This window comes from Pelecanus crispus, chromosome 20 (assembly GCF_030463565.1).
Source record: "Pelecanus crispus isolate bPelCri1 chromosome 20, bPelCri1.pri, whole genome shotgun sequence".
Taxonomy (NCBI): Eukaryota; Metazoa; Chordata; class Aves; order Pelecaniformes; family Pelecanidae; genus Pelecanus; species Pelecanus crispus.
In genome coordinates, this window is record NC_134662.1 from 1641136 (window position 1) to 1711020 (window position 69885).

At 56.6% G+C, this 69885-nt stretch overlaps 1 protein-coding gene across 1 annotated transcript; it reads left to right on the forward strand.

Moving 5' to 3' along the window:
- Positions 1–227: 227 nt before the first annotated feature.
- UNC13A (unc-13 homolog A) lies at positions 228–36367 on the forward strand. Its single transcript, XM_075723838.1, has 46 exons — positions 228–249; positions 5650–5679; positions 6034–6133; positions 6309–6426; positions 6630–6753; positions 6932–7005; positions 7099–7153; positions 8082–8117; positions 8694–8904; positions 9445–9570; positions 11069–11650; positions 13263–13356; positions 14447–14496; positions 15590–15677; positions 16729–16734; positions 17032–17103; positions 17422–17641; positions 17889–18116; positions 18383–18524; positions 18915–19084; positions 19543–19658; positions 19761–19924; positions 20179–20341; positions 22386–22454; positions 22590–22679; positions 22840–22974; positions 23326–23459; positions 23664–23749; positions 24002–24128; positions 24215–24311; positions 24443–24577; positions 25143–25260; positions 25499–25588; positions 25866–25941; positions 26097–26249; positions 26402–26525; positions 28086–28091; positions 29829–29867; positions 30932–30961; positions 32194–32250; positions 32443–32523; positions 32649–32796; positions 33909–33965; positions 35483–35575; positions 35643–35802; positions 36079–36367. Exons 1-46 carry the CDS (start codon positions 228–230, stop codon positions 36365–36367), a joined length of 5385 nt encoding a protein of 1794 aa, XP_075579953.1.
- The last annotated feature ends 33518 nt before the right edge of the window (positions 36368–69885 follow it).

Genomic DNA, 69885 nt, shown 5'->3' on the forward strand with positions numbered 1-69885 from the left:
CCCCCCCTAAAACCATCTCGCCCCCACCCTCCACCCCTGGGTGCGGGGGGGGGGGGGGGGGGGGCGGCGCCCGGCGGCCCCTTTAAGGCGGGGGCGGCGGGGCTGACGTCAGGAGCTGTCCCCGGTGCTGAAGCAAGATGGCCGCTCGCTAGCCAACCGGGGAGGCGGTGGCGAGCGGACCCCGCGCCCCCGGGACCGGCACCGGCACCGGGACCGCGACCGGGACGATGTCGCTGCTCTGCGTCGGAGGTACCGGGGGACAAGGGGACACGACGCGGGGGGGGGGGGCGGTGGGCTAGCCCCGGGATACCCGCTGCCAGGAGGGGCGGGGGGGCTCGCTGCCCCGGTACCGGGGCAGCGAGCCCCCCCGCCCCTCCTGGCAGCGGGTATCCCGGCGATGGCGGGGTCGTGGGAACGGTTTCATTCACAAAAAAAACCCCGGCGCGTGGATTTATGAATGAACCGGCGGGGGCGCGCGCGCGGCGCCGGACCCTGGAGTGGGGGGTGGGGAAGCGGGGAGGGGGGGGGGGTGTGTGGGGTGTGGGCGCACCCCGCGCCCGCCCAGGGTTCCCCCCCCCCGCCGTGGGGAGGGGGCTCCCCCCCCCGCACCTCCGGACCCCCCCCCACCCCATTTTTTCCCCCTCCCCCCCCCCCGCATTTCTCCCCACCCCCCCTCAAACGCAGACCCCCGCATACCCACCCCCCCAACGCCCCCACCCGTCCGCCCCCCCTTCTCTCCCCAAATCCCCCCACCCCAAGCGCCGCCCCCACACGCCCACCCCTCACGCCTACCCCCGAGCACCCCCCCCGCGCACCCAGCCCCCCGCATTCCGAAGCAGCCCCGCCCGCAGCGCGTCCCCCCCGCGCCCCGCAGCTGTCCCCAAGCCCCTGATCCCCACCCCCAGCCCCCCCAAACCCCCACTCCCAAGCATCGCCTATCCCCCAGCACCTCCACCCCCCCCAAACCCTGTACGCCCCCAAATCCCCCTGCCTCTCCCCCCCAAACCCCTGAACACCCGATCCCCACCCCCAGCCCCCCCCAACACCCCCCCACTCCCAAGCGTCGCCTATCCCCGAGCACCTCCACCCCCCCCAAACCCTGTACGCCCCCAAATCCCCCTGCCTCTCCCCCCCCAAACCCCTGAACACCCGATCCCCACCCCCAGCCCCCCCAAACCCCCACTCCCAAGCGTCGCCTATCCCCGAGCACCTCCACCCCCCCAAACCCCGTACACCCCCAAATCCCCCTGCCTCTCCCCCCCAAACCCCTGAACACCCGATCCCCACCCCCAGCCCCCCCCAACACCCCCCCACTCCCAAGCGTCGCCTATCCCCGAGCACCTCCACCCCCCCCAAACCCTGTACGCCCCCAAATCCCCCTGCCTCTCCCCCCCCAAACCCCTGAACACCCGATCCCCACCCCCAGCCCCCCCAAACCCCCACTCCCAAGCGTCGCCTATCCCCGAGCACCTCCACCCCCCCAAACCCCGTACACCCCCAAATCCCCCTGCCTCTCCCCCCCAAACCCCTGAACACCCGATCCCCACCCCCAGCCCCCCCCAACACCCCCCCACTCCCAAGCGTCGCCTATCCCCGAGCACCTCCACCCCCCAAACCCCGTACACCCCCAAATCCCCCTGCCTCTCCCCCCCCAAACCCCTGAACACCCGATCCCCACCCCCAGCCCCCCCCAAACCCCCACTCCCAAGCGTCGCCTATCCCCGAGCACCTCCACCCCCCCCAAACCCTGTACGCCCCCAAATCCCCCTGCCTCTCCCCCCCAAACCCCTGAACACCCGATCCCCACCCCCAGCCCCCCCAAACACCCCCCCACTCCCAAGCATCGCCTATCCCCCAGCACCTCCACCCCCCAAACCCCGTACACCCCCAAATCCCCCTGCCTCTCCCCCCCAAACCCCTGAACACCCGATCCCCACCCCCAGCCCCCCCCAACACCCCCCCACTCCCAAGCGTCGCCTATCCCCGAGCACCTCCACCCCCCAAACCCCGTACACCCCCAAATCCCCCTGCCTCTCCCCCCCAAACCCCTGAACACCCGATCCCCACCCCCAGCCCCCCCCAACACCCCCCCACTCCCAAGCGTCGCCTATCCCCGAGCACCTCCACCCCCCAAACCCCGTACACCCCCAAATCCCCCTGCCTCTCCCCCCCAAAGCCCTGAACACCCGATCCCCACCCCCAGCCCCCCCAAACCCCCACTCCCAAGCGTCGCCTATCCCCGAGCACCTCCACCCCCCCCAAACCCTGTACGCCCCCAAATCCCCCTGCCTCTCCCCCCCCCAACACCTGAACACCCCTCCTGCCCCTCCGGTCAGTCTGGGGGGGGGGGAAGTCTGGGGGGGTCCCTTCCCCCCTCCCCAGGCCCTGCGGCACCGCGATGGGGAGCGGGTGGCACCGGGGGTCCCGGGGGTGGCGGGGAGGAGGTGGCAGGGGGGCAACTGGGGACAAGGTGGGGCGCGGGGTGCCTGGGCTTCCCCCACCGGTGTCCCCTCCCGGGGGAAACGGGGAGGAAAATGGGGGCTCCCCCACAGCCTGAGCTCAGCGGGACGGGGGGGCTGTGCCCCCTCCCACCCCCCGCCCTGCCCTGGTCCCTCCGGTGCTGCCAGAGCCCCCTCTCCCGGGGGGCTGCTCCCCGGGGGGCCGGCAGCCGTGCCCCCCGCTGGCCACCGGCCAGCCCCAGATTTGGGGCCCCCGCCCGGGGGGGCAGGGCTGCCTGGATGCTCCCGTTTAAGGGGCTGTCACACGCGGTGACACCCTCGGTGAAGCCGGGGGCGGGTGGTGAGAAACAGCTCCCGGCGGGTTGGGGCTTCCCCCGCCGCCCCGTCACCGCTCGCTGGGGGCAGCTATTTTTGTCGCCCTATTTTTGGGGTCCCAGGGGCGGAGGTGCCACCCCGGAGCCTCCCCCAGCCTTCCCCTGCCCCTCCCGGGCGCCGGGGCCGCCGCAGCCCCCGAGGGCTTCGTGCCGCAGGGATGCGCCCGGCGACAGGCGCTGAAGCGGCCCTGGGAGGTGTGGGGTGAGTGGGGACGGGTGCGTGGCCGGGAGGGCGGTGTCTGAAGTGGCGCGAGGCAGACAGACAGATGGACGGGCGGGTGGACGGGCATCCGGAGAGACAGATGGAGAGACGGAGGGACAGATGGATGGAGGGGTGGGGAGACGTGAGCAGGTAGACAGAGGGGTGGGTGGATGGACGGAGGGGTGGATGGACGGAGGGAGGGGATGGATGGACGGATGGACGGATGGATGGATGGATGGACGGATGGATGGATGGATGGACGGAAGGAGGGAGGGAGGGAGCGGATGGATGGTCAAAGGATGGCTGGACAGAGACATGGGTGGATGGACAGACAGGTGAATGGATGGACAGAGGGATGGGTGGACAGACAGACAGGCCTGTTGCAAGACGCCTACAGCCCAGCCTAGTTTTTACGCCGTTGCCCATCCAATCCCTGCCAGCTGCCTCCTGCCTCAGTTTCCCCAACTGGCCAGCACCCCCCGGGAGGAGGCCGGTTCTGCCAGCCTGGGAAGCACCTCGGCTCTTCCGCCTGTCCTGGGGGTCCCCAGCGCCCACGGGGGTCCCGCTGTGCCCAGCTCCTTGCCTGGGGCCTCAGCTTGAATTCAGCCCAAGGGTGGCACCCTGGGACCCCCCACCCCTGCGCCGGCTCTGGGGAGCCGTGGGCGGGCGGGAGGGCAGCGCGGCCCGCTCGGGGCCGGCAGCCGCAGATGGTGGCAGCAGGACTTCTCCCCAGCAGTAGATGACAGCCAGGAGAGCCACGTGTTCCCCGGATAATTGTTTGTTCCTGTCAGCTCGGGTATTTTTGGAGCTTTTCCTTCCTCTGCTCTCCCGTTTCGGAGGCAGCGGCTGGTGGAGAGCGGTTGGCCCCGGCGGGTGCGGCTGGGGCCGGGGCGAGCTCCGATGCCGGGGGTCCCTGTGCAGCTCCAGCACGCACCAGGGGCAGGTCCTGGTACCAAATACTGTATGGTAATATAATAATAGCAGCAACAACAAGGAATTATATATAATATATAAAATAATGCATTATCTATAATATATATGTGAGATATATATAATATTATAATACACGGTCCCCACGCGGTGCCCCGGGCTCCTGACCCGGTGACGCTAGGGGATCTTTGGGATCCCAGAGCCTCGTGCCTGGCCTCGAACCAACCCCCCACGCATGAACCCCGCCATCCCTGAGCAAAGCTGCGGCTCCCGGGGTCCTGTGATTCCCTGGGAACACGGCTGCCAGTGACGTGGCTGGCGACCTTCCTTCGGGCAAAGTCGCCGCAAAGAGCCGCCTGACGCTCTCGGCGGGACAGGGCAGGCGGCCAAGCCGAAGGATCCCCGGTTATTTTCTGAGCGGCGTGCCGAGGCTGAGCCAACAATTCCCCCCTGCCTCAGTTTCCCCAGTGGTACCCCGGGGCCAGGTGGGGGCTGCTCGTGCCATGTCGCCTCCTCCGATCCGCGCTGGGCACGTGGAGCTGGCGGCAGCCCCCGCGGCCCCTCCGGCGCTGGCGGCGGGTGATAAGCGGCTGGCGAGTGGCACGTCTCTGAAATCAAATTACCTTTGATATCGCCAGGGCTATTTTCATCCCTCCTCGGTCACGTTGGTCCTCCACCCGCTGGCACCCGCGTCATTTAACCATTCTCTGGGTGCTGTGTCATTCCCTCCCCACCCGCTCCCCTCCCGCGAGCGCCGAGGACGCCCCTCAGCCCCACCACCCCCTGGCATCGGCAGTGTTGGTACCTGGCTCTGCCCAGCTGCCCGTTTGCCTCCCCACTGCGGGCAAAACCCGGGTACCACCCCCCCGCGCCTCCCGCTCACAGCACTGGTGTAAAGCTGGGGGGGATGAGCCAGGATCAGGGGTGTTTGTTCTCATGGTGCTGAGCAGGATCCAGCCCCATGCCACCCCCCCCACCCCCGCATACTGGGAGAGGTCCCCGATGGGCAGGATGGGAACCAGTGCCTTGATGCCCCCGGGAGGGGACAGGGCTGGGGTTTTGGGGCTCCCCACCACAGTGGAGCGGGGGGTGACGTGGGGCACGGGAGGGTTACAGGTTCTCCCTCCCTTCCCCCCCGCCCCCCATTTTCCTGTATGAAATCTGGGTCAGCAGTTTGGGAGATGCTGAGAGCCTGGCGCTGCTGGGCCTGTGCCCCACGGCAGGGACTGGAGGTGGGGGAAGGTTCCCCCGAACCCCCCTTTCCCTCCGGGATGTGTATGGTAACATCGTCCCTTTCCCCAAATGGTCCAAATGAAGAAGCAGGGGGGGCGAGGGGGGTTAAATGCCCCCTCAGCAGATGAAGCTGGTCCTTTGGGGTTGCAAGGAGATGTTTCATTGTCCCAAAGTGGCAGGGTTTTTTTTCTGGGGGGGGGGGCAGCTTTGCTCCCCTCTGGTGCCCATCTCCAGCTCATGCCTGATCCCCCTCCCTCATAGCTGGTGTTGGGGACTCCTGATTTACACCAGCAGGAGGGACCCCGCAGCCTTCCCCCACCTTGCAGCCGGGGATGGGGTGGGGGGCAGGCCTGGGGTCCTCCCACCAGGGTGCCGAGGGGGTGGGGGTCTCCCCAGCCCCCTGCACGGGGCTCTCGGGCTGAATCTCTTCCCTCCCTCTCTGTCCCCGCAGTTAAAAAGGCCAAGTTCGACGGGCCTCAAGGTAAGCAGCCCCCCGCCTGCCTGCCCACCTGGGGGGGCTCGGCTCTCGGGCTGGTTGGATGTGGCAGGATCAGAGGAAGGGCTGGGGGGTGGCGAGGGGGCTCCAGGCGCACCCTCAGCTCTGGAGGCATCGTTTGGCAAGGGGAGGGAGCACACACAGAGATGGGGGTGCCTGGGCAGGACGGAGGGGCTGGCAGCCAAGGGTCCATCCTGCCTGGCCGACGGGGGCTGGGGTGCTGAGGGCAGTGTGGGAGGACCCCACGGGAGGGTGGCAGTGAGGGGTGTGCAGGGGGTGGGGTCGTGGCTGGGGTGGGGGGGCACCGGGGGCCGCTTCACCCTCTGCTTGCTCCCACAGAGAAGTTTAACACCTACGTGACGCTGAAGGTGCAAAATGTCAAGAGCACGACCATCGCGGTGCGGGGCAACCTGCCTTCCTGGGAGCAGGACTTCATGTTGTGAGTGTCCAGGGGCCACCCCGCGGTCCCCCACCCCTGCTGCTCCCCCCGACCCTCACCGCTGCCGGTGCTGCCCCTGACCCCAGCCCTGGGGGGCTCACCTGAGTCCTGGGGCCGAGGGGGCTGGGGGGGCCCCGGGGGGGCTGCTGAGCTGCCGCCTCTCCCCGCTCCCCAGCGAGATCAGCCGGCTGGACCTGGGCCTGACGGTGGAGGTGTGGAACAAGGGGCTCATCTGGGACACCATGGTGGGGACGGTGTGGATCCCGCTCCGGACCATCCGGCAGTCCAATGAGGTAGGGAGCCAGGCACGTCCATCCCCCCGCCGGACCCTAAGGGACGGGTAGTCACCCCCCCTGGCTGTCCTGCGGGGGGGGCAGAGCTTTCCCCACCCCTGCTTGGGGCTGGACCCTGCTTGGGGCCAGACCCTGCATGCATGGGGTTGTCTGGGGAGAGGGGGTCCCTGGCAGCTCTCCTCACCCCCATTTCTGCCCCGCAGGAGGGCCCTGGGGAATGGCTCACGCTCGACTCCCAGGTCATCATGACCGACAACGAGATTTCGGGCACCAAGGACCCCACGTTCCACCGTATCCTCCTTGACACCCGCTTCGAGCTGCCACTGGGTGGGTACCATCCCTGGGCACCCCAGGACCGGGGTGCATCCTTCCTTCTTTGCCCCCAGCCCCAGGGATGCTCATGGGGCTCGGCGTTGGGGCTGGCCATCTGATCCTGTAGCCCCAAAAGCTGGGGGGCTGTTTTGGTGGGGGGTCTGCGCACCGATCGCGGTCTTTGCCCTTGCAGATATCCCCGAGGAGGAGGCCAGGTATTGGGCCAAGAAGCTGGAGCAGCTCAATGCCATGCGGGACCAGGACGATGTAAGTTGGTGCAGAGTCAGGCGCGGGGCGAGGGCTGGGCAGGCAGCAGCGGTGCTGCGAGCAGGCAGCCCTCACTGGCCTGTCTCTCCCCAGTATGCCTTCCCGGAGGAGCAGGAAAAGCCTCTGCCCGTTCACAGCTCCCAGTGCTGTAAGTGCTGCCCTGTCCCTGCCCCGCTGCGGGACCCCACCACTGCTGCGTCCCCCCGGGTCCCTGCACCCCAGGGAGCGGGGTGCGTGCCTGCCTTGGGGTGCTGGACCCCAACCCAAGTGGGGCTCAACGTCACCCCACACCCTGTCCCCGTCCCCGTTCCCATCCTCCCTCCCGTGTCTGCTGTTTTTTCTTTGCTGTCTCCCTGCCCCACAGTGTGTGAGCCCTCCCGTGGGGCTGAGCCGTGGGGGAGAGGGGCGTGGGGTGGCATGGCAATGGGGCTGGTAAGGACGGTCCCCCGAAGAGCCTGGGTGAGGGGCAGCGAGGCTGGCGAGGGGGCTGCTCGGTGGGGGCACTGGCGGAGGGGGCTGGGGATTTGGGGTGGCAGCTTGGTTTGTCCCAACCCGTGCCTCAGTTTCCCCTTCTGTAATGATGCCAGGGCCACGCACAGCTCAGTGCCTCTGCGCAGCCCCAGGCCCTGTCCCCTGTGCGGTTCAGTGCCACCGTGCCCAGCCATAGCACTGTCCCCAGCCTGGGTCGGTGTCACCGTGCCCAGCCCCAGGCACTGTCCCCAGCCTTGGTCGGTGTCACCGTGCCCAGCCCCAGGCACTGTCCCCAGCTCGGCTCAGTGTCACCATGCCCAGGCCCGGGCACTGTCCCCAGCGCACTTCAGTGCCACCGTGCCCATCCCTAGGCCCCATCCCCATCCCATCTCGATACTGCATTGCCCAGCCCCAGTGCCGGTCCCCAGCCCGGCTCAGTGCCAATGTGCCCCATCCTGGGCACTGTCCCCAACCTGTCTTGGGGCACTGTCCCCACCCCAGCTCAGTGCCATTGTGCCTGGGAGATGCTGGTTCCTCCCAGCCAGCTCCTGCTGCCTCCCTGGAGCTGCCTCCATTCTTATTGTCTCTGCCCCTTTTTTTTGTAGGCAACTGGAATTATTTTGGCTGGGGAGAACAGCAGAGTAAGTATCCTGTCCCCTCCTCTCCTCCCAGCCTGGCAGTCCCCAGCGCATCCCCTTTGGCGTGCCGCAGCCTGGCCCAGGGCTCAGGGGACCTGGAGCTTGGGTCCAGCCTGCGGCCTTGCGCTGTGGCTCTGTGCTGGGTGAGGACGGAGGCACCGAGCACCCTGTCCTGGGCAGGGCTGTCCACACGGGCCGGTGGGGACGTGGCACCAAGAGGCTCTGTGCCCTTGGGGTGCCGTGGTGGCAACGAGCAGTTCGGGCTTTGCCTCTGTGGCGGGACATTGGTGGGGCAGAGGGAGGGTCCCCGCACCCTGTCCTCCTCCTCCCCCCTTCTGTATATCCCGTTTCCCCCCTCTGCCCTCCCCTTGTCCCCCAAACCTCCCTTCTGCAGAGGGGAACACGTGCAGCTTGCCCCTCACCCCTTCCTGGGTCCTTCTCCCCAGCATGGTCCCACAGCGGTGGGGACACGGTGGTGGCAGTAGCGGGGCTGTGCCGTGTGCGGGGCAGATTTGGGGCATCCCTGGCCGCAACAGCGGCGGGGCCATCCCCTGTCCCACTCACTGCGGCCCCTTGCAGATGATGACCCCGACAGCACAGTGGATGACAGGGACAGCGATTACCGCAGCGAGACCAGCAACAGCATCCCACCGCCGTACTACACCACCTCCCAGCCCAACGCCTCCGTCCACCAGTACCCCATGAGGCACCAGCAGCAGAGCTCCCGCGACTCCTACACCGACTCCATGCAGAGCTACGAGATGGACTACTCAGACCAGCGTCCCATCAGGTAGCATTGGCGCAGCCAGCTCCCCCCTGGGACCTGCTCTCTCAATCCCTGCCCACAGGCGGCGGAGGCCAGCGGGTCCCCGGGGTGACGCCCCGGACAGTGCTCCCAGGGCGGTGGGTGACAGAGGGAAGGATGCTGAGGCGAGGAAGAGGGGGATGATGCCGGCCCCAAGCCTTTCCTTCTCACTGGAAAGTTTTCAAGCTCTTTTGTGTCACTGCCCTCCGTCCTCGCTGGGCTGCAGGACCCCCAGGGCCTGGCTGTCCTTGCTGGGAGCCGAGCCAGCGGGCTGTGGCCTGGCTGGGGACGCAGACGTGGCTCTAGGCAGAGCCGCAGGCAGGGACACCTGCCCGGCGCTTTGTCCCCACAGTCGCAGCACGGCCCCGTTCCTCGCCAGCATCCAGCCCAAGGTGCCAGCCCCGTCCTCCAGGACGGAGCCTCCCTGCCGGCATCCCCACGGCGGCAGGAGATGCCGGGGTGCGGTGGGTGGCGGCGGCGCGGCACCCGGAACCTCGCTGATCATCTTCCTCTCCTCCCCGGCAGACGCTATGGTAGCGTAGACTCTGCCGCAAACGGACGCAGCGACGCTGAGTCCGCTTCCGAGTCGAGCAGGCGGACCAGCCGCCAGCCTTCCCTTGAGAGCAGGCGGTCCCTAGACCTATCGGATAGGTGGGTCGCTACCTCGTCGCGTGCCGTGTGCCGTCGCAGAGTGCTGTGGTTGGTCCTTGCAGCCGTGGTGAGGCCAACACCAGTCCCGGCAAGGGCGGCCTCGTGCTGCTGTGGGGTCCCCCTCTCCCCGCCCCGGACCGCCTTGCAGAGGAGCAGTGTGGGGATGCTCCGGGCGTCTCTTGGCCCTGAGGCGTCCCTTCGTGCTGCTGCGCCCCAGTTCAGCGGGGCGATGCCCCAGCACCATGGTCCTGCTCAGCAGCACAGCGACCGGCTGGCAGCACTGCTGCCTGTTCCCTGTCATGCCAGCGGGTATGAGCTGGGGCCTCGGGGACTCAAATGCCACCCTCCGTTTCTGGTCACCTCCCAGGGAGCACCTGGCTGGGCAAAAGCCTCACACGGTGATTTGGGACCCTCATGATGTGCCAAGGGCCCCTCTCCCAGCTCTGGCCAGCATCAGGCCGGGGAGGTGAGGGGTTTCCAGGCATGAGCTGTGTCCCCTGCACCCCTGTGCCCCAAGTCCCCCTTCCCAAAGTACCTGGATGATGCCAGTACCCCTCCCTGCTGGGACCAGCCTGGGCATCCCCCAGCACCCTCCTCCCTGCGGTGTCCCCTGGCTCCCCACTGCCTGGCGCAGCCGCTCCGGGCCCAGGGCTCTGCCCATCCCGTCCCCTTGTCCCCTTCCTCCTTGCCCACCCCTGAGCCCTGGCTGCCGGTGCTGGAGATGTGGTGTCGGCCTCTTCCTAGGCATGTCCCTGTCCTGTCTGCATGTTTGCTTATGTGAGCCTCTCCCCACGGAGCCCCGCGGCCGCCTGGTCCCTGGCAGCCTCCCAGGACGCAGGGACCCCCTCTGTGCCGCTGCTCTCCCAGGCGCAGGCGGCAGCGAGAGGGGGATGCTGGATGGGCTGGGGCCAGTGGGGCAGATGGGGCGGTGGGAAGGGGTCTGGCCTGGCAGGAAGAGCAGAGAGGGGACCCCCGGGTAGGGATGATGTGGTTAAGGGGAGCGATGGGGTTGAGGGGGTGTCCTTGGAGAGAGGGTGCCTGGGAGGTCTGCAGGGAGCGCTGGGATGCCAGGGCAGAGGTTGGGCGATGGATCTGCGGGTTGGGGGTAGGACGGGGTGTCTGGCAGAAGCAGGAGGCAGGATCTAGCTGGGGGTGCCGCCTGGCTGCGCTCTGCCCCCTGCCCGGCAGGGGTGAGCTGAGGGCACAGACACCGTCCCCCGTGTCCCCACACTCAGCCCAGGCGCAGGCAGGAAGGTCAGCCCCCTGAGAGCGCCCAGCCTGGGGGGCTAGGCCCAGCCCACGGAGTCTCCTGGGTCCGTGCCTTCGACTCCTGGGATGAGGAGCCGGGTGCTCGCCTAGGGCTGTGCCCGGGGGGAGCCGCGCGTCCTCCTGCCCGCGGCGCAGGGAGCCGGGGGCTCTGGCTGGGGCAGCACAGGGCAGGCAATGCCGCGGCACGGACCCACGGGAGCCCTGTCCTTGTCTCCCCTTGGCCCCGCAGCCCCACAGGGAGCAGCCGCTACGCCTCGTCAGCCGAGCTGAGCCAGGGCAGCTCCCAGCTGAGCGAGGACTTCGAGAATGAGAGCCTGCGGGACTCGGAGCTGGACGAGCGGGACGGCGACTCCTACCACTCCTGCCACAGCTCCGTCAGCTACCGCAAGGACTCGCCCCGCTGGGAGGAGGAGGACGATGACCTCTATCTGGAGGAGGAGGAAGAGGAGGAGGAAGAGTTCAATGAGGACTACAGCGAGAACGAGGAAGGCTACCCCAAGGAGGAGGAGGAGGACCTGCGGCAGCAGGGCACCTACGAAACCCCCGAGCACGATGCTTACCCACCCCCCCAGAAGCAGCAGCAGCAACAGGTCCCACAGCAGCAGCAGCAACCGCAGCAACCCCAGCTGGTCCCACAGCTGAAGCCGCAGCAGCAGGAGAGGAAGGAGGAGAGGAAAGAGGAGAGGAAAGAGGAGAAGGACACCTCTGCTCTCCAGGAAACCCCAGAGGCCCTCCAGGCCCAGCGGGGAGCGGACGAAGCTCCCCTGCAAGAGGTGGCCCCCGAGCCCGAGCCCCCGAAACCGGCTGAGAGGTAGGAGGGAGATGTTGACCCGTAGTGTCCTTGGGCTGGCACTGCTCCTGGAGACACTGAGGATGCTCTGGAGGTGGCCGGGGGCTGGGGCTGGTGCCGCTGGTGCCAAGGGGCAGCGCCAGGGACCTTTCGCGGTGTCTGGGCTTTTCCAGGTGCCTGAGGCATCGAGGTGGGGGAAGCCCACCTTGTAGCTCCCAGGCTAGGCATGCTGCCCTGGCCTAGCCCCCAGTGCCACGCTAAGCAGGGGCAGAGCTCCAGGCGTTTTGAGATCCTGCCAGGGCTGCCGGGGTGCAGATTTATAACCTGGGACAAACCTGGGGAGGGGGGAAGTGGGGGCTTGGGGCTGCGGTTCCTCTCCTCTGGCTCAAGCTATTGGCTCCCTGGATGCAGGGGGTACCCCAGAGCTCGGCACGGTCAGAGGAGGAAATTTCCTTCACAGGAGTCAATCCTCTCCCTAGGCCACCAGCAAAAGCTCATCTGTGGCCTCCTGTGCTGTACAGATGAGTTATTTGGTGGCCAGGTCCCTGGTACAGCATGTGAATAATTCATGTATCGGTCTCTGCCTTTAATTATTGAACACGTCCATTTTTCCACGGGTCGGTGAGCACCACCGCTCTGCGCAGAGGGGTAGCATGATGGGTCTTTTTGGTCTTTTATTTAGTTTAAATTATAGACCAGAGCTGGGGAATCTAATTTAAAAGAATGTGTAATGAGCTTTTTTTTAAAAAAAACACATTTAGGCCCAAGGGCTGGCTAGAGTCCTGGCAAAGGTGGCCTTAGTTCGTGTCTGCCTGAGGTGCCTGTTCTCCAGGCAGGGGACTTGGGGGGTCCCGTGCTGGGCACTGGGGGCCATAGATTGGCACTGGGGACCCCTGATTAGCGCTGAGGACCCCCGATTAGCACTGGGGACCCCCGATTAGCGCTGGGGACCACATATTAGCACAGGCAAGGCCCTACAGGGCCGGTTTGGGCAGGTTCATCTCCTAAGCTCCCCACGGCCTCGTCCCAGCCTGGTTCTGGGCATCAGTCTCCAGTGTCACGTCACACCAGGCTCTCCAGGAGGCTGGAATGTTTGGAGGTTTTATTTTCTTTTCCTCCATGTCTTGATTTTGCAAGAGAGGAGAAAAAAAACCCCACAACCACCATCGTGTCCAGGCTGGCAGGTCCCCCTGGGCTCAGAGCCACTGGGGCGTTGGGAGCTCTTAACCCCAGGAGGTCCCAGTGTGGTGGGAAGCGGCCAGAGGACATCTTGCTGGGGAGTTGAGGGGTGAAGGATGTTTAATCCACGTGCTTGTGTCCCTGGCAGTCCCCTGACCCTTTGCTCCTGGAGGGATCCCTCCATATCGCTTGTGCCCAGGGCAGAGTCTCCCAAGGGAGGGGGAACTCCTGGCTTCTCCTCATTGCTCTGCCTTGACTGCTGCCCTTTGCAGCGAGACTTGCTACCTTTTCAGTGTCCTTCCTGGTAGCAAGAGGGAGTTTTTGCCATGGCCACACTAGCTCGAGGCCCATCAGGATCCCTAAATTGCAGCCTCAGTCCTGCCCAGGGTGTGGGGGCTGATTGCCCCCTCCCCAGTGCCGTGCTGGGAGGTGAGCAAGGTGTGTGTGCTTGCAGGGAGCCGGCAGAGGTGGAGGTGCAGGACCCCAAAGCACGAGCCAAAGCCAACTGGCTGAGAGCCTTCAACAAGGTCTGCATGCAGCTGCAGGAGGTGAGCAACCCCGCGGCTGCCCGCTGCCGGGTCCCAGCACTGGCCACGTGCTGGGCTGGGGGCACGGCCCCTTCCCGCGCTCGGGCATCTTCCAGACGTGTCTGCTCCCCAATCCCACGGACATCCCGCACCCTGAGGGCAGTGGGGACCTGGGGGACCCCAATAGTGGTGGCCCTGCGACCCCATTCACGCCAAGTGGGACCTGCACGAGGGGCAGGGAGTGCTGAGGACCTTCCCCCGGTGTGTGATGCATGCGGTGTGCTGGTGCGAGTCCCTCCGCCCTCTCCCCTGTATTGAGTTGACAATTTTTTGTTCTGTTTTTAGACTCCATCCTCCATCTTTTCTTTTTGTTTTGGCTCTGGATTCGCCCCCTGGGGCTTCGATCCCCCTCCCCACCGCTTCTCTTTTCAGTTCTCCACCACCATGGCCCTTGCGCCCGCGTCTCCCCTTCCTGCAGGGAAGGGGTGTAGCCTGCCTGCAGGTAAGCATGTCCAACGGGAACGACCCAGCAATGTGTGTGCCTTCCCTGTGCGTGTGTGTGTGTGCAGGGATTGCCCCATGAGGGAGGTATAATTGGCTCTTTCCTCCCTTCTCCCCCAAAATAATCCCCTCCCTGCAAGGGAGGTGGCACTGCAGGACGGCCCCTGCACACACCCCATCCCTGCTGTGCTCTGGCTTTTCCCCGCACTTCTCTCCAACTGCCTGCGGGTCCGTGCGGACCTGCTGAGACTTTGCAACAATGCTTCTCCGGTCCCCCAAACCCTGAATTTCTGCACGGTGCCGCCATCCCCACCGCTTTGCCAGCCCGAGCCCTTCTGCCGAAGCCTGCCCACCGCTTGCCCAGCTCAGCCTCTTGAAGATCCTTTGCCCCCAGTGCAAGCTCTTTGCTGGGAAGAGCCGCATCAGTTTAGGAACACGCTTTTCTCCACCCGCCCCGTAAACCCTTTACGTGCTTCCCCAGTGCTGTGGGTGCCGGCTGGGTGCTCAGCGCCGGCACCCACTGCTGCCGGCAGCGCCGAGCCCCAGAGAGGGCTGCCACGCGTGCTGGGGCTCAGCACTGCGCCCCTGACAGCTGGCCCGTGTCTTGCAGGCCCGTGGGGACGGCGATGGAGAAGCTAAATCCCTGTGGTTCAAAGGCGGGTGAGTATGTGGGGAAGCCGGTACTTTCTGCCCGCCGGGGTTCTTGCGGGCTGCTCTCCCCTCCTCATTAGGATGCGATTAACGAGCTTGTTGGGGGGCTGGCGTGGGGGAGCATTGCCGAGCTGCGGGCATGCGGGGGGCCAGGTGAATGCTGGTCGCTCGGTGCTTTTGGAGGAGCCAGCAGAGATGCCACCGCTCCGTGTGCCTGAGAGCTGCTGCAAGGGGAGCGCGAGGAGGTGAGTTGGGAGGGGACCGAGCTGCGTGGCAGCTCCCGCTTCTCTCCTGCCATGCGGGGCTCGAGCGGTGCCATGGGGAACCCCGGGCCTCTCACCCGGACAGGCTGGGGGTCTTGCCCAGGCAGAACCTGGCAGGTTTCCTTCAGAACCCACCAGACCACGCCGGGGTTTTCTTGCGGGCAGGGCTGGAGGCTGTGAAGCGGCGTTTCTGTCCCAGCCGCGCTGCCTTGGTTTCTCTTGCGGCAGAATAGCTCAGCGCTCACCTTTTGTGTCCCAGAGGGAAACCCCAGCTCTCCCGCTCTATGCTGCAAAGCCAAAGCTAAACCACACAGGCTACTTTTTTCCTGCGTTTCGCTGTCACACCACTGAAGCAAAACATCTTTACGTGGGGAAAACTGCAGTTTTCTGCCAGAGTCCCCTTGCCCCCCACTTTGTAGCCCGGTGATCCCTACCCCGGCCGGGGTGGTGGTGGGGATGGGGATCCCACGGGTGGGTCCCAGGCCACCCAGGGGTTGCTCTGCAGTCCTGTCCACCAAGTCCCGAGCGAGCACGGGGCAATAGCAGGGAGCCCCTTTCCTGCCTCAGTTTCCTCTTCCCCGCTGACTCTCGTCTCTCTTGCAGGCCTGGTGGCGGGCTGATCATTATAGACAGCATGCCGGACATACGCAAGCGAAAACCCATCCCCCTAGTTAGCGATTTGGTGAGGTTCCTCCTAATGCCTTGTGCCACGCAGCTGCCGGCTTCACTCCCCACTGGACTGCGCCGCCCGCCCGTGCCCTGCTCCCCAGCTGCCTCTAACATGGCTTGTGTTTTCTGTTTTCTTTTCTCTGGCCTGGCTTGGCTGTCCCCGGTGACAGGGGGGCGGCAGTAAGGTTTCTGCGCTGCATTAACAGCATGCCCGACATTAAGCCTGGACGCAAATCTCTCCCTCTAGTCAGCGATCTGGTGAGCGCGGTCCGAGGGGTTAAAGAGAGAGCACCCTTGGGTGCTGCTGGCCAGCCCTGCCCAGCCTCCTCCAGCCCCGCTGGCGGGGGGCGGGGGTGTCCCAGGCTGTTTTGGGGGTCTCCTGGCCCTCGCAGTGGGGAGCTGTGAGGACGGCACAGCTGGGCTCTCCCCACCCGAGGGTGCTTCTCTTTAACGGAGCTCCAGGGCCCTGTCCCTACACCAAGCATCAGCCCAAGGCTTCCCGGGGCTGTGTCTGGTTTCCCATTTTTTTACCGGTGCTGCGTCCCCAGTCTCTTCCTGTCCCACCTGCCGCAGGCTCCCTGCAGCTCGGGCCGCGCTGGTGCCGGGCAGATGGACACGTGTACCAGAGGAGGGGTAGCGCTGGCTTTTCTGAGGTGCACAGACCCTGTGCTGCTGTCCCCACCGTCGTCACGCCGTGCCGCTACAGCCCAGTCCCCATGCTGGGGTCCCATTCAGCCCTGGGCTCTAATGCACAGGGTCACTCTGCTGTCGCCCCTCTGGTGACAAGAGACAGCAATTTTGGAAACCAGACACACTTTGCACCCAGAATTAGGTGCCCTTCGCCTCCTTCCCCCTCTCTCTTTACACCTCCCTGCCTCCACTTTGTGCCCTCCCCAGGGTGTCTCCGTCCTGTCCCCAACCTGCCTGCCCTCCCCCATCCCGCTGCCCCCCCTTGCTGTCCTCACCCCGGTGCCCTCCGCCCCCCAGCCCGCTCAGGCAGCCGCTGATGCTTCTGCACTGTGCTGTGTCAGTGTCAGGGTCTCGGGGTGTTGGGTTGTGGGTGGTGATGGGGTGGGCAGAGTGCGGGGGTCACGCGGGGCCACTGCCTTTCCCTGCTGGGGTTTGGCAGGCTGCAGCCAGTGCTGTGGCTTGGGGTGGGAAGCCCCCCAGGGACCGGCCCGGTGCTGGGTGAGGGGTTGGTGTTGTCCCGATTCCCACTCATTCCGGCAGGAAAGGGACTTGCTCTGCTGTGAGGTGGCTCGCACTAATGGCCTTTTATTCCCCTCTCGCCGGCCCTGGCTGCCTGCAGGCAATGGTAAGTGGCCCCCACTGCAGTCTCGCCAGGGGTCTCAGACACGTCAAGAGGATCTGCCCTGTTGGGGCTGAGCAGGGAATGCCGCGGGCTGCTGAGCTGGTGCCAGGCACAGGGGGGTGGCACTTTGCAGCGCTGGGAGCTGGGCTGTCCCCACTGCCAGCCCATGCAGCCAGCACCCCCCCCTGTCTGGGAGGGGGGGTCCATCCCAGGTGTTTTATGGCTACTGGGACCCCAGAGGAGTGTGGGAGGGACACCCCGTGCTCTGCCAGATCTGGGAGCTGTGTTTCTTTCCCACAGTCCCTGGTCCAGTCCAGGAAAGCGGGAATCACGTCCGCGCTGGCCTCCAGCACGTTGAACAATGAGGAGCTGGTAGGTGCCGGGGTTGGCTGGGGAGTGGGGCGGTCATGGTGGGAGGGCTGAGCCCCAGCCAGCCGGGCCAGCAACAGAGATGTGGGGGCTGTGCCACACCAGCATCCGCCTCCAGTGATGCCAAAGCAGCCAAGATGCTCACGGCTGCACCCGGGGACGGTGGTGTTTGTCCTCTGCCCTGCTTGTCCGCACCCAGCGGTGACATTGCATGTGGCCCGGTACCTGTGGATGGGGGTCTCCACACCCCGCTGCACGGCTCAGCTGCTGTATGTTTGTTGCCTGAGCTTTTCTCCCCGTCTCTCTTCTGCCCTTGCACAGAAAAACCATGTTTACAAGAAGACCCTGCAAGCCTTAGTGTACCCCATCTCCTGCACGACACCCCACAACTTTGAGGTGTGGACGGCCACCACTCCCACCTACTGCTACGAGTGCGAGGGGCTGCTGTGGGGCATCGCCCGGCAGGGCATGCGCTGCGCCGAGTGTGGCGTCAAGTGTCACGAGAAGTGCCAGGACCTGCTCAATGCCGACTGCCTGCAGAGTAAGGAGCCGTTGCCTGCAGCCTCATCCCTTCTCGCTTTGGAGAGGGAGGAGGGAGCGGCCCCGGGGAGAGCTGGACTCCTGCCTTGTGCATGGGGGAAGTGGCGGGCAGGGCAGATCTGTCCTGGGCAGGGTGCAGACCCCCTCCAGGTTTGAATTCATTCATGCATGGTGGACTTGGGGAGCTCTCGGCTCTCTCCTGGATGCTGCCTGCCCCCAGCGTTTCACCCATGGGTGTCCTCTCCCAGGGGCGGCGGAGAAGAGCTCCAAGCATGGAGCGGAGGACCGGACCCAGAATATCATCATGGTGCTCAAGGACCGCATGAAGATCCGGGAACGCAACAAGCCGGAGATATTTGAGCTGATCCAGGAGGTGTTTGGGGTCACCAAGACCACGCACACGCAGCAGATGAAGGCAGTGAAGCAGAGTGTCCTGGACGGCACCTCCAAATGGTCGGCCAAGATCAGCATCACAGGTAGGCACCAGCTGTGCCTGGCACCGTGTGCTGTGGGGGACCGTGTGGCTGTCCCCATGCACAAAGATGCTGCGTGCTCCAGTCCCCCTCCAGCCCCTCATCCCGTGAAGCAGCTTCAGCCCCCGGGGCTCTGCCGGGGGACGCAAGGAGCCTGTTGTGGGGATCCTGGCGTGGCTGTGGCACTGACTCCTCTCTCTGTTCTCTCCGCTGTGCGTGCCACGCGTGTGCCTTGTGTGGATGGGCGGGCGTGCTGCGCTGCGCTGCAGTCGTTTGTGCCCAGGGCCTGCAAGCAAAGGATAAGACGGGTTCCAGTGACCCGTATGTCACTGTCCAGGTTGGAAAGACAAAAAAAAGGACTAAAACTATCTACGGCAATCTCAACCCGGTCTGGGAGGAGAATTTCCATTTGTAAGTTCACCCCTGGCCCCTCCGTCCCCCTTCCTGGCCACGTGCGGTCATGCTGGGCTGCACCGGCTGTCGGCATGTCCCTGTGGGGTGGTGGGGAGCCTCACCCTGCCCCACCTGAGGGTGGAGGAGGGCTGCTGGGGTCACTGGGAGTGCTGGTTTTGTGCCGTGGAGGGTTTGGCTCCCGGCGATGGGGGCTGATGCAGGCTGTGTTGGGGCTGCCTGGGCACGGTGCAGAGCCACTGGGGAGGGTTGGTACCCCCACATCTGCTCTCTTCCCCAGTTCCTGCCCGGTGCTGGGATGGTCCCTCTTGTTTAGGGAAACAGAGGCTGTGGAGAGGCTGGACGGGTTTCCCTGCTCATCCTGGGGCTTGCCCCTTCTTGCCTCCCCAGCGAGTGCCATAACTCCTCCGACCGCATCAAGGTCCGTGTCTGGGATGAAGACGACGATATCAAGTCCCGTGTCAAGCAGCGCTTCAAGAGGGAGTCTGACGACTTCCTGGGCCAGACAATCATCGAAGTCCGGACCCTGAGCGGGGAGATGGACGTCTGGTACAACCTCGGTAACCTGCTGCCCCAGCACGACCTGCTCGGGCTGGGACTCTTGGCCCTGCGCTCCTGGGGGGACGTGCTACCAGCCCTGGGGTGAAGGCTATCTCAGCATATTAGTATAGGGTCTGCTACTAACCCCACTTAATATTGAAAGCCATTGGGATCAAGTATTTTCTCAGGGTCATTCTCAAAACCCTTTGCCCAGGAGGTCTGGAGCACTGGCCCTCTGCAGAGGGGAAACTGAGGCATGGTGAGGCCACACCTCTGTAGTGCCTGGAGATACAGCCAAGCCCCTCTCTGCAATGCCTTGGCTGCATTGTACCCTGGCCTGGCTGTGCGGGGGGCCGGGCGTCCCCCTGCCCCAAGAGCCCCTCCATGCCAGAGCCTTCTGCCCCTCTTTGGGGCCAGGAGTGAGCAGAGTCGCTCTGGGGAAGCCTCACATCTCGTCCCCCTCCCTGTGCCCCCACAGACAAGCGGACAGACAAGTCGGCCGTATCGGGAGCCATCCGGCTGCACATCAGCGTGGAGATCAAAGGCGAGGAGAAGGTGGCTCCCTACCACGTCCAGTACACCTGCCTGCACGAGGTGAGCAGCCCAGGCAGGCGCGGGGGGCATGGCCCCCAACCCAGCAATGCCACCGTGCCGCACCGGCCCCGAGGACCTGACGGGACTCATTTGTACCTCCAGAACCTGTTCCACTTTGTGACGGATTTGCAAAACAATGGGGTGGTGAAGATTCCCGATGCCAAGGGGGATGATGCCTGGAAGGTGTACTTTGATGAGACGGCGCAGGAGATCGTGGACGAGTTTGCCATGCGCTACGGGGTGGAGTCCATCTACCAGGCCATGACGTGAGTCCCTCGCCCTCCACCCTGCTCGAAGGGGCCGCGCCAGCCCTGGGTGGGGGGATCACTGTTGGCACCTTCCTCCCCTGCTGCCGTTTGCCCCTGCCTCCCCGCACGGGTGCAGACACGCTCCCCCAGCTTGCCCTGCACCCGTGCACCCCCCCTCCCCTTCTCCACGCGTGCACCCCAAACCCCGCGCCCCTTCCTACAGGCAGCCCCTCTCGTGGCCCTGCGCCCTCACCTTCTGCCTCCCTCTGCAGGCATTTTGCCTGTCTTTCCTCCAAATACATGTGCCCGGGGGTGCCGGCGGTGATGAGCACCCTGCTAGCCAACATCAACGCCTACTATGCTCACACCACGGCTTCCACCAATGTCTCGGCCTCCGACCGCTTTGCCGCTTCCAATTTCGGGGTAAGTCCGATGGTGCGTAAACACTCCTTCCTTCTTCTCTCTCTTCTCTTGGGAGGGGGTGGGGGGCTCGGGGGCCAAAAAGGGCCATGCAAAACACCCCGCTCCAAACTGCAGCTGGGCAGCAGTGGGGTCAGCCCCTGCTTGCCCCAAAATTCATCCCGCTCCCGTTTTTCAGGAAGGAAAAGAGCCACCGCCTTCCTGGGAGAAGGCCTAAATTTGCTCCCCAAATTATTACGGTAAAACTGCGACTGGAGTCCGAGCGGGCTGGGATGCTGGGCGGCAGTGTGGCAGGAGGGGGAAACCTCGGTGGCAAAATCACAAGCAGGTGGCAAGGAGCCATCCCTGCAGCTCGCCGGGAGTTTCGCATGGCCCTGCGCGCTTTGGGCACGCCCAGGACCGCTGCAAACTCGCCTGGCTGTGCCAGCACCCATGCGTGCCCGCTGGGTGCCTTGCTTGCAGCAAGCGGGGCGAGTTTGTGCCGGGGCCGGGTGTGCCCTTGGGGACGTGGGCGAGGTGGGGCTGAGCTCTCGCCCCGGCTCCCCCCGCGCCGTCCCAGAGGCAGCACGTGGTTGCTCTGGATGCGCACGGGTCGAGCCGGGATCAGTGCCCAGCCCTGGGTCAGGCAAAGTGCTGGGTAGCCAGGGGTGCAGGCAGGGCCGAGCGCAGCTCTGGGCAGCGGCTGCTCCGGCTCACCTCCCATTCCCGTTGCAGGGGGTAGCTAGAGCCGAGCGAGCTGTGCCTCCGGGTCACGCAGGAGGAGGAAACCGTACAAAAAAAAAAAGCGCCTTTTCTCTAACATGGAGGGTTTTAAAAACTTGTTTCTTTCTCTTTTTTTAGAGAGCCTAAGGTTGGGTCCTAAAGTGCCCGGCCGTGTCGCTTTAACCCCGAGTACCCGTCGTGTCCAGTTTTAAAGCGCTGCAGCCGTTCGGTGGCGGGGACGCACGGTCTTGGCCCAGAGCCTGGCTTTGCCGTCTCCGGCGGGCGAGCGCGCCGAAGGTTTGCGGTCGCCAGTGCAGGCTGCGGGCTTGGCCGAGCTGTGGCCAGGCGGGCGTGGGACTTGCTGCCCTGTCCCGTCCCCTTGTCCTCCCCCCAGGACTCGGGGAGCTGCTCCAGGCTCTCTGGAGCCCTGCGGGGCAGCCCTGACCCGGTACAGCCTGTGCTGGGGGGGAACCCAGGGCTCTCGTGGGAGGCCCACGGGGTTGTCCAAAGCTCCCCGCCCCGGCAGAGATGCAAAGTGAAATGCGTGCCGACAGAGTTTTGGGGCAGATTGGTTGCTTTGCCCTCAGCTCTGATGCCCGATCCGCAGCCCAACACGGGATTTGCATCCTCCTGCCCCGAGCTTCCTGGACAGGAGCTGAGCTGAGCTGAATTAACACCACTCAGCCCCAGTGGAGACCGTCTACCTGGGGCGGTTCCCTGCCCACATCCCTTGATGCAGCCTGGTCGGGCGAGCGAGGAGCCCATGGTGGCATCCAGCTCCTGGGGGCCATCCTGGCCTTGTCTCAAAGCAGCTCAGTCCCGAAGACGGGTGACCACTGCAAGAGCCCAGCTGCTCTTTCCCTGCCCTTTTTTCCTGAGTTCTTTGAAGGCGTCAGTCCAGGGGCCATGCGGCCCATGGGCACGATTCTGCACACCCTCTCCCTACTCCTGTCCCGAGCCCAGGCTCGGAGGTGTTCAAACGGGCAGGGTCGATAGAGCAGCCGGTCCCCCCTCCGGCACTGGCTGCCAGCGAGAGCAAAGGGGATGCGTGGTGCTGCCTCTCGATCCTGCGCCGCGCCCGGCACGGCCGTGTGTGCCCCGGGAGCCATCAACAGCTGCCGGTGAGCCCCGGCCACCAGCGAGGACATGCTCTTCTCCACGGGCATCCCGTGCCCGCCACAGGGCTCTGATGAAGGAAGGAGGGAAGGAAGGACAGCAGGACAGCAGGAAGGAGAGGGATAAGCCAGGGGCAGTGCAGGCCAGGCTGGGGGCAGAGAGAACCAGGGGCAGCAGGGTGGGGGGGGTGGTCCCTGCTGCCTTTCCCCTGTTTACCTGGCTCCGGGGCATTTATCCGCAGAAGGAGCGGTTCGTCAAACTCCTCGACCAGCTGCACAACTCGTTGCGAATCGACCTCTCCATGTACCGGGTAAGGTGCCTGCTGTGCCTCAGTTTCCCCACCCGTCTAATAAGGTCTGAAACAACAGGCAGCTGTTTTCTTCCCCTCCACTTGCCCCTGTGAGAGTTTTGTCTGCAACTCTGCTCTTTTCTTCCTCTTTGGCAGAACAACTTCCCTGCCAGCAGTCCCGAACGGCTGCAGGATCTCAAGTCCACGGTGGATTTGCTGACCAGCATCACCTTCTTTCGGATGAAGGTATTGCTGGGGCCCCACTCGCCCTGTCCCTTTGGTGGGGAGCCTGAGCCTTGCTGGCCCCGGCTCTTTGCAAGGCTGGGGTTGCGCTGGCCTGGTGGTGGGTGCCGGGTGGCTAGGCTGTGGGTCTGCCTCCAGCGCCGCTCCCTCCCCGCACACCCAGGTCCAGGAGCTGCAGAGCCCCCCACGAGCCAGCCAGGTGGTGAAGGACTGCGTGAAAGCCTGCCTCAACTCCACCTATGAGTACATCTTCAACAACTGTCACGAGCTGTACAGTCGCGAGTACCAGACGGACCCGGTGCGTGGGGTGGGGGGAGCCGGGACGCACTGGGATGCTGAGCGCTGCGGGGGGACCTTGCTGCACCCCACTGACCTTCCCCACCCCCTGCCCTTCTCCTTCGCGCAATGCTCCCGCTCCCTCTCCAGAGCGCTTAGCCCCATGCAGAATGAGCCCCAAGCCTTGGGCAGGGTTTGAGCCCCACTGCTGCCGGGTTGAGACCAGGGTCAGACAAGGGGAGGGGGGGTGGGGGCTGCATGGGGGGCCTCCAGGGTGTTCCCAGAGCCCTTCTGCCTCCTCGTTAGCCCCACCACGAAATCGAGCCCTGCGGGTGGGGTGACTGGAGCCTCCACTGTGTCCCCATCGCTCCAGACTAAGAAAGGCGAGGTGCCGCCCGAGGAGCAGGGCCCCAGCATCAAAAACCTGGACTTCTGGTCCAAGCTCATCACCCTGATAGTCTCCATTATCGAGGAGGACAAGAACTCCTACACACCCTGCTTGAACCAGTGAGTAGGTGCTGGGAAAGGGGACCCTGCTTCACACCCGGGGGGATGCCCACACGGAGGCAACGGGAGCCTTAGTCCTTTGGAAGTGGGTTGTAACATCCATTCTACAGATGGGGAAACTGAGGCAGGCGGGAGGCGTGAGGGGGACATATCTCCAAGTGGAGGGCTGGTCCACTCCGTGTCTGCGCTTTCCCCCTGCCCCAGGTTCCCCCAGGAACTGAACGTGGGGAAGATCAGCGCTGAGGTGATGTGGAACCTCTTTGCTCAGGACATGAAGTATGCGATGGAGGGTGAGTCCCCCCATGCCGCCCCGAGCCGGGTGGGGAACCAGGCAGGAGCCGCACTCTGCTCCCACCTTCCCTGTTCCCTGGGCAAACCCATTTCACCCCCTCATCTACACAATGCCTAGCTTAAATCCCACCCAAGAAGCACTTCCATCTTCACCCCATTACCCTGGCATCCCCAGAGCTGCCCCTGGGGCAGCCGCTCCCCAGGTTTGGGGCTCAAAGCAACCCCCACGCACACTCGCCTCCCCCGTGCAGAGCATGACAAGCACCGCCTGTGCAAGAGCGCGGACTACATGAACCTGCACTTCAAGGTGAAGTGGCTGTACAACGAGTACGTCACCGAGCTGCCCTCCTTCAAGAGCCGCGTGCCCGAGTACCCCGCGTGAGTGCAGCCCTTGGGGGGCAGGGGAGGGGGTGCTTGCGCCCCGGGGTCTGGCTGGCCTCACCAGGGATGGGCCTCTCTTCCAGCTGGTTTGAGCCCTTCGTTATCCAGTGGCTGGATGAGAATGAAGAGGTGTCACGGGATTTCCTGCATGGAGCGCTGGAGCGGGACAAGAAGGATGGGGTATGTCAGTGGGCACAGGGGCTGCAGCCAGGGGTGGGCGAAGAGCTTGTCCCTCAATGCCCAGTGTGACTCTACTGGGGCCAAAATCTCCCCTCCCTGCCTCCTGCTGACACTGCCTCTTGCTCCCCCAGTTCCAGCAGACGTCAGAGCACGCGCTCTTCTCTTGCTCTGTGGTGGACGTCTTCTCCCAGCTCAACCAGAGCTTCGAGATCATCAAGAAGCTTGAGTGCCCCGACCCGCAGATCGTTGGGCACTACATGCGAATGGTTTGCCAAGGTGGGCAGCTGCCAGGGCAAGGGCTGCTGGGCCAGCAGCACCCCTGGGACCTCGGTCCCAGCCCTGGCCCGGGGCTCCTGGGCTCGCTCTGCTGCATCCCATCCAGCTGCAGAGGGCACAGATTGCACCACCTCAAACAGCAATGCTCAAGCAAATGTGCCCGCCAACAGACCCTGTGGCTCTCCCAGCTTTGCTAGCACAGGAGATTAGCTAATTAATGAGTTAATTGGTTAATTAATCTAGATTAATTAAATGCCACTTGGCTCACTGCAGTGTGGGAGGGAGTGGCATGCAGGCTTGATGGCTGGTGCTGTCACAGTCACAGCTGTGCTGGTGATGGAGCTGCCTGTGGAGATCAGATGTGCTGGATCTGGCTTCCAGTGGCTGTGCCTATGCGGGTCCTGGCACATCTGTGGGGCCGGGGGGTCCAGGGGTCCCAGGGTGTATCCAGGTGCTGGGTTGTTTCACTGCTGCAGTACTTACTCATGGTCTCCTCTCCCTCCTTCTTCCCCTTTGCTGCTCTCTGGGTGGGTCCCATCCTTCGTTTGGCTGCAGACCATCAGCAATGTGCTGCTCCAGTATGCGGAGATCATCTCTAAGGATTTTGCCTCGTACTGCTCCAAGGAGAAGGAGAAAGTGGTGCTGTATCTCCCTTCTGCTTACTACCTGCCTGGTGCTGCCAGGCAGGGCTGTCCCCACACGGTGACCTCAGCTCCAGAGCTGGTCCCCATGGTGCAGGTTCTGCCCTTGGCCTCTGTCCGATGGCAGTCCCTGAAATGCTGCCAGGCGGGGCTCCGTGCCGTGACTGTTCTTGTGTCCCCTGCTGCAGGGTGGGAGGGACCTGGGGCAGTGGGCAGCTGTTCCAGCCACATTTGTTGGTGCTGACCCCCCTCTCCATCCCAACCCTCCAGCCTGCATCCTGATGAACAACATCCAGCAGCTCCGTGTCCAGCTTGAGAAGATGTTTGAAGCCATGGGTGGGAAGGAGGTGTGTATCAGGGGTGTCCAGGAGGGAGCCCTGTGGAGGGGCTGGATCAGTCCCTTCTCCCCGGAGGCAGCCCCTTCCCCAGCTCCGCAGTGTTGGAAGCAGACCCCAGTTCCTCACTCCTGTATGGGATGACGCTGTCCACCCCATGGCACCCTGCTCTTCTACCACGTCGGACAATGGGTGGGCTTCACTCTGCCCAGGGGTGCATTTGGGGTGCAGAGAACCCCCCAGGGCTGGGCCAGGGACCCTGATGGCTTTTCCAACCTGTCCACCTCCAGCTGGACACAGAGCCAGTGATATCCTCAAGGAACTGCAGGTGAAACTCAACAATGTCCTGGATGAGCTGAGCCGAGTCTTTGCCACCAGGTATACCCAGGCAAGAGGGTGTGGGTGGTGGGCTAAGGAGAGGTTTGGGGGTCCAGGAGCTGCAGCTGGGGCCAGGCTGGGGGCTTTGCTCGGCCAAGCAGGTCCTGGGCATGGCCGTGGGGGATGCTGAGCTGCTTGGGCGTTGCGGTCCCCAGTTTCCAGCCGCACATCGAGGAGTGCGTGAAGCAGATGGGCGACATCCTGGGCCAGGTGAAGGGCACCGGCAACGTCCCGGCCAGCACCTGCAGCAGTGTTGCACAGGATGCTGACAATGTCCTGCAGCCCATCATGGACCTCCTGGACAGCAAGTGAGTGTGGAGGGCAACAGGGACCCTCACCCTCCCCAATACCCCTCATCTGCCCCAGGAGTGTGGGGGGACCTGCAGGGTCAGGGTGACCAGGCAAGGGGTGGCATCAGGGGTGCTGTGCTGGGAACTTCAGCTCCGTCCCCTCTCTGCAGCCTGACGCTCTTTGCCAAGATCTGTGAGAAGACAGTGCTGAAGCGGGTGCTGAAGGAGCTCTGGAAGCTGGTGATGAACACGATGGAGAAGACCATCGTCCTGCCCCCGCTCACTGACCAGACGGTGAGTGACAGTGAGGGGGACCAGGGATTGGGGACCCTGGAGCTGAGACACAGGTGGCTGACTGGGGCCAGTGGGGGACATTGCTGGCCAGGCCCCCTTGGGTGGGGACTTCAGTGGCCTCCCCAAACCTGCCCCCAGCTGATGGCCAGGGAAGGGATGGAGGAGAGAAAGGTCATCCTTGACCCAGGTGCTCGGTGCAGCCCAGCACCCTCTTGGATGGCTTTGCCAAAGGACCTTCCTGCCACCTCCATCGTGGCACCAGGAGGCGGCACTGGTCCTTTCCTCTCCATTCTTCCCTCTGAGCTGGGGCAGCAGCCCACGCCACGCTCATCAGCACGGGCTGCGGGCACAGTCCCTGTGCCATGATGTGAATCAGGAGGCTCTTGGAGCGCCGGCCTTGCTGTGGGGCTGGGGTTGCTTGGGGAGTAGGGACTGGCTTCGTGGGGATGGGGATGATGTGGGGCTGGGGGGGCATGTCCCTGCAGCAGGGCTGAACTCTGCCTTGCTCGTGGGCTGGACAGGCTCTAGGGGAGCAGAGCAAAGCCCAGGGAATGGTCCCTCCTCAGAGGGAAGTTACCTACAGCCTTCGAGGCTCCATATTGCATCGCTGTGTGTCTGTCCTCCTCGCACGAAGCCATTAACCCCGAAGCTTCCCGGAGTGGCTCTTCCCTCGGGGTCAGGCAGAGAAGGGTGACACCAAGGGCTCTGAGCCAGCCACACATCTGTCCCTGTCACTCTCAGTGGCTTTTGTCACTGTCACAAAGCTGGGCTCAGGCTCTTACTTGGAGTCCCTGGAGCCACTGGCCGCCGTGGCACCTTTCCGGGGTTGTGGGCCTCCTCGTGCTGTGTCTGTAAGGGACAGCGCACTGGTGACCTGTCTGCCCGCAGTGGTGCCACCTCATGGGCACCTTGTCACAGCCCAGAGCCCGGCTAAAGTCAGCCCTGCATCACTCCCGGCCAGGCTTGCACACCCTTGGCCAAAGGTGTGGCAGGACCGCTGGTGCCACTGGGTCCCAGCTGCCATCCCAGTCCCTGTCTCTGTCCCTTCCCAGCCACGTGTGGCTATGCCATGTTCTGGAGGCAGCAAGCCCTGTGCTGAGGGCAGAGGCGGTGGCATGGACGTGTGGATCTGCTGGGTGGTTTTCTTGAGGGGAGGCAGCCCTTGGCGGGGGGCCGTGCTGGGGCTGGTCCCTAGGGCAGAGGACAGCCCACCCAACGTGATGGTGGCAGCATGGGGCGACGTGTCAGAGCTGAATTCGAGTGGGGTCCACCAGCTCCCTGGAGCTGAGTCCCCCTGGGGCACAGAGCCCCCCGCCACAGTGAGGAAGGACTGGGCAGGTTGGGATGGGGCCACTTTGGGGCTGTGGAGACCTGTGGTGCCAGTGGCAGGGCATCGATGCCGAGCGCTGTGGCACATCAGGTGGGGGACACCCCCGCTCTGCTGTCCCTCCTGGCTGGCAGGGGTCGGGGGGCGGCTGGGGCTGGGGAGGATGGAGGAGGGGGCCGACACTCATGTCACGGTTGTTCTCTCCAATTGCTCTGCTCGCCTTTCAATGGCAGATGATTGTAAGTACGGCAGCTCCCTGTCTGTCTGTCTGTCTGTCCGCTGTGTGTCGGTCCTGGCCTCGCCGGTTTTTGTCTTGTGTGGCTGCCCGCGCCCTGCCCACGCCCTCCTCCGGCTCCTGACTTGGTCCACCTCTGTGGTTCCCATCCTCGTGCTGCCCGCTTGGCACTGGCTCCTGGTGGGCACCTGCCCGTCGCCCCAGCTGGGTTCGGGGGGTGGAAAGGTCCTGGACAGATTCGCGGTGCCTGGATGTGGGGAGGTGCAAGGGTTAGCGATGGGGCGGGAGATGGTGATGCGATGGTGATGGGGCAATGCCATGTAATCAGGGACAGCCAAAGCCAGGCTGATCCCATCTTCTCACTCCATGCTGAGGGTGAGAGAGGCCACTGGAGACACGAGCAGGGGGAGCGGTGTGTGCCTGGTAGTCAGGGCTGCTCTTCCTGACTCCTTGTGCCTCAGTTTCCCCTTGAGGCGCTGGCTGGGGTGTGGCTGGGGGAGGGGCTGAGGGCAGAGGCTTTCCCTGCCTGCGGAGAGGAGCATCTTGCTGGGACATGACGGTCCCTGGCCCGGTTGCTCAGTGGTGGGGCAGGTTGCTGGCATGAGTTGTGAGACTTTTTCCCTGGTCAGGATATGGCCCTGGGAGCCTGGACTCCTGGGTTCCCTTCTCGGCATTGCTGCTGGGTCCTTGCACGGCTTTGACTGAGCAGTTTCCTTTTGTCCTCTTCTGCTCAGTCTGTGGCCATGGGCTTATGCCCCGTGGGGCAAGGGAAGGGCCACGTCCACCCAATCCTGCCCCCACCCCTGCTTTGACCGCAGGCACCTTTGCAAGGAGGAGCAGTGGTGCGGGTGCTGGTGGTTGGGTGCTGGGTGCCGGTGGTTGGGTGCTGGGTGCCAGTCCCTGCGGGGACAAATGCCCATCCCAGGTCCCCCAACACCTTTTGTTTCCAACAGCAGCGTTTGGAGAGACCCTGGGGGCAGCCTGGGGCTGAGCCTCCCCTCAGACCTCATGGGGACCCCCTGACCCTCCTGCAGGCTTCCCTGCCACCTGCCCCCCCTGCTACCTCCTCCCAATTCGGACATGCCCCAGCCCCCCCGAGAGGCCGGTTAGGACCCTCCCCATGGCACTGCTGCCCCATTTTACGCTGTTTCTCTTGCCACTGCTGGGCCTGGGTCAGCGTGGGGTTGTTGCTGGGCCCAGCACTGCATGGAGCAGAACTCTGCGTGCAAAACCCAAGTACAGCTGCACCCTCCCCAGCGCTGTGAGCATCTGCCAGAGCTGGAGGGGGATGTGGGGGCACCAGAGGCTGCCCACATGCAGTGCCAGCTGCTCCTGCCTCCCTATATCCCACTGGGGACCAGCCCCCCATGGGCTCAGCATCCCTCCGTCCCAGCAGGGACCAGTTACCCACAAGCCCAGCATCCCAGCATGGGGACCAGTTCCCCATCAGTACAACATCCTGCATTCCAGTGGGGACCAGTTGGCCCAGCATCCCAAAGGCACCAGTCCCTCACTGACCCAGCATCCCTCTGGGGACCAGTCCCCCACTAACGCAGTCTCCCAGTGGGGACCAGTCCCCGACAGGGACCCCGCTGGCCCTGGCTGTCCTTTAGGAGCTTAGCAACCTCTTTGCCGCCGGCTTGCGGCCACCCCACATGCCCAGCCTTGCCCCGCACCCCCTGTGTCCCGTCCTACGCCGCTCCCCCACCCCACCACTCAACCTCTGACGTTGCTTCTACAGGGCACGCTCTTGAGAAAACATGGCAAGGGGACAGAGAAGGTAAATAGCTGTGGGCTCCATGTGTGTCATCGCCCTGTGGCCACACTCGTGGCCCCACACCTGCCTGCTGTGGAGGTCCAGGCTTGTCTGTGCTTCCTCTGTCGTGCTGTCTGGATGTGCCGTTGCCTGCGTGGCGTGTTGTTGTGTTGAGGTGTGCCGTGTTGTCCGGGACGTGCTGCCTGTGTGCAGGATGGGGGCAGTGACCTGTTTCTGTGTGTGGCCTGGGGTAGGGAGCAGGTGTCGTGTTGTGTTTAGCCCCTATGGGTGGGTATGTGGGGTGTAACCCATCCCCGGCCAGGCATGGGGGACACTGCCCCATGGTGCTCAGCACCCCTCCGGGTGCCTGGCTGGGACAGCGTGGGGGCTGGGTCCCCTGGCGTGGGAGATCCCAGGCACAAACCCGTCCCACCGCTGGAGGTGACCCCCAGGATGCTGGGCCATGCTGGGGATGTGCAGGGCACACTGGGGGCCATGGGGCTGCTGAGATCCCCTGGACCTCTGAGCCCACTGATGCCTGGAGGGCCTCAGCAAGGCTCATTGAACCCCAGAACTTGCCAAAGGGCATTCTCCAGGCACATGGGCTCTCCCTCTGTCTGGGTGCTCCCCACCACCGGGCTGGGGGTCCAGCACAGCCCTCCAGGCTGCCTGCTCCCAAAACCAGGCTCTCAGGAAGAGCCATACCGGCATCCACCTGGGCAATGCCTGCGGCTCACCCCAGCTCCCCCCTCCTCTCGCAGGGGGCACTGGATCCTGCCCCAGTTTGCTGAGCATACTGGGTGAGCTGCTTTCCTCCACCTGCTGCTATTTCCCCAGCCCCAAACAAGGTGGGGAGCAAGCCTGTGCCCACTCAGGAGGAGAGCTGGCATGCTCATCACAGGTTCACCAGCAAGCGCACAGGGCTGAGCCTTTGCAGGCGTGAACTGGTGCTGAACCAGTGGAGAACTGGGCGCAGCCAGAGGAGAGTACAGGGCCAGAGCCCGCACGGCCGGGGGATGTGGGGGGCCTGCACCCGCGGCAGCTGCTGCTGGGGCCACCAGTAACTGTCCCTTGCTGTTCTCTTCCAGAGCAGGGTGAAGCTGCCCAGTCACACTGAAGTAAGGACATGGCTCTTCTGTTCCCCACTTGGCTCTGGTCCCTCCTCTCGCCTCCTCCCTGTCCTTTGTCCCTTGCGCTGCGGGGTGGGGGAGTCCCAGCTCAGTACAGTGTCCCCTTGTGCTCTGTTTGGGTGACACCAGTGTCCCCAGCTCCCAGCCCGTTCACCAGCTGGGGGAGACGGGGACAGCAAGGGAATGATTAATGGGACAGAACTCAGGGGGCAGGGGCACAAAGGGTTAATGGGGGGGTACAAAATGAGGACGTGGGGGTGCAGACCCTTGCAGAAGGTAATGGTTAGTGGGATAGGTGGTGGGGTTTCTCATTGTTGGGAAGGACTGGAGCTACTGGTGCCGGCAGGGGGAAGGAGGTGGGAATCGCTGGCCCACTGGGCCCCAGTTTACCCAGTTGCATGTTGCACACTGGAGGGCTTGAGAAGGGGAGCTTGTGCTCAGCCCGGTCAGCGGGTGCCAGACCAGGGAGGTGAGCGGGATCTGCCCGTGCCACAGGGCTGCGTCCCCAGGACCCTTGCCAGTGGGCCCCGTGGAACGGCTTCATGGCCCCTGCCCATGGGGGTGGCACGGCACAGGGCAGGTAAAGGTGGCCGGGGCTCCCATCTGTGGTGTTCCCTGGGGTGCAGAGGGGCCGGGAACCTCCCTGGGGCTGGGACTGGGCAGGGGCCTGGGTGGCACGGGGGTGTTTGGCTTGGCTGCCAGTGTCACGGGGTACAGTGGGACTGCGTCGCATCCTCCCCATGCCCACTGTCCCCCTGCACTTGCTCTCTGCTCCGCCCGCCCCGATGTCTTATGATGGTCCATGCGGTGCCAGTGAAGTGCCGTGCTGGGCTCTGGATGCAGAAATGGGTGCTTGGGCACCACAGGGAGCAGGATGGGACCTTGGGCCAAGCTGCTCGTGCTGAGCAGGGTGTGAGGTCCCAGATGCCAGGGTGATGTCCTGCCCTGGGGTCCCCGAGCCCCCAGTCGCTCACCTGTGCTGAGAACTCAGGGGCTGGCATGGGGGCTGCGCCAGCTCCCTGCACCGGCATCACCATGCCTGGCACGGCTGGTGGCCCCTGGGGCTCTCTGAGGAGCCCCCCCTCCAGTCCCCTGGAGCCTGGGGGGCCGGGGGAGCCCCTGGAGCTGCAGCAAGCTCCTGGCACCACGTGCCCAGCCCGGCCATGGCACCCCAGCCCAGCCGCTCACCGGGGCCGTTCCTGTCTCTTTGCTCTCTGCAGGGCACGCAGATGATTTTCAACGCAGCCAAGGAGCTGGGGCAGCTCTCCAAGCTGAAGGTGAGGGCTGGGAGGCTGGGCTGGAGCGGGGGCGGGTGTTCCGAGCCCCTGTCTGTGCTAGGGTGGGTGGCGCTTTGCAGGCTGGCACTGGCACTGTTGCAAGGACCCCACCAGTGCTTGCTTGCTGACGTGGTTGGGGTGAGGGGAGCGGGACCCTGGTCCCATGCTGAGAGCAGGATTTCTGCCCTGCAGGACCACATGGTGCGGGAGGAAGCCAAGAGCCTGACCCCAAAGCAATGTGCAGTGGTGGAGCTGGCGCTGGACACCATCAAGGTGAGGGCACTCTGGGGTACGAAGGGGTGCCCCGAGGGCTCTAGCCCTGAGGCACAGACCTGGGGGGGCACCGGGGGGGCTCCAGCAGAGCTGCTGAGGACCCTGTGGCCATCTCCCCCCTCCAGCAATACTTCCATGCCGGTGGTGTGGGGCTGAAGAAGACATTCCTGGAGAAGAGCCCTGACCTGCAGTCGCTGCGCTATGCCCTGTCTCTCTACACCCAGGCCACTGACCTCCTCATCAAAACCTTTGTGCAGACCCAGGCTTCGCAGGGTAGGATGCACTGCCCTGGCCCCTCACCCAGGCCCCCTATCCCCATACATGGGCTTGGCTGCCCCACGGCTGGGGCCCCCCCCGCCTCCATCCCAGTGGGGCTGGGGTCCCAGCTAGGCTTACGGGGGGGTGGGAGGGATGGGTGGGGAGGGAAGGGCTTTTTCCTCCCATGGTTTGCAGGTGAAGAGGGGCCATCGGTGCCCAGAGGCAGCCTGGCACCCCGAGGTCCCCCACCAGCAAGAAGAGCGTGTCCCCAGTGTGAGGGCACGGCTGGGCTGGCACAGAAATGGGGGCCGTGGGTGGGGGAGAAGGTCACCCTCTGGCCACGTGTTACGGTGTTTGTCCCCTCTGGATGGCCCCGGTCACCCAGCACAGACACTTCAGGTCCAGCACTGCCTTGGAGCTGCCAGTCTCAGCTGAGCGGTGCCAGCCTGGCCAGGGCTCAGACCTCTCGCAGGATAAGCTGGATCCAGATGCTGTGCCAGGGCCTGTCCTGGGCATGCTGGGTGCCCCATGGACCCCATGATTTGGGATCCATCCAGGGTGCCAGGTGCCTCTCAGGCACTGCCCCTATGCCAGAGCCGTGTGGTGCAGGGTGCTGGGCACCCTCTGGGGCAGGACTACCCCTCAGCTCTAAATGCTGCCCTTTATTTTGTCCCTTGGCTGCTCGAGGAGGGGACAGAGATGCTCGGTGGTGGTCATGGGCCATCGCACAGTGCCCTAGCCAGGCTTGTCCGAATCCCTGGGGAGCAGGATGTGCATTTGCTGTCTGTGTGTCTCCTGCAAGGGCCGTCTGTCCTGTCTGTGCCTCCTGTGCCAGCCATGTGAGGGACGTGGGGTTGGGTCTGGTGGGTGCCAGCACCCCTGGGGTGCAGTCTGGCCCCAGGACCCCCTGGGCTCAGAGCCGGGTGGTGCCTGGCACTCTCATGTCACTGCAGTGTTGTCCGGATGCTCGACCGTCCGTCTGTCTGCAAGATCTGATCTCTCTTTCTTTCTCTTTGTTTTCTCCCCCCTCTTCCACTGTTCCTGTCCCCCACGCACGTTGTCTCCTTCCTCCTCTCTTCGTGTACTCTGTGCTGTGTCTCTGTCTTTCTCTCTCTCCTTCCCACTAGTTCATGGTGGGAAAGGTATTAGGTTTACCCTTAGTGAAGAAATTTATCCTGAGAAGGGTACGTGTGCTGCTCACCCGCCCCTGCACCTGCCTGCTGCCGCCGGCCTGGGCTAGTAACAGTCCCGGCACTGCGGGCCGGGGTGGCCAGGAGCCCTGTCCCAGCACCACTGTCCTTGGGGACCCCTCGCGTGGGCAGAGCTGGAGCCCTCCGCCCACAGACTCGCACTCCCAGGGCTGCTTTGGGCTGAATTTGGAGGAACTGTGCTCAGCCATATTGACCACCCCCCAGACCAGGGAGGGGGGACTGTGCCCCATGGGGACAGGGGTGCCCACCTTCACTTGCAAGCTCTGGGCACCCCACATTGTCTGCAGTGCTGCTGCCTGGGGGTGGGCACTAGCCATGACCTCCCTGCAAGCTGGGGAGCTGTCTCCTTGGGACATGTGGCCCCAGGGGAGGCCATGACCGTGTCCGTGTCCCCCTCCCATCCACCCTGCTGCCAGAAGGACCATTACTAGCCTTGCTCCGGCGAGCTCCGTCCGCCTGCCCTGGGGCGTGAGGAATGAGCCCAGCTCTATGGGCCCTGCTTGGCCTCCATCACACCCTGCCAGAGGGGCCGGGACTGCACCCCATGCTTGGCCTCCCGTACCCAGACACCCCCTCCTCACCCGCCATCGCCTCCATTTCGGCTCAGCATGCGGCGCTGCCCGGGTGGCGGGTGCCTGGGGGGATGGGGCGCCGGGGGTGGGGCGGAGGATGGAGGTGGATGGAGAGGAGAGGAGAGGGTGCCATCGCCAGCCTCCCCCCGGCCTGGCACCCTCGTGCTGGGGGCCATGCAGTGACACCTGGGGATGTGTCCTCCTTTGCACTGTTATTTCCACCCTGGGAGCTTTCTGCTGAGCTCGGTTTGATCTCCTTGGCTCTGTGTGACCCATGGAGCCTGTCCCTCTGCCTCGCACCCCCTCCTTCACCCATGGGTGCATGCACGACTCTTTGGGGAGGGGGTGGGGGTCGGCTGGGCTGTTGGTCGCAGGTCACCTGAGTTCCCAAGGCTCGGGGACCCCAGGGCTTGATGTGGTCCCTGAGATGGAGGGGATACAAGAGGGGGCAGGTCAGCCCCAAGCCGGGCCACGCCTGCCCTGTGGCACAAGGGCCAGATCAGGTCCCTCCTGCCCAGTGCTGTGCCCATGCTCGCAGCCGTGCACGGAGCACTGACACCCACCCGTGCCCATAGTAGGGGGAGCTGGGCCACTGTCCCCTGCCCTATCCCACCCAGGCACCCCAGCTGGGTCCTGCTGGTGTGGGGCAGGTTTCCAGAGAGCCAGCCTGGAGCTGGGGCTGTCCTGCCATGCCCCAGCCCAGCCTGGTGCCAGCTCCAGCTGTCCTTGACGGTTGCCACACCCATGCTGCTGTCCCCAGAACTCTTTGGCAGAGGCCACATTGGGCCAACTCCTACTGCCCACCCCCTCCCGCCCTGTGGCGGGTGACCTGCCTCCTCCAGTGGGGTTGGTGGTGGGCAGGGGACGTCAAGGACACAGGGGGAGCGGGCACTCATGACTCCTCCCTTTGCCATGCAGGCTCTGGTGTGGATGACCCTGTCGGGGAGGTGTCCATCCACGTGGAGCTCTTCACCCACCCCGGCACTGGCGAACACAAAGTCACCGTCAAAGGTGGGTTCTGCTGGCTGGGATGCCAGGTGGCAGCGCCCTGTGAGCCTCATGTGCCCCCTCCTTGCAGTGGTGGCTGCGAACGACCTCAAGTGGCAGACGTCGGGCATCTTCCGGCCCTTCATCGAGGTCAACATCATCGGGCCCCACCTCAGTGACAAGAAGAGGAAATTCGCCACCAAATCTAAGAACAACAGCTGGGCCCCCAAGTACAACGAGAGCTTCCAGTTGTGAGTGGCACCACGGGGCTGGGGATGTGGGGCTGGGCTGGGGGATGTGTCCCCATGACATGGGGCCCCCTCCTCCTGGGGTCTGCCGTGAGTTTGCTCGTCCCCCAGGGGATGTTTTCTCACTGGTAAAAGCAGGGATTGGGAAAAAGGGAAAAAAGAAAAGGCTTTTTAGGGGCAGTGGGGAGGCAGCACCCGTACAGGATGCTGTCACAGAACCAGGGGGCCTGGGAGCGTGACCTCCTGTGCCAACACTGCCCGACCCTTGCTCCCCCGCAGCACCCTGGGGACAGAGACAGGCCCCGAGTGCTACGAGCTGCAGGTGTGCGTGAAGGATTACTGCTTCGCCCGGGAGGACCGGACAGTGGGCATTGCTGTCCTGCAGCTCCGTGATATCCTGCAGCGACCTGGCTGTGCCTGCTGGCTGCCCCTGGGCCGCCGCATCCACATGGATGACACCGGCCTCACCGTCCTCCGCATCCTCTCCCAGCGCAACAACGACGAGGTGGCCAAGGAATTCGTCAAGCTCAAGTCGGACACACGCTCGGCCGAGGAGGGCAGCAGTTAAACCCCTTCCGCCCCCCCCAGCCCTCTGTCCCCACTCCTGGCCCCCTTTCTACAGCATCCTCCAGCCATGTATAAGCCATAAGAGCGGCCATAAGAGGAGTCTCCTTCCCGGCCCTGGTGTGGGTGAGGGGGGGAGGCGGCTGCAGTGACAGACCTCCCCTGTCCCTCCCTTGGCCAGACTGGCTGGGTGAGAGCGGTGCAGAGCGCAGCCATGCCTCCATCCTACCCTGACGGGAAGGTGCTGGGGCTGGTGGGGCTGCAGGGAAGGGCTGGACCCCAGACTGGGTGATGGGACAGATCTGCCCCTTCCCAGCCTGTCTGAGATGGAGGAACCCCAATGGCCCCTCCCTGACCCTTCCCTGTCCTACCCTGCCCCAAACCTCATGGAGTGACACAAGGAAAGAGCTGGAGGGGGGTGGAGGATCGTGCCTCATCCCACCCGGGGGTGTCGGTGAGTGGCTGGCACAGCACGATGGTCCCTTGTCCCCGTCCCTCAAGCATCGCCGGGCGCCCTGAGTGACAGGGAGGCTCCCACCCATTGAGCACCCTATACATATGTAAATAGCTGTACATACACGGGGCAGCACGACGCAGCTGTGTCCTGCACCCGGAAGGGCTATTGGGGCTGTTGGCTCGGTGGGCGCAGCCCCCACACGCCCCACACAGGGTCCCCTCCCTGGCTGGCAGCGGCATCACCGGGGCCGGGAGCGGCAGGAGCAGCCCCCGGCCCGTATCCTGTCTTCCCTGCCTTGCCGCCACTGTGGGCTGCCCCGCTGCTGCCCCCAGGGTGCCAGGGCTTGGGGGTGAGGGCTGGGGGCACTGGAGCGGAGGGACCTGTCTCCCTTTGCTCTGGCCACTGGGGATGAGCCATCCCCGTGCAGTGCAGCAGCGCCCACGGGACCTCCTTGGCGCAAGAGAGACCCTTCCCACCCCCAACCCAGCGGACCCCCCCCCCCGCCCCCGAACGATTTCCCATTAACCACCATTTCTGCGTGATCAGTGGTGTGCGTGTCTCGTGCGAGTGCCCGGGAGGCCAGGGTGCGTGGTGTCGGGGATGGCCACCCCAGCTGGCCAGCTTGCCCTAAGTACTGGGGAAGACAGAGGCCCGATGACCTCACAAGTCAATATACCTCTCTCAGCCCCCTCCCCATCCCAAAACAGGGTACCCCAACTGGCCCCCATGGTCCTTTTTCTATAGGGTTTGCCTGGGACCAAAGGGTTTAGCTTTCCTGTCTCGTTTCTGTTCAATGTTTACACCCCTTTTCTAACCGCTGCTCCCGCACGGCCAGGCTGGGGCTCAGCCCTGCACCCCCTGACCATGGTGCCCCTGGCCCCGTGCCCCCTCCCCAAACTGTCCTGTTTGGCATGTGATTGAACCAACCAATTCTGCTCCTGTAGCACATGTGTCACCGATGCCTGTGTGTCTGTACCACCCCGTGCGGCACCGCCGGCGGCGGCTACCATGGATGCATGACAGTGAGATGTTTTGCACTATTTTGAATTTTTTGGGCTCTGTAAAAATATTTTATTATAACTGACATTAAAAAGCACACCCTTCACTGTGGCTACTGTGGGGGTTTGGGAGGGCAGGCGCCCAGGGGCTCTTCATCCCCACTCCCACCCCAGTGCAGCACTTGCACCTTTAAGGTTAACACCAAGGAAAGTGTTAAGATAGCTTAACCAAAAATAGCTCAGGCACGCTGCAGCAACTCTGCCCACACTCAGCCTCCCTGAGGGCTGCTCTTCAGCGTACCCACCCTTTGTGAAGCCAAGAGCTTCAGGACAGGGGTTAAATGGAACTGGGACAGACCTGTCCTGAGAAGTGACACTGCTCGCAACCACCGTGCTGCAAACTCCCAGGCACGGGAGTGATTAGAGACTGCCAAAAGCCTCAGCAAGGGCAAACCCCTGCCTCACTAATCTAGTGGCCTTCCACAATGGAGTGACTGCATCAGTGGACAAGGGAAGAGCTACGGATGTCATCTATCTGGACTTAGAATCACAGAATCGTTTAGGTTGGAAAAGACCTTTAAGATCATCCAGTCCAACCATTAACCTACACTACCAAGTCCACACTAAACCAATCAAGGGTAGACTAGACTAAACCATGTCCCCAAGTGCCACATCTGCCCGTTTTTTGAACACTTCCAGGGATGGGGACTCCCCCACCTCTCTGGGCAGCCTGTTCCACTGCTTGACCACCCTTTCCGTCAAGAAATTTTTCCTAATATCCAGCCTAAACCTCCCCTGGCGCAGCTTGAGCCCATTTCCTCTCATCCTATCGCTAACTACATGGGAGAAGAGACCAACACCCACCTCACTACACCCTCCTTTCAGGTAGTTGTAGAGAGCGATATGGTCACCCCTCAGCCTCCTCTTCTCCAGGCTGAACACCCCCAGTTCCCTCAGCTGCTCCTCATAAGGCCAGTTGTTTCTCCCACATATTCTCCCTTACTTCTATAAGGCTTTTGACACAGTCCCCCAAAACATTCTTGCCACTAAATTGGGGTGATATGGATTTGATGAATGTGGGGCCCTGATACCCTACAGAGAGACCTGGGGCTTTTGCCAGGCTTTTGCTGGGGTGTGGGCAGGGCCCTGCTTCTCTCCAGGGAGCCCCGGGGCTTTTGCCGGGCTTTGCCGGGTTCTGGGTGGGGCCCTGAGGGCATGCAGAGAGCCCCGGGGCCTTCGCCGGGCTGTGCTAGAGCCGGGGCAGTGCCCCGCTGCCCTTTAGAGAGCCCCGGGGCTTTCACGGGCTTTGCTGGGACCTGGGCCATGCTCCAGAGCACCACAGACCCCTCACCGGGCTTTGCCGTAAGGCTCAAGGGGGGCTGCTGCCCTCCAGAGTGCCCCAGGGCTTTTGCCAGACTTGCCAGTGCCCTGGCTGGGCCCTGCTGCCCTCCAGAGTTCCCCAGGTCCTTTGCCAGGCTTTGCAGGGACGTGGGCAGGGCTCTGCTGCCCTCCAGAGAGCCCCTGGGCTTTCACTGAGCTGTGACGGGGACCAGGCAGGGTCCTGCTGCTCTCCAGAATACTCTGGGGTCTTTGCCAGGCATTGCTGGAGTCCAGGGAGGCCCTGTTGCCCTCCAGAGAGCCCTGGGGCTGTTGCCAGGCTTTGCCAGAATCATGGAATCACAGAATGGTTTGGGTTGGAAGAGATCTTTAAAGATCATGGAGTCCAACCCTATTCTGGCTGCTGGGAGCTCTTGTCGTTTCCCAGTCATCCCTGATAGATATACCCTTTCTCGAGGTTTTCTGGATTAATGAAGCGTTGTCCCTAGCTTTAATCATCAATACTGGGGCTCCTGTGCCCATGTGAAAGGAGAGAGAATATCTATTATTTGCCACTAACGGTATACAAAGGCTGGTACTAGTATTTATGCCAAAAAGTTTGTCCGCTTGGGACGGGTCATGGGAACTCCCAGGTCCAGGGGTTGGGAGTTCCTCCATTAGTTTCCAGATAGTGGGGCTGGAGGAGCAGGTGGGGCAATTTTCTCTAGCACCTTCCCAACATCCAGGCCACCGGTGCAGTCCTTTTCATGATTCTGCCATGGTTTCTGTGAGTGTGGGGAGCCTGTCGAACTGGCCTGCCGTAAATCCTGTTTCTCCCAGGAGGTCCCATAGACATCTCCGTTCTGGGCCTCACTCCTGTCGTTCAGGGAGTCTTTTTATGTCAGATTGATTGGTTTTAATGGGAAGTTTTTGAGTATTTTTTCCCTCACTCTTATGCCTGGTCAGGGTCCCACTGCCCTCCAGAGAGCCCCAGGCCCTTCGCCAGGGCTTGTTGAGGCCCACAGGGCCCACAGTTCCATAAAGACTGACCCCAGGGCTTTTCCCAGTCTTTTCCAGGGCCTGCGCAGTGTTCTGCTGCCCTCCAGAGAGCCCCAGGGACTTCACCCAGCTTTGCAGAGACCTGCAAGTAGTCCCGCTTCTCTCCAGAGTGCCCCAAGGCTTTTGCTGGTGTATTGGGTTCATGTGGCAAAGTTTTGGTACCCAGGGCGGCTGCAGGGTGGCTGCTGTGAGACCCCAGAAGCTCCCCCCCATGTCAGATGGAGACTGTTCCAGCAGGCTCCAAGACGGACCACTGCTGGCCAAAGCTGAGCCAATCTGCGACGGTGGTAGCGCCTCTGTGATAACATATTTAAGAAAAGGTAAAAACTGCTGCTTAACAGCAGCCGGGAGAATATGTGGGAGAAACAACTCTGCAGACACCAAGGTCAGTGAAGATGGAGGGGAGGAGGTGCTCCAGGTGCCAGAGCAGAGATTCTCCTGCAGCCCGTGGTGAAGACCATGGTGAGGCAGGCTGTGCCCCTGCAGCCCATGGAGGTCCATGGTGGAGCAGATATCCACCTGCAGCCCGGGGAGGACCCCACTCCAGAGGAGGTGGTTGTGCCCTAAGGAAGCTGTGGAGAGCCCACACTGGAGCAGGCTCCTGGCAGGACCTGTAGCCCCGTGGAGAGGAACCCACGCTGGAGCAGGTTTTCTGGCAGGACCTGTGGGGGACCCACGCTGGAACAGTCCATTCCTGAAAGACTGCACCCCGTGGAAAGGACCCACGCTGGAGCAGTTTGGGAAGAACTGCAGCCCGTGGGAAGGACTCACGCTGGAGAGTTCATGGGAGGAACCCCATGCTGGAGCAGGCAAAGAGCATGAGGATGAAGGAGCCACAGAGACAACTTGTGATGAACTGACTGCAGCCCCTTTCCCCATCCCCCTGTGGGGGAGGAGGTAAATAAGTCAGGAGTGAAGTTGAGCCTGGGAAGAAAGGAGGGGTGGGAGAAAGGTGTTTTAAGATTTGTTTTTATTTCTCATTATCCTACTCTGATTTGATTGGCAATAAATTAACCTAACTTCCCCAAGTCAAGTCTGTTTTGCCCATGATGGCAATTGCTGAGTGATCTTCCTATCTGTATCTCGACCCACAAGCCTTTCGTTGTATTTTCTCCCCCTGTCCAGTTGAGGAGGGGAAGTGGTAAAGCAGCTTGGTGGGTACCTGGCAGCCAGCCTAGGTCAGTGCACCACAGCTAGGGTTTGTTGGGGCCCGCACTGAGCCCTGATGCCCAACAGAGAGACCTAGGGCTTTTGCTGGGCTTTGCCAGGGCCTAGGCAGGGTCCTGCCCCTCTTCAAAATGTCCCAGGGCTTTCGCCAGGCTTTGCTGGGTCCCGGTTGGACCTCTGATGCCCTACAGAGAGCACTGGGGCTTTTGCCAGGCTTTGCCAGGGCCTGTACAGTGTTCTGCTGCCATCCAGATTGCCCTGAGGCTTTCAGTGAGCCTTGCTGAAAGTCTCAAGGGGGCCTGGTGCCCCCAAGAGTGCCCCAGGGGCTTTGCTGGGTGCCATAAGGAGCCCTGCTTATCTACAGAGTTCCCCACGTCCTTTGCCAGGCTTGCAGTTGCTCAGGCAAGGCCCTGCTGCCTTCCAAAGAGACCCCTGGGGCTGACGCCGGGCTTTGCTAGGGCCTGGTCAGGGCCACGCTTCTCTCCAGGGAGCTCCAGGGCATTTGCCAGACGTTTCCAATGCCTGGGAAATGCCCTGCTGCCCTCCTGGAGTGAGGAGGCAGCTCTGCACTGCACGCTGTACCCAGCACTCACCCTCCCCTCACCTCCCCAGAGCCCAGGTCCAAAACAGACCACCCAGGGCTCCCATACGCAAGTGGCCGGGACTGAAAGCTCTTGGTGGCCCTCCCCTTCCCTTGGGAGCCCCTTCACAGCCCTACCAACACTGTGGTTGCTCTGCCACCTAACGCTCTACCTCCCCTCAGCCTAGCCCGAGCCCAGGTACCAAACGCACACCCCACCACCTCGGGCTCCAGCATAGCAGTGGCCAGGACTGAAAGCTGTTGGAGACAGGGGTGAGGGACTACAGCTCCCAGCATTCCGTGGGGGGAGGAAGGACTACAGCTCCCAGCATCCCACGGGCAGGGGAGACTACAGCTCCCAGCATGCTGCGGGGTTGAGGGCTGCAGCTCGGACATGCCTACAGCCCCCGCCATAAGCAGGGGCTGAGGGAATGTCCGCAGGGCGTGAGGGCCTACAGCTCCCAGCATGCTGGGGAGGGCAGGGGACTGCAGCTCCCAGCATGTGCTCATGCCGCAGGGTGAGGTGGTGTGGGAGCACCACCTAGAGCTGCCACAGGGAAGTGGCCAGGACTGAAAGCTGTTGGTGGCCCTCACCTTCCCCTGGCAGCCCCGTCAAAGCCCCACCAACACTGGGACTCTGCGCATGCTCTACCACCTAACCCTTACCCGCACTTAACCCTCACCCTGGCTGGAGCCCAGGTCCAAAATGGACACCCACCACCTAGGGCTTGGACACAGAGCTGGCCAGGACCGAAAGCTGTTAGTGACCTTCAGGAAGAGGAGGAGGAGGAGGAGGAGAAGGAGGCAACAGGAGGCAGCAGGAAGAAAAAGGATGATGAGGTGGTAACAGGAAGAAACAGGAGGAGAAGGAGGAGGCAACAGAAGGAAACAGGAGGGGTAAGAGGAGGAGGAGGAGGCAATAGAGGATCCAAGAGGAGGAGGAGGCAGACAAGGCAACAGGAGGTCACAGGGGGAGGAGGAGGAGGAGGCAACAGGAGGAAACAGAAGGAAACATTAGGAGGAGATAGAGGCAACAAGAGGCAACAGAAGCAGGAGGATGAGGAGGGAAAAGGAGGCAACAGGAGGAGGAGGAGGAGGAGAAGGAAGAGGCAAGAAAAGGAAACTGGAGTCAACAGGAAGAGTAGGAGGTGGCAACCAAAGTAAGAGGAGGAGGAAAAGGGAGACAACAGGAGGAAGAGGAGGAGGAGGAGGCAAGATGAGGCAAGAAGAGGCAACAGGAAGAGGAGGAAGAGGACAGAAGGCAACAGGAGGAGGAGGAGGAGGACAACTCAACAGGAGACAACAGCACGCCACAGGAGGAGGAAGCAACAGGAGGCAACTGGAGGAAGCAACAGAAGGAAACAGGAGGAGGAGGAGGCAATAGAAGGAGGACAAGGAGGCAACAGCAGGCAACCAGAAGAAAAAGGATGATGATGAGGAGGAGCAGGCAACAGCAGGAATAGGAGGCAGCAGGAGCTTAAAGGAGGAGAAGGAGGAGGAGGAAGAGGAGGAAGACAACGAGAAGGAGGAGGCAACAGGAAGAAGAGGAGGAGGCAACAGGACAAAAATGCAACAGCCAGGAAGAGGACAAGGAAATGGAGGAGAGGGGGACCAACAGGAGGACAAGGCAACAGGATGCAACAGGCGGAGGCGTTAGCAGGATCCAACAGGAGCCAACAAGGAGGAAGAAGAGGAGGCGGCAACAGGATGCAACAGGAAGGGGAGGATGAGGAGAAGGAGGTGGAGACAGGGGCAACAGGAGACAACAGGAGGAGGAGGCAACTGGAGGAGGAGACAACAGGATGCAACAGGAAGGAACAGGAGGACTCAGAAGGAGGAGTAAGAGGAAGCATCAGGAGGCAACAGGAAGTGGAGAAGGAGGAAACAGGAGCTAACAGGAGGAAACAAGTAGGAGGATGAGGCAACAGGAGGAATCAGGAGGAGGAGGAGGCAACAGGAAGGAGGCAACAGGAGGCAACTGGAGGAAGAAGTAAGAGGAGGCAAGAGGAGGAAGAGGAGTAGGAGCAATATAAGCAACAGGAGGAGGAGTAGGAGCAACATAAACAACAGGAGGAGGTGACAAGGGGAGGAGAAGGCAACAGGAAGTAACAAGAGGAGGATGAGGAGGCAAAAGATGCAATAGGTAGAGGAAGAAGATGAGGCAGAGGAGCAAGCAAGAGCAGGCAACAGGAGGTTACAGGAGGAGGAAGAGAAGGACAAGAAGGAAGAGGAGGATGAAGAGGCAAAAGGAGGAGGAGGAAGAGGTGTCAAGAGGAGGCAACAGAAGGCAATCAGAGTAGGAGGAGGAGGCGACAGGAGGTAACAGGAGGTAACAAGCGTCAACAGGAGGAACCATGAGGAGGTGGAGATGGAGGCAACATGAGGCAACAGGGGGAGGGGCAGGAGCAGGAGTAGGAGGCATGAGGAATCAAGAGGAAGAGAAGGACGAGGCAACAGGAGGCAAGAAGTGTCAACAGGAAGAGGAGGAGGAGGTGGCAAAAGCAACAACAGGAGGAGGCGGCAACAGGAGACCAAAGGTGGCAAGTGGACTAGGAGGAGGAGGCAACAGGAGGTAATAGCAGGGGGAGGAGGCAAAAGGTGACCACAGGAGGAGGAGGAGGCAACAAGAGGAAACATGAGGCAACAGGAGGGAACATGAAGCGAGGTGGAGATGACAGGAGGACGAGCAGGAGGCAAGAAAAGGAGGAGGAGGAGCAGGCAACAAGAAGGAGGCAGTAGCAGGCAAGTGGAGGAGGAGGAAACAGGAGGCAGCAACATGGGGAGGTAACAGGAGGCAACAGGAAGGAGCAGGAACTAGATGAACATGAGGAGGAGGGGTTGGAGGGAAATGAACAAAAGGAGAAAGAGGAGGAAAATGAAAGAGATGGAGGAGGAACAGGAACTGGAGGAGGAATAACAGGAGGAGGAGGAGGAGGAGGGAGAGGAGAAGAAGGAGGAGTAAAAAGAGGAGGGGGAGGTCAAGGATGAGGAAGAGAAGAAAAATGAAGAAGAGGAAAAAGAGGATGAAGAACAGAGAACAGGAGGAATAAGAACAGGAAGAGGAACAGGAGGAATAGGAAGAGCAGGATGAAGGGGAGTAAGAATAGGAGAAGAAAAAAGAGGAGGAGGAGGAGAAAGAAGAGGAGCAAAAACAAGGAGAAGGGGAAGAAAGAGGGAGGTTGAGGAAGAGGAAGATGGGGAGAGAAGAACAGGAGGAGGAAGAATGGAAAAAGGAGGAAGAACCAGAGGAGATATAAAATAGAACAAGGGGGAGTAACAAGAAAAGGAGGAGGAACATAATGAGGAAAATAATAAAAGGAAGAAAAGCAGGCAAAGGAGGAAGATGAGGAGGAAGAGTAGGAAAAAGGAGGATCAGGAGGAACAGGAGGATTAGGAAGAGGCAGAAGAAATGAAGAATGAATAAATGAAAAGGAGCAAGAACTTGAGGAACTGGAGGACGAGGAAAAGGAGGAGAGGGAACAAGAGGAAGCTGAACATGAGGAATGAGAGGAACAGGAGGAGGAAGAAAGCAAGGAGAAACAGGAGGAGCAGGCAGAACAGGAGGAAGAGGAGGAGGATGGCTGTCCCTTCTTTCCTCTCTCTTACTCAGTATTTCTCCTTTCTCCATCTCTCTGTCCTGCTGCCCACCACAGCTGTTTTTAACTCCAATGCTGTCCTGCTCCCTGTCCCTTTTTCTCTCTCTGTCACTCTGTCCTGCTCCCTGCATCTATTCTTTAATTCCTCCCTCTTGGTCTTGCAGCCCATCACTATTCTTTACCTCTTCAATTCCTTTGTTCTGCTCCCTGTCCCTGTCTCTCTTTCCCTGTGTTCTGCTGCCTGTCTTTTTCCCCCCTTCTTGCTCCATCTCTCTGGCCTGCTCCCCACCCCTCTCATTCTCTCTCTGTTTCTCGGTCCTTCTCTATATCCCCCCTGCTCTATGTCTCTGCCCTGCTCCCTCTTCAGTTTTTTCCCCTCGCTGTGTCTCTCTGTCCTGCTCCCTGTCACCATTTTTTTCTCACTCCATCTCTGTCCTGCAGCCCAACGCTGGGTTTTTTTCCTTTCCTATCTCTCTGTCCTGCTGCCCAACCTAGGCTTTTTTCCCTCCACTGCTGTCCTGCTCCCTGTCTCTTATTTTTGCCTGTTTTTCACTTTCTCCTGCCTCTCTGTCCCTTTTTTTCTCTCTCTGTATCACCCTGTCCTGTTCTCCGTCCCTGTCTTTCTCTGACAATCTGTGTCCTGCTCCCCATCCTTGTCGTGCCGTCTCTATCCCCTGTCCTTCTTCCTGTCTTTTTTTCTCTATCCCTCAGTCCCTGCTGATTCTTTCTCCACCTCTGTCCTGCTCTCTGCCCCTTTTTTCCTCTTGCTGTCCCTCTGTCCTGCTTCCTGTCCCCATCTTTTCTGTCTTTATTTCTCTGTCCCACTGCCTGTACCATCATTTCCTGCTATACCTCCCTGTCCAGCTGGCTCTCCATTTTTTCTGTCCTCTCTTCCTCTGTCCTGCTTCTCAGCCCTCTTTTCCGCTTCCTCCATCTCTGTCCTCCAGCCCATTGCTGTTTTTCCCCCCTTCTTGGTTTTTTTGTTTGAATCTGTCTCTCTCTTTATTTCTCAGTCCCTCTGTCCTGCTCCCTGTCCTTCTATTTCTCTCCCTCTCTGTATGTCCCACTCTGTGTCCCTGTCTTTCTCTATACCCCCTTCCTTCTTCCTCTCGTCCTCCCTGGCTCTATCCTTCTGTCCTGCTCCCCAACCTTACTTTTTCTTCCCCCATCTCTCTGCAGGACTCCTGGTCCCTATGTTTCTTGATTTATCCAGCTCTCTAGGCTTTCTCCTGCACCTTTCTTTCTCTCTTGGCTCCTCAGTCTTCTCTCATCTTAGTTTTTTCTTTCTAGTCCTTTGTCCTTCTGCCCATCAACTTAACTGAATGACCAGGTGTCCCTGTGCTCTGGTATTTATTTAGCATTGCCCTAGGGAATATCTGTGGTTTTAGGGCTGGAGATCATTTAGGAGTTGATCTTCTTATGTAGACGGCAGAGCTAGGTGTCATTAAAGCAGAGGTTATTCTCAGCTGGTGCTCTGTGCATCTTATTGAAACAGCAGGCTCATGGGCCTTATTTTGAAAGGTTTCTTGCTCTGCACTTACTGCTCCTAGGGACGCCACACAGGAGCGGTGTTGGAGTTTGGAGGGATGGATGGGACCTGCTGTGATTCCTAGTAAATGTGAACTGAACTTGTCCTAATGTACTCGAATGAAACCAGAGTGACTGCATATGATTTTCTTCCCAGCTCCAATTCCAACACACATGCTTGGTGCTGATGAAGAAGAGACCGTGTGCTATTTTCCAGATGTCAGTGGCTGCAAATTAGCTAAGAACATAACTCGTTTAGGTAACGGTGCAGGTGGTCTGTGATAAGGGATGTGTACTTGCATGACAGTACTTTCATGAATGTTCTCTGGTTTTGCCACTTCAAAACCCTTCCTCTTCCCGGCAATTTTAAGATGGCATGTCTTATTCTGGGGTACCAACTGGAGTTGAACTTAAATGTTGAATGGCTGATATAATGGGCTCTGTAAAATATGAAAGAGGACCTTGATTTTTTGTTGTTGTTTTCTAACACACTCTGAATTTTGGTATGCAAAAGGAAGAGTGGTTGAAAGAGTCTGTTCTTTGAGAGTAACGTACTCCTGTAGTGTGCCTCTCTTTTTATGGTGAAGTTTTCCTACCTGCAGTATGATTTTGCTGGGCTGTGAGGCTGTATTTGAGTAGCAGAGGTAAGAAGTGTTGTCTTTAAAGGTAATGAAGCTGTACCAAAACTAGAGGGAAAAGCTAGTTTCTTCCTAACGTGATGCCTGGCAAAAATAGTAACAAGTAAAGGCACTTGCAATTGGCTTTCTTACACAGTCTTCATATGGAGCTTTTGATATTGATTGATTTCTAGGAAGCAAGACAGCAGGGAGGAAAGAAAACTGGGACTTGTCTAAATGGCTTCTTCACCGCAGGCAGCATTCGAGCTATTGCGCTAAAACAGGTCTTTACTGCAGTTTATGAACACAGAAAATGAGCTGTCTGTAATGAAAGTTTAAGTAGAAGTAAGGCTAAATTTGCTAAATCTGCTAAATTTGGTCCTCTATATCTGTGACATATATACTTGACTCCTAGCTGTACTTTGGTTCAGGCTGACTAACGAACAACAGGTCTCATGTCCTTGGGGTGAACCTGTGAACTGGAAAGCCCCTAGCTCACATACAAGGGAGTGAAAGTGTCTTGAAAAACTTTTCAAAAGGTGGTTTCGAAACCCCAAAGTGCAAGATAACCAAAGTACAGGATAAGATATCAGAGCTAAACCAAAGACATCTATCTTGTCTATACTACTGACTAGCAGCCAACTACTTCAACCTACAAATATTACCACCAGGATGGGCCCAATTTGAGCACTCCCTGCACGGCAGCTGGACTGCACGCCAGGTGACTCTCCCCTTGAGCAGGGACGCCTCCCAAGGTTAGAGATTCCTTACCAGAGACTAAGACATCATTCATTACCCAAAGTGGAGAGATCCCTTACCCACAGCACATCCTCGGCAAGTGACTGATAGCATGCTGAATTAATACTGTGAAAAATTACTAATCCATGTAGCTACTCAAATATTGTAAACATTGTATGGATAATTCCATTAATCATAAACTGTTGACCGAGTCTGAGACCAAGATTGGATCCAGCTGCACCTCAGCTCCAAAAGGAGTTTAGGAAGCAACGGGGTCCACTCTGAACCTTGTGACCCAACGGGAGGGTCCTCCGGTCCTCCTTACTCTTTGCGCCTCCAGTCTCTGTGTGAATTATTCTAACTCAATCTTCCTTTGTACATTCCTTCCATGCAGTAACTAATAAGGTGAACCCTGCCATCAAACTTACTGAACCTTGTCAAACCACTGTTAAAACTTTGTTAAATTCCATCAAACTTATTGAACTCTGTCAAATTATTTTTTTACTTAAATAAAACATATTGCTGCTTCTCGCTTTTGAGTGAGGTGCATTCCACTTATCCATGACAGTATCTGATGCAAATAAGAGATGACTTGGCAGTGTTTACATCTCAAGGATATGCCAGTGTATTAATGCAGGCTGTCGATGTCTTTTCAGGGGTGCTTCTGGGCTGCAGGTCGTGTGCCTGAGTGGTACTGAGTCCTGGATGAGCCAGCTCCTGCTGACAGTTTAAGCTCAGAGGATGTGACAGAATGGAAACCATCTTTGTTGTGGAACCCAAATGTCAAAGGTGCAGATGTGTTGCTGATGTCCCCGCAGCCCGGAGATGTGAGGAGTTTTGCCAACAGTCTGGTAAGGATTCTGTTTTCTGCTGGAATGGGTTTCCAGATGGATTTAACAAATGATTGCCTTTCTCTTGCTGTGGCTATCTGCAGAAGGACCTTCCTGTTCACCTGGATTTGCAAATGTAAGAGCATTGGGGGATAACTGGCTAAACCAGCTGTCTCTCTATGGGGATCGGTATCATTTGTGTAGAAAAGTAGAGGTTCAGTAAGTCAAGCTTACAGTGTAGTGCTGTGCTCGGACCATGGAGCTTTGTCTCCTGGAGATAGTGTTCAGCTGGCCTCATTATTTTCTCAGCTAAGTCTTTCCGAGTCTTACATACTTGATCCCCTTGGGTTCATGACATTGTAGTTTGAGTGCTCAAGTGGAAATGTTTGGTTTGCTGTTGCTTTGCCAAGGTAAAGCCCATTGCAGGATAATGGTCCCACAAAAAGCTTGGGACTGCAGTCTTCTCAGTAGTCTTCTGTAGCCTTCACACTACCAGGCTGTTGATGCTGGTAATTCACCTAATCCTGGGATGTCCTTCCTGCCCTCTCTGGACCGAGTAATCCTACCTTCAATCTAGGTAGGTTTCTTTTTCCTTATTCCCATCTTTTTGTGAAGGAAATATCACAGTTGTGATAATAATGAAAAGGCTGAAGTTTTGCTCCATTAGATCTTGTGCGTGTGTTTTTTCCTTGTACAAATATTACTTCATATAATAGCCTCTTCATTTCCCTGTTCTGTGTTAGTAGCTCTGAGCATTTAATCTGGTGAGTCTCCTGAACCCCGAAGCAGTGTTCTGAAGGAGGCCTTATTAGGGCTTTCTTCAACAATGTTACAATAAAAGCTGCTTGCTCTGCTTTCGCAGGCTGCTTGCCAAGTATCTCTTCCAGAGCAACCCAGGCTCAGAAGTTGGCTTAAATCAAGGTGATGGAAAAGACTGCTCTGGTTTCTGAGTCTTTTTTTCCCTTCAGGTTTTAGATTGGCAGCACCCCTGCACCAGCCAACGAGAGCTACCCCAAGTTAGCATTGGGGCAGTTTATTATGGGATTGCGCCTTCTCTGTTCAGTTGTATGGCTGACAGGTCGGTGTAGACATGGCCTTTACAAAGCTGGACGTGTCTCAGAAGGGTTGGTGATCTGCAAATAGTTATACACGGCTGATAACAGGTTTCTGTGTGTGAGTGGGTCTGCAGCTGTGCGAGCAGTGCAAGCACATCAGGCAAGCACCTTCCGGTGTCCCATGCCATACCCGAGGTCAGGAGTGCCTCACCACACGCCATGGAGTGTCTCACCACCACGCATGGCTAATGGTGTGATGCAGTGATTGGGTTAATGCCCTGCAGAGTGAGAGAGGCTCACCTCTCTTGCCTCTACACACGTGAAATGGATGGGAGTGAATGGAGACATGGGGGTGGGGGGGGAGGACTTTCCCAAGTGGGGGGGCAAAAATGAGATTAATTGTTATTAATTAATTGTTATTGATGTGTTTGATCGTTTGGCTATATGACATATGGCAAAGCAAAGCTTAATCACACTCCAAACAAAAATTATTAACAGGATAAATAATATTACAATAATAACAGCCTTTGTTAATATTTTTTGCAAATTTAAGGATGGTATCCAACTAAACAGATCAGAAAGTGAAAATTCATCAGGAGATACTGCAATTTGTTTTAATGGTTGTAAATGTTCAGAAATAACACGGACTTCGTGTTTGATGTGTTGAAATTTGTTAGCATAGGTGCAAAAGGTGGTATTAATCAATGTGCAGACACCTCCTTCTTGCAGGGTAAGCATATCAAGTACTAGATGATTTTGTTCTACTAGGAAAGGTAAAGAAGAAATTTCTTGTTGCAAGGCTAAAATGGCATCTACTGTGCGATTGTCTATGGCTTCCACAGTAGCTTTTTAAAAGCTCTTTCTAGTTTGTTTACCCCGATTCCAGGAATTAAAGTTCTGATTAAACATCTCCGTCTGGAATCATCATGAGTTCCTCATATACTGGGGTGAAGAAGTGTGGGGGGGTCAGATCTGCACATGCGTCAGGGGCTGTGTTAAACCTCCCCCTTCCCGCTGCATGAATGACCACAGGCAGAGGCACTGTGAAACAAACACCAAACTTTTAATGAATTAAGCAATAAATATGGGAGAGGGCTGGGGCTGGGGTGGGTGGGTGCAGGTCTCTGCCCCCCCGAGGGGGTTGGCACCCCCCGGCTTTGCTGTCACCACACGGTCCTTGGGGCAACAACAACTTTCCAGACTGCAGGATGATCCAGAGGTGATGCAAACTATATGTGGCATCTTCCATGTCTATAACCCTACGTGGGCTGACATGCAGCAAGTGTTTGAGACTGTTTTTACTCATGATGAAAGAATTAAAATCTGGGAAACAAATCACAGATCAGCTGGGTAAAGACAGAGCACAACCCTGTGGCCAGCCAATGACTTATGTTGGTCCCCAAATTTACCAGCCGATAGAGCTGCAAAGTGTGAGGGGGGAATGTTAGAGTCCTTAGAACTGGCAGGAGGGAAGACTGTAAATTGGGCTAAGAATGCCAGCAAGGAAATGCTGAACATCTTTCCGAATATTATGCCCGATTGGTTAAACAAGTGAGATTTTGTTCAGAGGGGTCAACCCTGAAAATGAGGAAAATCAGACTCTAATGTTATGGTTCTTTGTAGATCAGTCAGCCCCAGATATTAAGAAATATTTTTCTAAACATATGCCAGGATGTCAAGGGAAAGGATTGGATTAAATAGTCAGCATTGCTACACTCTTTTTTAACAGAAAAGATGAAAAAGAGCTGAAGAAAAAAAAGGAAAGGATCAGAAACAGAAAGCCAGTCTATTGGCAGCAGTGTTGAATAATCCTAGATTAAGGGGATGAGGAGGTGGAGATTTCCAAGGGCAGAGGAGAAAATTTTAGAAGCAATGGATCTGAAGGAACAGAAGACTGTTGTTAACTGTTGTAATTATCACGGACAACAAGGCCCAGCAAGGCAAAACAAAACCAAACAAAACAAGCATCCACAAAAGACCAATCCTGTGGTGCAATCTCTCCCCGCTCTGTGCAACAGCGGCAGCTAGATTGCACCCAGGACTGACAGTTAGCAGGGACCTGTGGTGCAGTCACTACAGGAGCCTCTGAATATGAAATATTTTTCTTTTCTTCTTATGAGAATCCAGTCTTAAACCTTTCGATTGATGACCATAATTACCCCTGTCTAATAGATACAGGGGCAACTTTTTGTACCTTAAATCAGTGTACCTATTCCTCCGGACTCTCAATACTTTTTTGCGTTTATTTGCTGAAAGATACAGCTCACATGGACAAGGTTCCCTCAGGGCTTTACCGGGCCCTCCACTATGTTTTCTAAAAATTTTAGTAAAAGATTTGCAGGATCCTGTGTTTAAAAACTGATCCGTTCTGATACAATATATCGATGATTTATTGGTAGCCAAGGAGTCTTACATAGCTGACACCCGCACCTTACTCTTTGCCTTCACTGAGGACCATGGGGCTTTTCCACCTAAGATACAACTTTTGTAAGAGAAATGTAAAATATGTGGGTTACATTCTCCAGCAAGGGGTGTCATTTATCTGAAGACCATATTAAAGCCATTCAAACTCTTCCTCAACCAGTTACTCAAAACAAATGCCATCCTCTTCAGGAGCGGCAGGATCCTGCTGCCCCTGGATAGCTGCTTCTGGGGAAACGGCACAACCCCCGAGACAGAGTGCTGCTCAGGATGCTGGAGAACACATTCACCGGGCAGCAGAAAAGGTAACAGCATTTGAGCTTTTTAAGCAAGCATTAATGACTGCACCTGCTCTGGGATTTTCAGACTACGGTAAGCCATTTACCTTGATTTTACATGAAAAAAATTAACTACCCCAGGCAAAACCGGCACAGTCTGGTAGCTCAAGGATCCTTTGCCTGTGTATCTAGGACAGCTGCTGCAGCACTCGTACTTGAACAGAGGAAAAATCGTGGTGCCTGGATCCCCTCTAGTGATACAAGTACCACATGAAATTGAAACACTGCTGTCACAGCATGTTACCCAGGCAATGTCACCACAGCCAATGCATCACCGTGAGCTGATTCTCTTGATGGCAGAAAACAGAAGAGTTAAGTGGTGTAATACACTGAACCCTGGGAACTCGAATCCCTCCACCTGGGGAAGAAACTCCACATCACAAGTGTGTAGTAACAACCCATGAAGCCAAAAAAGACTCGAAAATATTTAACAGATCTGCCATTTCTAGATCCTGATCTAGATGGGTCCTCATTTTATCTGAACAGTAACTGGGTTACAGGTTATTCAGTAACTACTGAAAATAAAGTAGTGGAGGCTTCAGCACTCAGTCCGAAGCTGAGTGCACAAGCAGCAGAATAGATTGCATTAACAAACACTTGCCAGCTGTCCAAAGAGAAGACTGTAAATATTTATACTGATTCTCGGTATGCTTTTGGAGTGTGCCATGCCACTGGACCATTATGGAAGCAGTGCAGTTTTGTAACTTCCAGTGGGAGTAAGTAGTGAATAGTTTAAGAACTATACAATTACCAAAGCAGTTTGCTGTCATTCGTCAGCCAGCCAATACTGGCGAAAGGACAAGAGAAGAAATAGAAAATGATCTAGCAGATATTGCCACTGAAGCCACAGCACAACAGCCATACAAACCACTTACTGCTTGTAAGACCGCTGTGCTTACAAGCAGTCCAGCGGTCCGACCTGGTGTTGCCCATTCCTGAAATTATGTATTTGACTGTTCCTGCTGAAGAAATTGACTCTTGGAAAAGGTATGAAGCAACCAAAGGCTCCTAGGGAATGTGGACATCAGGTACAGAAAACCTTCCTAGTTTACCTATGCAATGACTGATGCCCATAGCAAACGTGCATCGACATCCAGGGCATTTTGGGACTGCTGCAGTAGCCCAGACAGTGCTGAAGAACTGGCTCAACACCAGGAATTTATGCCATGGCCAAATAGGTAGCTGCATCTTGGACACACTAATCTTTAATGAATATTATTAGAGGGAAATGAAAATGTGACCCCTGTCATGGTTTAACCCCAGCTGGCAACTAAGCACCACAAAGCCACTCGCTCACTCCCCCCAGTAAGATGGTGGAGAGACTTGGAAGAGTAAAAGTGAAAAAAAACCCTCGTGGATTGAGATAATAACAGTTTAATAATTGAAATAAAATAAAATAGTAGTTATCATAATAATAATAATAAAAAAAATTTACAAAACAAGTGATGCACGATGCAGTTGCTCATCACTTGCTGACCGATGCCCAGCCAGTCCCTGAGCACTGGCCGCCCCAGCCAGCTTTCTCCTATTTTATATACTGAGCATGTCATATGGTATGGAATAGCCCTTTGGGCAGTTTGGGTCAGCTGTCCTGGCTGTGCCCCCTCCCAGCTTCTTGTGCATCTCCAGCCTTCTCACTTGGTAGAGCAAGAGAAGCTCAGAAGTCCTTGACTTAGTGTAAGCACTGCTTAGCAACAACTCAAACATCAGCGTGTTATCAACATTCTTCTCATACTAAATCCAAAACACAGCACTATGCCAGCTACTAGGAAGAAAGTTAACTACCCCAGCCAAAACCACCGCAATACTGTATATTTTACAGGTTCAGAAATTATTAAAATACAATAGCCTGGGCACAGCTAATACAACCAGTACCTCTAGAAGGGGCTCCGCACCCCTTCAATCTAGGGAATTACATTTGGGTAAAAGTACACAAAAGAAAGGATAACACATCTCCTCGGTGGGAGGGACCATTTTTGGTGTTGCTAACCTTTCTCAGTGGTAAAGGTGGAAGAAAAACCAACTTGAATCCATCCCTCCTGCCTGAAAGCTGTGACAAGTCTAGAATTGGAACCAGGAACCCCCCCGCCACTGAAGGAGCATCCACCACTGCAGAGACAAAACTACTCACAGCCAGGAACCTACACAGTGGATTGGCTGTGGGCTTACTAACCCTGCATAAAAATTTGTCAATTGAACTATATTCTTACTTAAAACTAGAGTGTAATCAAGAATAATGGGTTTTATTACAATATGGTTTTTCTTACTACTACTAATAATAATTTTAAAACGCTTACATGAAACCTGTTACAATGAGCCATGACATTTTTGATTTGTTCTGGGATGGAGTTTATCGAGCTCTGCAAACTCCAAAACAATGTGGATGTTTGCAGATAGATTAACTTGGTATCCTGTAGGAAGCCATAAACAAAGTAAAGATAATTTAAAAATTTTGGTTTCCTATGGGATCCTGATTGGTCTGAGTCATCTAATCTGGGTCCAAGACTTTCTGGTTTACCTTAACCAACCAGATCCAGCACATACTAACCCTTTTACGGGAAATTGTTCACATGATTAATATTTATTTGAAGATTATACTACCCTATTGACACAACTACCTGGGCAATATTGAATGTGTGGAGAAAGGGCATTCAAGTATTTACCCTTAACCTGGCATGGGGAAGTGTGTTCTAGGTGTGTTAATATCATTTGCACAGGTCAGAAACAGAATCTCTTCTGGTACCTTCTGATGAGTGTGGCACTAAGTTCCACCTTTTTGTGAGAGCTTTTATCCCTTGTTTAGGGGTTGCTGAACTATAAAGAGCTATTGCAAATGTGTTGATAGAATTAGAAAAAAACCCCATTAATGAAACTGCAGATAGTATTATAGTGCTACAAGAAAAATCAAATTATTGTCACAAATGGTAATAGAGAATTGATTAGCCTTAGGTTAAACTATTAGTCAATCTAAGGCTAAGTTAATCATAGAATCATCGAATCGTTTAGGTTGGAAAAGATCTTTAAGATCATCCAGTCCAACCATTAACCTACATTACCAAGTCTACTCTAAGCCAATCAAGGGTAGACTAGACTAAACCATGTCCCAGAGTGCCACCTCTGCCCATTTTTTGAACACTTCCAGGGATGGGGACTCCACCACCTCTCTGGGCAGCCTGTTCCAATGCCTGACCACCCTTTCCGTCAAGAAATTTTTCCTAATATCCAACCTAAACCTGCCCTGGTGCAGCTTGAGCCCATTTCCTCTCGTCCTATCGCTAACTATGTGGGAGACCAACACCCACCTCACTACACCCTCCTTTCAGGTAGTTGTAGAGAGCGATAACCTAATCGATTAACCTATAGCAGCACAGGATGGAGCCTGTGCATTATTCACAGAATCACAGAATAACTCAAGTTGGAAAGGACCCACAAGGATCATCGAGTCCAACTTGAGTGTTTCATGTAAATCCAGACCAGAAAAATGAAACCAATGTAAACAAGGTAAAGACACATTTAAAAGCATTACATGAAGACAGGCATGTCCGCTAAATCTGGGTGGTTAACCTCTTGGCTCCCAAATTTGGGCATAGGACTGTGAGCTAAGGGGTTTTTGGTTGTTGTATTTGTTATCTTAATGTTTTTTGTGATCATATATGTGCATTTGCAGTGTTGTATCTCCTTATGCTTTTGACCTAGTACTAAAATAATGGATAATATAACGTGACCCTGACAGTCAAAATAAAAGGAGGGACTATTAAGAAAATCCTCCTCCCTACCCTATTAACTGCCTATTGTTAAAAATAACAATTAGTCTTTACAGTACGAAAGTGTATTAACATTGTTGCTATGTGTTACTTCACATGATACACTATAATGTAATGAGGTAGCGTTTTGCTGCAGATGCCATTGTAGATGTCGATGCCATTGTAGATGTCACAGCAGACACAGGTATCACTGCAGATGCCTTTGCAGAAACACAACTTCAGATGCAATTACAGGTGGAGATGCCACTCCAGATACCTTGCATATGCCATTGCGGATGTAGACAAAATGGAAAGTGCAGAGAGCACTGCGGATACCCTGGCAGACAGAGATAGCACTGCTGATACAGACGACATTTCGGAGGAAGGTATCTTCGCAGACGCCGTTGCAGATGCCAGTACAGGTGGAGATACCATTGCAGATGGAGATATCGTTGCAGATACTGATACATATACACTTACAGAAACCATTGCGAATACATGTGCAAATACAGCTACCATACCGATATAGACAGTTAGAGGTACAATTACGGATACAGGTAAAATACAAGACATACATGCTGGTACCATCACAAAAGCAGGTACCATCACAGACACCATCACAGATACCAATATAATTACAGACACAGATACCAATTAAATATGCAGATACAATTACCAATACAGGAAAAAAAATATAAACAATTAGAGATACCATTACAGACTGTAATTTGCCACAGCAGATGCACACACCATTGCAGATGTTGTTGCAGATAAGATGCCACAGCAGATGCAGATCACATTGCAGAGACCATTCCAGATCACATGGCAGATGCAGGTGCAATTTCAGGTAGAACTACAGATGGAGGTGCCATTGCAGATGCCATAACAAATGAAGATACCTTTGAAGATGCTGATGCCATTGCAGATACAGACACCAGGGCAGATACCATTGGAGATACAATTGCAGTGGCAGACACCATTGCAGAATCTGCTTGAAGACAAGGAGATGCAAATGCAGAAATAGCTGCAAATGATATCGCACATGCAGATAGGGCTGCCGACACCACACAAATGCCACTGCAGTTGTAGTATATGCTCAGATATCATTGAAGGTGCCATTGCAGATACTACAGCAAACGCCATTAAAGATATCACACCAGCTGCAGACACCACTGCAGACAGCACTGCAGATGAAGATACCGTTACAGATATCGTTGCAGATGCAGATGGCATTGTAGGAGCAATTCCAGAAGTTAATAGCAATGTGGATACAATTATAGATTCCACTTAAGGTGCAGATACCATAGCAGATGCAGATGCCATCGCTGACGGCATTGCAGAATGAATTAGCATTGTAGACACCACTGCAGAGCGCACTGCAGAAGCACAATCCATTCCTCATAACATCAGAGATGGAGATACCAAAGCAAATACCATTGCAGATGCAGATGTCATTCCAGATGGAAATAAAGCTGCAGATACAGGTACCATTGGAGATGGCGTTGCAGATGCGGAGACAGTAGAAGACAACCATTCGATTGGAACTGAATACACCTTTACAGATGCCATTGCAAATGCATGTGCAATTTCAGACATAAAGGCAGATGCCATTGCAGACGCAGATGCCATTGCAGACGCAGATACTATTGCAGATGCAACTACTATTCCAGATGACACTACAGAAAGAGTTCGCATTGCGGACACCATTGCAGATAGATTATCAATGCAGACACAGTTACAGGTACAGTTACAGGTACAGATACCATTACAGACCCAGACACTGGCACTATCAGTAATACAGGTACTGGTTTCGTCACTCATTGATATAATTACAGACACAGACTCAATTGAATTGCAGATACAGTTGCAGATGCAGGCACAAATTGATACAATTCCAGATACAGACACAACTACACATGCAATTTAGGATACAAGGACAGATACACGGACTCATTCAATTACACAAGCAGTAGCAGATACAGCAAGTGACATCATTACTGACTGTGGCACCATGACAGACAGAGGCAACATTACACATAAAGACATTGATACAAATACAGCTACCATTACACACAGACGTGTTGTTACAGGTAGAGGTACAGATAAATACACAGAAAACTACACAGTCACCGATAGGGATATGGAAAGGATACGGAGATGGCTACAAATACAATGACAGACACAGGTACAATTCCAGAGACAGGCACAATTACACACAGAGATACAGGCAGAGAAAGAACTAGAGATGCAGCCTGAAACACACTCAGATACAACTGCTGATACAGATACAGTTGGAGGTGCAGATACACATACAGATACGTACATGTACATGTTCCACTACACATACCAATAAATGCATAAAAGGTGCCACTGAAGATACCGCTCTAGATGTAGATACCACTCCAGATACCATTGCAGATGCAGACACCTTTGCATTCCAGGTGCAAATACAATTACAGATAGCATCACATTGCAAATGGAAATGCTGTTGGAGATGTGGATGCTGTTGTATCACCCTTGGAGATGCCATTGCAGATGTAAACAAAATGGGAGCTACAGACACCATTGCAGATACTTGTGCAGTTGCAGGTAGCAATGCAGCTGCAGACACCATTGCAGCAGAATCTACCATTGCAGAGGCTACTGATGATGCAGATAGCGTTGCTGATGCCATAGCAGACGCAGCTGCCATTGTGGATGTAGACGCTATTTCAGATGCAGATACCACTGCAAATGGCATTGCAAATTAAAGTACCATTGTGAAATCCATTGCATATGCACACACCTTTCCTTATAATGTCGCAAATGCAAACACCAAAGCCAGTACCATTGCAGATGTCACGCCAGCTGCAGATACTACTGCAGAAGCAGATACCATTGTAGAAGCCACTACAGAGACCATTGCTGATGCAAAGTCAGATGCAGGTACAATAGGAGATGCAGAGGCCACTGAAGACCCTCAGAGAAGTACAAATGCCTTTGCTGATGTGGAGGCCATTGCAGATACTGAGCCCATTGCAGATATCGATAGCATTACACACAGGAATGCAGATACAATTACCATTAAAGATGCCATTATCGATAACACTACAGGTCCTGAGACAAGTACGGAGTGTCACATACATTCCGATTACAATGCTACAGATTATTATATATAGATTAGACATACCATTGCAGGTAGAGACAGAATTACTCGTACATATGAAGAAACCAAATACAGATACAAAAACCGTTGCAAGTACATGTGCAGATACAGATACCATTACTGCCATAGATACAGTTACAGGTAAAATTACAGGTACAGATTCCGTTAGATACCATTAAAGACACAGATAGTGGTACCGTCACAACTACAGGTACAAGTTCCATTTCCCATACCATCACAGAAACCCTTACAATAACATTCTTCACTGAATTGGAGATACAATTGCAGATATAGGCACAAAATTTGTAAAGTTTGATGACAGATCAAGACACCATTAATCATATTTTTACATATACACATACCCCATTACACACACAATTGCAGATACAATTACAAGTACAGATTCAGTCACATATGTAAGTACAGATACAAGTAGAGTTCATTGGAGGTACCATTAGACAGAGGTACCGTTACGTAAAAAGCTATTGATACAAATACCGTTGTGGGTGCAGGTACAGATCCCAGTGTGTCTGTATCAGATACACTGTGACAGATGCCGGTACTCATGTAGATACCATTACAGACACCGATACCAATGTAGACAGACACTGAGATCTGTAATTGCATCTGAAATTGTATCTGCACCTGCCATCGTATCTTCAATGATGTCTGCATCTCCTATGGCATCTATAGAGGCATCTTCACTTGCCCCTGCATCTACAATGATTCCTGCAATGGTAATTGTCTCTGAAAAGCTATCTGCATCTGCAATGGCATCTGCAGCTGCAGTGGTACCTACACCTGCAGCGATGGCCTCATCTGCAATAGCATCTGCTACTCCCCCTGGTAGGTGGCCGAAGGAAGTGCCACCACGGGCCACGGTGGAGAGGAGGCCTCCGGCACTGCCCTTCCAGCCTGCTGCTGGCTTAGCAGCAGCTCCAGCTGAACTGACCTCACGCCTACGCTGCCCTGTCAGGGTCTCAGGAAGAAGTGACCTTGCCGCAAGCCTGCTGCTGACCTGCAGGAACAGTGGTGACCTCAGAATGACTAGCCAAGTCATGTGACTGCTCCTACCCTGTCAGCATCACCGGCAGAAGTGACCTCACCAGCCCTCTGCCCCACCAGGCAGCTGATCCATGCCTGCCCCCTGACCTGCCTCTCCTCTGCCCACCCGCAGCCCTCTGCGCTGGCACTGGCAGCTGCACCTCCTGTCTTAATTCATGAAGACCTAACTCTCACCTTCATCCATCCGCTTACTCTGTCTGTAGCCCAAAATTAGAATGGGCGGCTGCCAGGCAAGGCTCCCACACAAAAAGGGCCAGGTCTAAAAGCTGTTGGTGGCCCTCACCTTCCCCTGGCAGCACTTTGCCAGCCCCACCGACATGGGGCTCTGCGCTTGCTCTACTGCCTAAAACTCTACCTCACCACAGCCCAGGAACAAAATGGACTGCCACCAGCTAGACCTCCCACAAAGAAATGGCCAGGACTAGAAGCTGTTGGTGGCCCTCACCTTCCATTGGCAGCCCCTTCACAACCCCACCAGTACCAAAGCTCTGGCTTGCTCTACCACCTAACCCTCAACCTATAAGCTAACCCTATACATTGCCAAAGCCCAGGAAGAAAATAGGCAGCCACCAGCTAGGTCTCCAGCACAGAAGTAGCCAGGATTGAGAGCTCTTCCTAGCCCTCAATTTCCCTTGGCAGCCCCACCGACACCTGGGCTCTACACATGCTTTACCACCTACTTCACCTTCACCAGAGCCCAGCAAAACCAGACAGCAGCTAGACAGGACTGCCACACAGAAGTGGTGTCGTGGTTTAACCCTGGGCAGCAGCTCAGCACCATGCAGCCGCTCGCTCACTCCCCCTGCCCCAATGGGATGGGGGAGAGAATCGGAAGAGTGAGAAACACTCCTGGGTTGAGATAAGAACAGTTTAATAATTGAAATAAAGTAAAATAGTAGTAGTAGTAATAATAACAATATAATAATAATAGTAATAATAATATATAAAGCAAGTGATGCACAATGCAGTTGCTCACCACCCGCTGACCGATACCCAGCCAGTTCCCGAGCAGCGATCGCTGCTCCCCAGCCAACCCCCCCAGTTTCCATACTGCCCATGACGCCGTACGGTATGGAATGGCCCTTGGGTCAGTTTGGATCAACTGTTCTGGCTGTGCCCCCTCCCAGTTTCTTGTGCACCCAGCAGAGCATGGGAAGCTGAAAAGTCCTTGACTAGTGTAGTCACTAGCTGAAACCAGGACAAGTGGCAAGGACTGAATGATGTTATTGGCCCTCGCCCTCCCTTGGAAGCCCCTTCATATTCCCAGCAACACTGGTGCTCTGCAATTCCTCTACCACCTAACCCTGTAGCTCACCAGAGCCCTGCAACAAGAGACACAGAGCTCAGACACAGCTCCCACAAAGAAATGGAAGGAACTAGAAGCTGTTGATGGCCCTCACCTTCACGTGGCGGTCCCTTCACAGCCCCCCAAAAATTTGGGCTCAGCGCTTGGTCTGAAAGCTCACCCTATCACTCACCAGAGTCCAGCAAGAAAATGAAGAGGAGCCAGTGAGGGCTCCCACACAGAAATGGCCAGGACTGGAAGGCGTTGCTGGTCCTTGCCTGCCCTTGGCAGCGCTTTCACAGCCCCACAAACACCGGGGCTCTGCCCTTGCCTTGCCTCCATACGGTCCCGACACTTTCTCACTCTCACCAAAGCCCAGCTCCAAAATTGCAAACGTCCAGCATTTTCTCCCACACCCAAGGTCCCAGGACTGAAAGGCATTGCTGGTCCTTTCCTGCCCTTGGCAGTGCTTTCACAGCCCCACAAACACTGTTGCCCGAAAAGCAGATTTGTTGCCTGGTGTGCAATAAACCAATTTCCACACACTGGTGAGATACTGCTTTATTTCATTTCTGTGCAGAGATGGGTGCTAGGTGGTAATTCCATAAAGCTAACGCGCCAGCCTCTGCTCTTAATCATATTTACACAACACACATACATGCACTTTATTTACATACATTACAAAATCACAGTCCTGTAATACTCAGTCTAACCGCGCATGCTCCCTAGGGGTGTCTGGTGGTCTTCGGTGGTCGCTTCGGCTTGTACACCCCATAGGCTTGTTGCCAAAGTACAAGTTGTGGTCATCCAAACTTTTTCCATTGTCCTTCTTCATCCACCCATCATTTGCCCAAGTTCTCGTGGTGTTTCATTATACTACGCTCAGTTCCTTTGATCAATACATCTACAATAAATCATCTGCCATATTCTGGCATGGTCAGGACTATACAGGGACTGAAAGCAGCTTAATGTTTTACTGATATCAGTGCTGTTGTGAAAAAACACAGAACAGACATTGTAAAACTGTTAAGAGAGCATCCTCCAAACTTAATGGGAACAATGCGGTATCGCTACTGGCCATCCTGCCAGTTCCACTGGGAAACAAACTCCTTGGGGAGCACTGGGGACATGATTCTTCAGTATAGTACATAGCTTTCAGAGCGTGTTGTCTGCTCTACATACTCTCCACTGAAGTCCTCACTTCTCACGCAACATGTTCTTCTCTGGCCTCAGCCTCTTCTACAAACTAAACAACCTCAGAGCATTCCCATTTTTCAGTTTCTTGCCTCACCCGGTCAGAACTCTCACTTTCCCTTTACTTCTGCAGTCTCCTCCTGCTCTCCTGACTCATCCTCTATTGTGTTTAGATTACACCAGATACAAAGACGTTCTCCCTTGATGAGGATCTGGCTTTGAATTCTTAGGGCTCCTAAGCCTGCATTTAATTCAGTGCCCTCTGAATATATATCACTAATATAACCTGATTTTCAAAAGATATTGAACAACAATACATTACTTATAGCAGCAATTTTCCCTCTGCACGACTCACCTGTTGGGCATGTCCTGTCCAGCACTCTCTATGGTCCCAAAGCCAAGGCTTCTGGAAAGAAGATGCAACATGAATGTGAGAATGCCAGAGGAATTCTTCTCTTATCAACACTCTAACTCCTTTAGTTTGTTACTACTACAGACTTCGTTGTGTTTTATTACAGGCAGAGCTGGTCACACTGTCTGGAATTCAGTTGCCAAGAGATTTCCACTACAAGAACTTGCAGTTGCTTGCCACATTGCCAATTTGTGGCTATTGCGCTGAAATTTCATGTGCTCTTTAGCCTAGTTTGAAATAAAATAGCTCAGGGAAGATTTCTACCAACTTGGCGCAGCCTTCTACAAGTTTGGGTGATGGTGGTTATGTTTTGAATATATTAAAATATTTTTACAACTTTTTCATTAAGAACCTCTGTGGTTTGGACAACAATACTTAAACGTGGTAAGGCGGCTGAAAACTTGTGTGTCAGGAACATGGTTTTTCCTCTAACAGTGAGGCTCGTACTGCAGTCTGTTAAGTAATGAACCTCTGAAAAGATCCTACTTTGTTAATACTTCATAGAAAATTGGTAGTTTAGAACTTGGCAGCTTCAAAACTTTCATAGAAACATGGCAACTAAAGTCCTCAAAAGTCCTATCTGCACGGAGCATGCTCTGACCCTTTGCTGTGCCCAGATTTGATCAGAGCAAGCATGTCCCAGAGCATACAGTGATGGAACATATTCTATGCCACATCTGTAAGGGTACTTTTCTGTAACAGTTCTACAAGGCTCCAGATATCAGAGCTAAGAGCAAGAAGGCAACATTTCTTCTTGTCTCACTGAGCACTTGCTGGCGCATGAGCAATACAGAAGGGAAGCAGGAAGCAGTGGTTTTTACAAACAGCAGTAATTAGGAGTAGACACAGCCTCCTCCTGGCTGGGAGTGGGGTCGGGAGTAGGATTTACAGCAAATACAGGTACAGAACCAGGAGAGGTGTGTGATACAGAATGAGAGAGGACAAAGCAAAAACAGCTATGCCACACCGTGTTACCTAAACTGGAGAGGAACCCCAGATCTCTGAATTTCATCATTCCTCTACTCTCAGCAAATAAAGCTGTTTTCTGGTGGCCTACTGTGAGATAACTTTGCATTGCTACCTGCTATTTCACTGACTCATGGGGCAGAGGTTTTTGCCATCAGTCTAAAGCTACTAATACGGAATTTAAACATTTGCTTTTTTCTAAGGAAAGAAGAGCGTTTCACAAAAACAAATGCATGTTAAAATACTGCTCAGATTACAAAGTAAACATGCAAAAGTCAGAAAATGTCACATGCAAATATACCTTGTCACATTAATTCTTTGTTATTCTTTTTAATGTAGTCATTTGGGTACAATTTTAGATAACAGAATAACATGCTATTTGCTACGGGATCTAGAGCTGTAGGACAGATGCCTCCTTTTTTTGTGAGAACTGGAAGATGCGTACTGCATAAAGAAAACTTCCACAAAAAGTGAAGATCATCTTTCATTCCTAGAGCGGTCAGTTAACACGCAGAAGAACAGGATTTTACCCCTTCTGTTGCCACAGGGCTCTTGTACTATGCTAAGCAGGTCATCCATACCAAACTTTCATAGCTGGCCTCAAAGAATAGCCTTCTGTTTTGATGTACAGAGCCACAAAACACTGCAGTTGGGATTTAGATACCTTCACTCCTCTGCTAGCTCACCCTGTAATCCTCATACTCCTAGGGGACCTTATACTGACTTTCAAGCCAGTTCAAAAGTTCTTCACTTACAATAATGAGCAGTTACAACCATAGTTTGTGCCCCCTGTCTTAGGATCTGCAGATTTTCCATTATTTAACCCCTCAGAAGGTGCCAGCGTAGACTTTTGCAAAGCTCACCAAGGGAATTGGATTCAGCAAAAGAGCCAGGGGAACCTTTAAAACACAGCCAGAGGATGACCGGTGCCCCTAGTCCCAGCTTAGTGACCACAGCTCAGTGATTACAGCATATGCATGCCTTCTATTCTCTTCTGCCTCAAAGATTCAAACCCCTATTGTTCAAGTCTCAGTTTTCTCCTGTTGAGGCAGTTCCATTTGTATCAAGAGAACTCATTGTTGATCAAATCAGAGATAAGGCAGAGGCATGAGCCTGAACCTCCTACACCCTGGGTAAGGAAAAGAAAATTCATAAATAAAATCATTAAATTGCAGTCCGTGCCCCAAAGGAAGCCTGAGTTTTTTACCTTAAACAGGTATTGGATACAACACATAAACAGGCCCTGCAGCTTCCGTCTCAGATAAGTGTTCCATCTCCTACCCCACAGAAATGTATTTTTACACCATCCCAGTTGTCTTCTGCTTTGCCAGAAGAGGAAACCTCTTGGTTTTGAGCTGGAGTTTTTAAAATACACATGGTCCAAGAGTTTGTGGTCTCATAAGTGCGCTGATGATACACACTGAGCTGGTGGAAAACCTCTGTAAGAAGGTCTGAAAGGACATGTTTGACAACAAAATCTGCCATTCTTGCAGGCACTGGCTAGGCAGAACAGCAGGTGGCACTGCTTGTGTACAGGACCGCAAGTCCAGGGAAGAAACAAATGATGTGAAATGTAAACCTCCAGCTACAAATAAACAAAACAAAGTACGTTAGAATCCCATTCATTAACCACCAAGCTGCAATTCTGCGTATCAATCACACTCATTCAAATAATGACACCGTCAAGGCAAAGACACACATTAATATGTTCAAGGTTTGCCCAGATAATAACAGGAGTGGCTTTTTGCCTGTCACTAGCACATTCAACAGACTTCACAAAGAGCAATACTTCTGCTTTAGAGACGGCAGAAAATACGAGAATCCCGCTGACTAAAATCACTCAGAGAATCATCCCAAACCTTCCCAGCACTAGCAGATGCATTTGTAAAAGTCAAACAATGCCAATCTCTCTCCAAGGCTTTTGGAGATTAGGCATGCTAAATTCATTATCATGTAAAGTAATTAATTACTGTCATGTTTGGTCTCAGTCAGGAGCTGGTAATGATTTACTCAGATTAAACCCACACAGAAGTACGTATGAAATGTTTGTCAAGTCCAATGGACAGCAGCAGGTCACACCGAGTATACACCCATATAGTAAGGAACAAGAGGAATTTCACCCCAACAGAACAAACAAGCTGTTAATAGACTAAACACAGGAAATTTTCATAGAATCATAAAATCATTTAGGTTGGAAAAGACCCTTAAGATCATTGAGTCCAACCATTAACCTACAACTGCCAAGTCCCCCACTAAACCATGTCCCTAAGCATCACATCTACACGTCTTTGAAATACCTCCAGGGATGGGGACTCAACCACTTCCCTGGGCAGCCTGTTCCGGTGCTTGACCACCCTTTCCATGAATAAATTATTCCTAATATCCAATCTAAACCTGCCCTGGCGCAACTAGAGCTGTTTCCTCTTGTCCTACTGCTTGTTACTTGGGAGAAGAGACCAACACCCACCTCACTACAACCTCCTTTCAGGTAGTTGTAAAAAGCAATAAGGTCACCCCTCAGCTGCCTTTTCTCCAGACTAAACCACCCCAGTTCCCTCAGCTGCTCCTCATAAGGCCTGTGCTCCAGACCCTTCCCCAGCTCCGTTGCCCTTCTCTGGACACGCTCCAGCACCTCAATGTCTTTCTTGTAGTGAGGGGCCCAAAACTGGACACAGCATTCCAGGGGCGGCCTCACCAGCGCCGAGTACAGGGGGACAATCACCTCCCTGCTCCTGCTGGCCACACTATTCCTGATACAAGCCAGGATGCTGCTGGCCTTCTTGGCCACCCGGGCACACTGCTGGCTCGTGTTTAGCCGGCTGTCAACCAACACTCGATCCCCTCGTCCAGATCGTTGATAAAGATACTAAACAGAACTGGCCCCAACACTGAGCCTTGGGGAACACCACTTGTGACCGGCCACCAACTGGCTTTAGCTCCATTTACCACAACTCTTTGGGCCCAGCCAGCCAGTTTTTTACGTGGGGAAGAGGATAGCTATCCAAGCCATGAGCAGCCAGTTTCTCCAGGAGAATGCTGTGGGAAACGGTGTCAAAGGCCTTACTAAAGTCTAGGTAGACAACATCCACAGCCTTTTCCCTCATTCACTAAGCAGGTCACCTTGTCATAGAAGGAGATCAGGCTAGTCAAGCAGGACCTGCCTTTCATAAACCCATGCTGACTGGGCATGATCACCTCATTGTCCTATACGTGCCACGTGATGGCACTCAAGATGATCTGCTCCATAACCTTCCCCTGCACTGAGGTCAGACTGACAGGCCTGTCGTTCCCCGGATCCTCCTTCCGGCCCTTCTTGTAGATGGGTGTCTTGTTTGCTAACCTCCAGTCAAGTGGGACTTCCCCAGTTAGCCAGGACTGCTGATAAATGATGGAAAGTGGCTTGGTGAGCACTTCTGCCAGCTCACTGAGTACCCTTGGGCAGATCCCATCCGGCCCCATGGACTTGTGTGTGTCTAAGTGGTGTAGCAGATCGCTAAACATTTCCCCTTGGATTATGGGGGCTTCATTCCGCTCCCCATCCCCATCTTCCAGCTCAGGGTGCTGGACACCTAGAGAACAACTGGTCTTACTATTAAAGACTGAGGCAAAGAAGGCATTAAGTACCTCAGCCTTTTCCTCAGCCTTTGTCACTATGTTTCCCCCCTGCATCCAATAAAGGATGGAGATTCTCCTTAGCCCTCCTTTTGTTGCTAATGTACTTATAGAAACATTTTTTATTCTTTTATGGCAGTAGCCAGATTAACTTCTAGTTGGGCTTTGGCCCTTCTAATTTTCTCCCTGCATAACCTCACAACGTCTTTGTGGTCCTCCTGAGTTGCCTGTTCCTTCTTCCAAAGGTCATAAACTCTCCTTTTTTTCCAGAGTTCCAGCAAAAGCTCTCTGTTCAGCCAGGCCTGTCTTCTTCCTTGATGGCTCAACTGTTGGCACATAGGGACGGCCTGCTCCTGCGCCATTACATTTCCTTCTTGAAGAATGTCCAGCCTTCCTGGACTCCTTGTCCTTCAGGACTGCCTCCCAAGGGACTCTGTCAACCAAGCTCCTAAACAGGCCAAAGTCTGCCCTCTGGAAGTCCAAGATAGCAGTTCTGCTGATCCCCCGCCTTACTTCTCCAAGAATCAAAAACTCTAACGTTTTGTGATCGCTATGCCCAAGATGGCCTCCATCACATCACCCACAAGTCCTTCTCTGTTCACAACCAACAGGCCCAGCGGGGCGCCTTCCCTAGCTGCCTCACTCACCAGCTGTGTCAGGATGTTATTTTCCACACACTCCAGGAACCTCCTAGACTGTTTCCTCTCCGCTGTATTGTATTTCCAGCAGACATCTGGTGAGTTGAAGTCCCCCACGAGAACAAGGGCTAGCGATCGTGAGACTTCTCCCAGCTGCTTATAGAATATTTCATCTGCTTCTTCATCCTGGCTGGGCGGTCTATAACAGACTCCCACAGTGCTATCTGTCTTGTTGGCCTTCCCCCTGATTCTTACCCATAAACACTCAACCCTCCCATCACCATCATCAAGCTCTAGACAGTCAAAACACTCCCTAACACACAGGGATACCCCACCGCCTCTCCTTCCTTGCCTGTCCCTTCTGAAGAGTTTATAGCCATCCAGTGCAGCACTCCAGTTGTGCGAGTCATCCCACCAGGTTTCCATGATGGCACCTATATCATAGTTTTCCTGCTGCGCAATGGCTTCCAGCTTCTCCTGTTTGTTGCCCATGCTGCGCGCGTTGGTGTAGATGCACTTCAGTTGGGCTATTGACCCTGCCACCTTTTTGGGGGAAGAAGCCCTAATTCCTATGTGACCATTCAAAGGACTAAAACTGTCTAAACCCATCCTTTAACTTCCAAAAATCTCCACAACAAGTCAGAAGTAACTACATTTTGAGAGGCTCCACCTGTCAATGAAACCCCCAGGAGCTCCGAGACAGACATAAACTGTACAAAGCTACTATGTCACATCAGAAAGACATTCTTTCTACAGACTGCA

What these genes read in the sequence shown, in the direction of transcription:
- UNC13A (XM_075723838.1), top strand. Translation starts at nt 228, where the DNA reads ATGTCGCTGCTCTGCGTCGGAG. An exon ending in TCAGACCAGCGTCCCATCAG is followed by an intron (nt 8,905 to 9,444) that starts GTAGCATTGGCG and finishes CCTCCCCGGCAG; the next exon opens with ACGCTATGGTAGCGTAGACT. An exon ending in AGCGGGACAAGAAGGATGGG is followed by an intron (nt 24,312 to 24,442) that starts GTATGTCAGTGG and finishes TTGCTCCCCCAG; the next exon opens with TTCCAGCAGACGTCAGAGCA.